The sequence below is a fragment of the Eulemur rufifrons genome, chromosome 28 (genome assembly GCF_041146395.1).
Source record: "Eulemur rufifrons isolate Redbay chromosome 28, OSU_ERuf_1, whole genome shotgun sequence".
Taxonomy (NCBI): Eukaryota; Metazoa; Chordata; class Mammalia; order Primates; family Lemuridae; genus Eulemur; species Eulemur rufifrons.
Window position 1 is genome coordinate 7,546,515 of NC_091010.1, and position 71,241 is coordinate 7,617,755.

The 71,241-nt window shown below is 46.6% G+C and overlaps 1 protein-coding gene across 4 annotated transcripts; it reads left to right on the forward strand.

Annotated features, from left to right (window-relative positions):
* The first annotated feature begins 10,759 nt into the window (after window positions 1–10,759).
* Window positions 10,760–38,168, forward strand: PRXL2A (peroxiredoxin like 2A). 4 transcript variants are annotated; one of them, XM_069459960.1, is made up of 6 exons: window positions 10,760–10,818; window positions 27,167–27,329; window positions 30,124–30,215; window positions 33,365–33,505; window positions 34,500–34,664; window positions 37,476–38,168. In XM_069459960.1, the coding sequence occupies exons 2-6, from the start codon at window positions 27,191–27,193 to the stop codon at window positions 37,587–37,589; spliced, it is 651 nt and encodes a 216-aa protein (XP_069316061.1). In that variant the 5' UTR covers window positions 10,760–10,818; window positions 27,167–27,190; the 3' UTR covers window positions 37,590–38,168. The 4 variants fall into 4 exon arrangements, with proteins under 4 accessions (XP_069316061.1, XP_069316059.1, XP_069316062.1 ...); XM_069459958.1 differs by having other exon boundaries at window positions 10,762–10,818; window positions 27,150–27,329; XM_069459961.1 differs by lacking the exon at window positions 10,760–10,818 and adding an exon at window positions 10,825–10,887.
* Window positions 38,169–71,241: the final 33,073 nt, after the last annotated feature.

Below are 71,241 nucleotides of genomic sequence, written 5' to 3' on the forward strand. Positions count from 1 at the left end.
GGGTGGGGACACAGACCAGGTCTGCACAGGTCCTAAAACACCTACTGTGTACTAGTGGCTTTGCAGTCATTATCTTACTCAGTCCTCAGGAGAAAGCAAATCAGTAACTCACCCAAGATCACATCAGCAGGTAGCAGATCTTGAATTAAAATTCAGGCCCTCCAACTCTGATGACTTCTCATTTCTTGGGTCTTGGTTTCTTCTTAGAAAGAGGTCAGTTCTTAGCCCTGAAGAACCACAAAGCAGGACATTTGACCCAGCTATTTTAACACCAGTGACATTTGACCAATTGCCTGGGTAGGGGGGAGAGAAAGACATAGTAGGCATAATCAACACAAAATTCAATAGGTAAAAGAGCACAGATAAAATTATTAATTGACTCAAAAATTAATATTAACAATAGTTTCTAAAGAAAACTCAGAGGTAGAAGTTGTATTGGCAAAATTTGACACAGATTTTTAAAGCCCAATGGATAAATCAAATCTTCCTTGAGAAATCTACAAGGAAAAGAATGTATCCCAGCGAAGATACTTTTGGTGAAACAAAAATTAAACTGAACAGCCAGATGGATGAACCTGTGATTGACACGAGCCAGAGGAAGAGCATGTCATTCCCAGGAGTGACCAGACAGTGGCAGCAAAGACCAGTGATGGAATCCAACCAGCACAAGAAGGTAGAAAATAATTCCAGGCAAGGACATACAACACCCTGCTGGGAACTTGTTAGAAATGCAAATCCCAAACCCACAGAATCGGAAACTTCTGGGAGTAGGGCTCAGTAATCTGCATTTCAACAAGCTCTCCAGGTGATTCTGATTTGACTATCTTTGGCAAACTATTCAGCCAAGCACAGGGCCAATTTCTCCAAAATCAGCAGGCACTATTGTAGGAGTTGATTATGTGGGTTTTTTTTTACTTAGGCAAACAGCTAAACCAAAGAAAGAAAATGTAGCCAACTCTATGTCAGACTCAGAAGGCTGCCACTGCAAGTAAACCTGTGTCCAGTCTGAAATAGGATGAGCTGAACAAATTTACAAACTTGTGAGAAAACTCGTGAGTGTTGAAAGCCTGTGAATATGCCATTTATGGATATACAGTAGTTGTACATATTTGTGGGGTACGTGTGATATTTTGATACAAGCATAAGTATGTATAATGATCAAGTCAGGGTAACTGAGATATCCGTCACCTTATACATTTATCATTTCTTTGTGAATCTTCATGAAAGAGAAAGAGGATTCTTAAATGTGTGTGTTCGTATGTGCATATCCATATGCTCCTACTACACTCAGACTAAGAAAACTTCAGCATCTGTACTTTTCAAAATTATGTATAGGGCTTTCAATTTATCCTTGAAAATCTTTTTTTTTATTTAATTCACCCTTCACACTTTTTTTTCTTTCTTTCTTTCTTTTTTTTTTTTTTGAGACAGAGTCTCACTCTGTTGCCCGGGCTAGAGTGCCTGGCGTCAGCCTAGCTCACAGCAACCTCAAACTCCTGGGCTCAAGCGATCCTCCTGCCTCAGCCTCCTGAGTAGCTGGGACTACAGGCATGTGCCACCATGCCCGGCTAATTTTTTCTATATATTTTTAGTTGTCCAGCTAATTTCTTTCTATTTTTTTAGTAGAGATGGGGTCTCGCTCCTGCTCAGGCTGGTCTCGAACTCCTGAGCTCAAAGGATCCGCCCCCCCACCCCTCGGCCTCCCAGAGAGCTAGGATTACAGGCATGAGCCACCGCACCTGGCCCCTTCACACTTTTTTAAATGCTTGAAATAATGATGCTCTCATCTAAGCATTAATAAAGATATTGAACATATTCTATAAAACCTGCTTGTTTTTAAGTTTATTTTTTTTTTCAATTTAATGAAATAAATAATGGGAGCAACATTTGAGTAAGAGACAGTAGCTATAAACTCAGTCAACCAGATGTTTGGTCTATATGACGTATACTTTTTGGATACCAGGGAATACTGGTCACAGCAGAGGCTTGACATTATACAGACACAATCGATGAAGGTGGGCTTTTTAGAAATAAGTGACTGCATAGTTTATTTTAATGAAAGGCATGAAAAATCCACCTAAAAACATATTTTAAAATGGAAATTATTGTTAATACACCTAACATGAAGAGATGTACTATTGTCTCAGAGATCAGAATATTCTCAATATTACAAAGAACTTAAACTACAACACCAGCTACCATAATTTAGGAACAGCTAACTTTTGACTAAAATGTTGAGAGGATCGCTATTAGAGAACTCCACTGCTCACAAAGAAGTTTCACATACGTGATCACAATTGATCATCACAACAATCCAATGAGATTTTGTTAATAACATTATACTACTATCCCTCTTTTTGAAACAGGTAAACCAAGAATGAAAAAGGTTACAAATCTGTTTAAGGTACACAGCTAATGTGAAACAGGTCTTTAGATTATGAAGTCCATGATCTTTCTGCTATAACAGCTGGAAGAAACAGGTTGAGGATTCTAAGAAGTTTTAAATAAAATAGACATTTATAAAACTTCAAATTACCTTCTCTAATTGTTCTTGAGCTCTCTGTAGTTCTTCTATTCTCTGTCTCTTTTTTTCTTGCTTTTCCAACTCCAGTTGGAATGCCAGCTGTTGCTGAATAATCAGAAATATATGTCATATTATAGTCAAATTAATTGCAAGATAATTAAGTTTATAACCACCTAATTTCAGAAACTTACAAAAATAAATGATCACAGCCACCTAACACTGCAGGTTTCTACAAATGCTTCCTGAAGCATAAAATTTTAAAAAGGAAGCTTCCTTAACTGCTAATTGTAGAAAGCACAATTTATACAAAATCAAGTCATTTGCTCTGCTCTTCTTGAAGTTAAAAATGAGAGTACAGTAATTTTCTCAGACAAAATCTCTTTAAGCATAGATGGGTCTTCATATAGCCAAACCTTGGTTGTAGAACAGTGAGTCAGAAAATCTTAAGAATATCATCTGAAATCATGGATAACCAACAATATATTTGGTCCCAACTCAATATGTATGTCACACTGGTAGGGGTCAGCAATAAAGTCTTTTTTTGGACAGCCCATGAGCTAAGAATGGGTTTTACATTTTTAACTGGTTGGAAAAAATCAAAAGAATAATATTTCATGACATATAAAAATTATATGAAATTCAAATTTCAGCATCCTTAAAGTTGTATTGAGACAAGCCATGCTCATTTGCTTATGCATTGTCTATTGTCCATTCCTGCTTTTGCACTACAACAGCAGAGGGGAGTAGTTGCAACAGAGACCACACATGGTGCTGTCATCGCTTTGTCCTGCTGCTGAGCACACTACACATCAGTGACATCCTTATAACAGGGTTTGGAGTGCTACAGTATCACTATACCCTGACATTGGAACAAGTATATTCATCCTATCAAAACAAGAGGTGAACTTTGAATGTTCCACTTTTAAAGCAAACTGGAGTGTAGATTATTTTGTTATCAAATTAAACGGCAAAATATGGCTTTTATTATACAAAGACCCTGGGCTAAAAGAATACAATAAGCATCGGCATTACCAGACTAAGCACTCATCACAATATCCCCAACTCACATGAAAGCAAAGGTCAGAAAAATTAGAAAATTTAAACCAGAATTATCACCGAAGAATTTCTTTACAAAAATTAAAAATGACAATAAGGCTGCAACAAAAGTAAGCTTCCAAGTAGCTGATGTGTCATCCAAGCAAGGAAAGACATTTACCAGTGGTGAGTTAATTAAAACATGTTTGATTTCAGTGGCTGAAAAAAAATGTGTCCAGAAAAAAAATAAGCTTGTTTAGGATTTTAGCCTTTTGGTGAGAACAGTTGTTCAAAGAGTTGACATTGGGAACAACATCAATAGTCAATAAAAAACAAGGCAAATGATTTGGAGTGGTTTCCCTTGGCTCTGGATGAGTAGGCAGATGTTCCCAGTATCGGACAGAGGTGGGGGCTGGGGGGAAGGGATGGGTGCATACCTACTTGATGAGTGCGATGCGCACTGCCTGGGGAATGGACACGCTTGAAGTTCTGACTGGGGGGGATGGGGATGGGTGCACACCTACATGATGAGTGCGATGTGCACTGTCTAGGGAATGGACACACTTGGAGCTCAGACTGGGGGCGGGGGATGGGGGAGCATGGGCAATATATATATAACCTGAACTTTTGTACCCCCATAATGAGCTGAAATTAAAAAAAAAAAAAAACTTAATTGAAGTGGATAATATATAACTTATATATTACAAAAAATATATAAATTTATTTAATATATTTTTATTAAATTTAATAATAAATTTATTTAAATATATTATAAAATAATATATTTTATATATAAAATATATAATTTAATAAACTAAATCTATAGAAAAGTTCTCCACTAGTTTTACTCTGCTAGTATAACCCAGACTGATCAAAGACAGTGATGAGTTAGAAGACGCACAGTCCACGGGTCTACTCTCACTTCTGACATCAATTGTAAGCTCCTGGGTCCTTGAGACCACCCTTGGGCTTGATAATTCACCAGAGACTCACAGAACTCACTGGAAACTGTTGTACTCATGGTTGTAGTTTATTACAGGGAAGGGATACAAATTAAACTCATCCAAAGGAAAAAGCGCATGGGGCAGAGTCCAGGAAAGTTCCAAACATGGAGCTTCCGGTTGTCCCCTCCCTGTGGAGTCCTGGACAGTGTTGCTTTTCTGGCATCGGCGTGGGATGATACAGAGTATTGACAACCAGAGAAGCCTACCTGGGCCTTGGTGTCCAGAGTTTTTATTAGGGCTCAATCACATAAACCTGGTGGCTGCCCATGTGGCCGTCCTCAGTCTCCAGCCTCTGTGGGGGTCAAGCTAATACTGCTTGATCTCCACTCTAAATCACATCGTTGCTATCTGATGATACCAATATCATATTGATTTGAAATACAATGACTGTATGATATTTTGATCTGTGGCAAGGCAAATTATACCTCACCGTTCTCTCACATAATTTTCATACCTACTCTTAGGCATTTATGTTTCCTTATAAAACTTAAATTCTGTATTATTTAAGTTGCATTCAGCGACAAGTAATAGAAAATTGACTTACACTGGTTTAAGCAATAAAAACTTTTACTGTTCACATAACAAGATGCTGAGGGGTGGACTGGCCAGCATTAGATCAACATTGCAACAGTGTCAGCTATGAAATAGGCTCCGCCCTCTCCTGCTTCACCAGCCTCAGCTTGTTGACAATGCATTCTGCTTTTTGCCTCATGGTCTTTACATGGCTGCACAGATCTGAGCACGGTAACCACATCCAAAGACAGGAAACAGGAACTCTTTCCCCGTGAGACTGTCTTTCTTCTGAGAATAAAAGCTATTTCTCAGGAGGCCTCAATAGACTGCTTATATCTCATTGGCCAGAACCGGGTCATACACCCATTCTTGGATAAATCACTGGCAAAAGAGGACAGAAATTTGAGTTACTGGTTGAGACCAATCATAATTCACTGGTCTGAAGTAAGGACCAATGTTCTCTGCGAATAAAGCTTTTCTACCAACCTGAACCAAATTACAGTTCTGTTTGAAAGAAATTAGTGGGGAATAGCTGTTAGGTAAGCAATACTGTCTGCCACAACTTTACATTTAAAAATATCCCATCAATTTTTTTTTAAAAAAAAGAATGCCTTGAGGCTTCTAGTTTGAATGACATTAAATTTATATCTTAATTTAGAATGACTATATTTTTTAATATTCAAGTTTTCTCATCAAGCACATGGTATATTTTTCTATTTGTTTCAAACTTATTTTAAGAACTTTAATAACATTTCTAGTTTCCTTAATATAAGTCCTGCAGTGCTCTATCTCAATATAGGCCCAAGTATTTTAGAGCACTTGTCACAATTGTGAATGGAACATTTTTCTAAAAGGTACTTATTGGTATTTGCACATACCCCTTATATCCTGCCATTTTTCTAAATTATCTCATGAGAGACAATACAATATGGTATTTAATATTATGGAGTCAAAGTGCCAGAGATTTAAGCCCAGCTCTACTACCTTCTCGCTGTGTGATCTAGGCAAGTTACTCTGTGCTCAGTTTCCTCATCCATAAAATGGGCAATAATAACCCCTGTAAAGGTTGCTACAAGGATTAAATAAAGTAACATATATGAATATTTAGAATAGTCCCCGACACATGATAAATTGTATACTATATTAGGATTTTCTATTACTAGAAAATAATATCTTATTAATTCCAGTCATTTTTAATATTCATCTTTAGGTTATCTAGGGACATAATCATACCATTAGCAAAAAGAGATAGTCTTCTTTCCAATGTTAATACTAATTATTTAATTTTTACTGAGTTTTTTAATACTCCAGTACTATGAAGGTAGAGAGCTAGTTCCTTATTTAATCAAAATGAACGTTTGCCATTTAAGACTTTTGCTTTTAGGTCTTGGTAAAGAATATTTATCATATTTAAGTGATTTACTTTTATTCCTCTTTTACTCAGGGTTGTTTTTGCTGTAAATTTTTACTAAATCTGTTTTTTCAGCATCTATTGATGTGATAAACAGTCTTTTTATTCCTTTTCATTTGTTCATATACGTTGATATATCTACTGATGTTGACACCTACTTGCATTCCTGGACTAAATTCTACTCGGCTGTAGAATAGCAAAGCTCATAATTTGTAAGTTGCCACATTTTAACATCTCTGAAATTGGGTCATGCATTACAATCAATAGTGTCCTACAATTGCTGTTGACTAGACAGTAGGTGTCACACAGTTGTCATTGCCTCCACACATGTCAATGTGGTCATAGCTGCTCAGATTGTTGCCCCTTCTGTTGAGTTATGTACATTGTTTATATTTCATGAGTTGAGTTTAATCACTATATAAAAGCTCCTAAAATATTACCCTATGATTTGGTACTGAAATGAAAAAGTTATTGCAAATGCAGAAATTCATGGAATCAGAGCAGTGGAACATAAATTTGATATTAATAAAGCAAATTTTTTCATCAGAGGAATGACTTCACTCTCCTATTTTCTTGCAAAGCAACAATCGAGGGACTTATGGAACTAAGAAAGCAAGCTACACACAGAAGTCTATTATGTTTTGCTATTGAGACACACACAAAAGAATTGCAATGAAGTTTGGAAAAACTGCCAAATCTCTCGAAATGAATAAAAGAAATTCCAAAGCAACGAGAAGTTGGTGTCATCCATTCATGTGTTTTGAAGGACTATCATGAAGTTGTCAAACATCTCTTTATCAAAAACTTCCTGCTGACTTTGAGCAGAAGACTATATGGAGCACCCTTTAAGAAATGCTATAGCACCAGTGTTTCCCATGGTCAAAGGATAATATTGTGTGACAAATCCAGAAACCAGTGACCCCGAGCCTAAAAATGGTCAAGAAGAGTTGGACTTTGAATGTCAATGTATCTAAGGAATACCTTAACATGTTCATTTCACATCTATTTTTCTTTTTAAGTATGCACACAGTGATATATAAGATGGGAACTAACTCAGACTTAGACCAACCAAAGTGCAGCAGTACCCTGACAATGATTGGCCAATCAGAGTGAGGCTCTGGGCTTTGTTTACTCCTTAATCTAACTGCCCTCTCTCCATGCTGAATCCTGGGAGCCATCCTGTGAACACAGGGAGACTAGTCTTAACATGAAGTCAACGTAGGCATAACAGAGAAGAAAAAGAACCTCAATTGTCAATGACTTTATTGAACCACAGGATCAATTCAAGGCAATTTGAATTGAGTGTTCCATGACTTGCAAACCAAAGCTTCCTAACCGAATAAAGGTTCCTTAAATGTTAGTTTATCATGCAAATGATGAGTGAGGACACTTGAGGCAGTCCTGCTTTCCCAATCTGGGGGCAGAATCATCCCACCATCCAGCCCTCAGTTACCCCCTGGCTCACCTGGTAAATCATTGGCCACATATATGGAAAGCTCTAGAAAGAGGTCCCTACAGACTTTGCTGTGAGGCACACCATGGAAGTAGAGCAACTTTATGCTTCAAAAAGTAAAAAAGAGCTGAATTCAGAGGTCTTGGCAAGTAAGGAAGATATCTGGAGCTGTTCTGTGCACAACTATTTTTGTGGTTCCATATACAATTTTTGATCTTGATTTGATGTTTATGCATTCACAGGATGGGAATCTGGGCCTGAGATAATGAAGTCAAGCACCAATTTTTGCTTTATTTTCACTTCAATGCTAGCCACTTCCTGAACTGCTCCCAACGAGCCCAGACATTGCAGGGCCATCAGTTTGAAAAATTATGTTTTACCTCTGGCTTGGATCGCTGCTGAGTAAGCAGATGAGGCTGACTGAATCTCGAGGTGCTGTGACGCTGAAAAAAATCTCAAGTCTTTACCCAAATCTGCCTCCTGCTCGTGATGTTTTATGCCTGCCCTACAGGATTTGTGAGGGACAGAAAACTTTCCCAACCCCTGTCAAGATGGTATCATACCTAGCTTATCTAAGTTGTCACAAAGCATCTAGTCACCCTTATTTTCTACCCCTTTAAATTCAAAAATCTAAGGCTATTCTATGATCTTTACAACACTTGAATTATTTTTCTCCTTAAAACTGGTGATTGGTGGGGTTTCTGGATTTATTTCTCATGTTTTTTGTTTTGTTTTGGTTGTTTTTGCTTTTTTTTTCTTTCTTTTTTTTTTTTTCTTTTTTTTTTTTTTTTTTTTTTTTGAGACAGAGTCTCACTCTGTTGCCCTGAGTAGAGGGCCATGGCATCAGCCCAGCTCACAGCAACCTCAAACTCCTGGGCTCAAGCAATCCTTCTGCCTCAGCCTCCCAAGCAGCTGGGACTACATGCATGTAGTGCTACCATGCCCAGCTAATTTTTCTATATATATTTTTAGCTGTCCAAATCATTTTTTTCTATTTTTAGTAGAGACAGGGTCTTGCTCTTGCTCAGGCTGGTCTCGAACTCCTGAGCTCAAACAATCCGCCTGCCTCGGCCTCCCAGAGTGCTAGGATTACAGGCATGAGCCACCACGCCCGGCCTTTTTTTTTTTTTTTTTTTAATCCTTGAGCATTCTAAATAAGTTTTCCTGTGCCTGCTTGCCCATAACTTATTTTTCTGGTCTAATGACTATTTTTAATGAGTTCAGCCTGTGCCTTCTTGTACAAAAAGAAACTTCGGAGTGTGATGAGCATATTAATGAGCTATCAGATCTACTCTGGTTTTTGAAATTTAGAGTTTTGGGATGCTACAGAAGTGTAAATATCATCATGGCTTTTGCATTTGATTAATAATTATATCACAGCTAAAGCCTCAGGGCACCTCCCACTCCAGAATTCTGCTATCCCCAACCCCAATGGCTCTGCCATTAATGGTCAGTCTCTGGGAGCCCATGTCCCAAGGAAATGACTTCCCAATTTATTCTAAGTGGCCTTCCCTGCAAACCTTCCTCAACTTTGACCAAACTTCCAATTTCAGGGTAGAAAGAGTGACCCTTTTCCCCCTCCTCTTCACAAGGTAGGGAGAAATGAGGCAGATGGGAGAAAGGTCCTCTGGGGGTAAAATGACTTTTTTTTTTTTTTTACTACACTCACAATGTACCAAACTATACTAATATTTTCTGACCTTCAAATCAGATGCCTACTCATGCAAGAAAACTGCATGATCATTCGGGCTGATCCCTCTTACTCTCAATGTCGATCCACACTCTGTTTCATAGCAGTTTCCAAGTTCATCTTCGTGCTGACTCTGGGCCAGGCTCTGAGATCCCAGAGGTGAAGCAAAGGAACTCACAGGTCAGTTAAGGAAAGACCCCCTTGAATAGATTCTATGGGTCCAAGTGTTGGTGTAAGTTTACAATAGAACGTGGAATCTGAGTGGGAAGGCAGGGAGGTGAGTCAGGGAAGCCTTTGGACTTTCTACACCAGTAGGCAGTTCCCAGGTGAAGGGGGTGAAGGCACTGCAGGCTAATGGCCACCTCTGAGCAGTGGGCACCTCAGCCTGCTTTACTACCTCTTCGCAAGCTGCCCTGTGACTGGTCTTCCCGTTGTTCTACTGACCTTTTAAGTGATCTTTAATAAAACCTTGCGAGCATTTATTATATGAGTAAATGAATGAATTAATGGGTGGATGGGGGACAAACTAGCCAAAGTGATGCTCAGAGTCCGAGAGGAGCAGGCCGTCTCTCCCACTGGCTGGCTGATGGCCAACCTCGCGGAGTGAAAGGGAACGTGGGGGTGCGGGTGAAGCCTGGCGAGTCTGAATTTGTACGTAAAGCTTGTAGGGGGCGCTCATCAGAATGCTTCGGTCCTGAAGAGTCACCTCCCCTATGCAAAAATGAAAAGGATCATTAAAAAAACTATTCGAAAACACATTGAATACTGGAAGGTGACGGGCCTCAGCTGCAGAACAGGTGCTTCTAGATGGCATTGGCGCAGTCCAGAGCTTCCCTCTGCCCCACGCAGCGCCGTAAAGAACCTGTCAGGGGCCTACATTCATCAGCTCACGGAGGAGGGAACCAAAGCGGCGCTGTGCTAACCAGGGGCGGGACAAGGACGCACTCGCGGGTCGCGGAGTTTGGAGGCGTCTGCTCTGCGGATAGCGTTGCCCAGGCAGCGGGACCGGGGCGGGGCCAGCGCTCTTCGCGCAGGGGGCGGGTCGGGTCACGTGGGAGCGGCGGAGCGGCGCGCGAAGCTGCGCAGGCGCGGGGACCGCCCCTGGGACCCTCGGGGTCGGGGAGGGTTTGGCCCCTCGGGGTCCCCTCGTCTGGCGCCAGAGAAGGCAGGCGGAAGGGAACATTCCCGGTAGGTGCTGCGCGCGGAGCCCTGCGAGGCACGTGACGCGCTCGTCGGCGGGGGTCTGCCGCGGCGCAGGTGAGGAAACTGAGGCAGGGCCAAGTCGGCGGTGCGCGGAAAGAGTAGGCGCCGTATTCTTGAGGGCCGCCCCTCTGGCCAGTGCAGCCCCGCCGTGAAGCTCCTCCGAAGACAGACCCGACCCCCCTTAGAGGACTGTGCCCCTCCCGGCCCGCAGCGCCCCCTCGCCGGCCCCAGCCACCACGGCCAGTGGAAAAAACCCGCGCTCGGGGTCAGAAGACCCGAGATCGGAACGGGGCGCTAATGTAACCGGTTCTTCCCCGCCCCTGGGCTTTGCGTGAGACTGACGGCACCGACCTGCCTGATTGTTAGGACGAAGAACTGAGAAAAGGGCTCAGGGGTCTGCCCTGGCCGGGGTGGGTCTGGTGGCTGCCCCGGGCTGGCGGGTGGACCAGCTCGAGGTGAGGGACCTGGCCGTCCTCCTCTCTGTGTATAGAGTCGTGTATTTTACGAGGGCACGGGCTCTAGCTTTGTTCAGAGTGATCTCAGAGGCACCTGTTCCCCCTCTTCCTGACTTAAAATTGGGAAGAGTCCAAGTGCAAATTTCAGAACACTGTGCTGAGATCTGGGAATGAAAAGATGAAAGAGTCACTAATCGAACAGTTTATCCTCAGGATTGTTGCAGGGGCGGGAGCAGGAGGAGAAGGTGGAGATGGCTAGAGGCAAGAGGAGGGAAGTTAAGACCCCGCCTGGCAAGGGCTATGGGGAGGGCGCACACCCGCACGCCCTGCGGCTCAGGTCCAGCTGGTTCTCTGCCTCTTTTCCTTACCACACAATGCTATTTCCACAGCCCAACTGCCTGAACCTCAACTTAGTTTTGGGTTTTTGTTTTAGTATATTTACCTTTGAGCCTGGCAGATGATTTAAAAAAAGAAAATAATTACTTAGGATTTATTTTGAAAAGCATTGTCAGGCAGCCAGCACACGTGTATGGTCCTGGATGCTCCTGCTGTGGAGGCTGAGAATTGGGATTCAGGCTGCAAGCCCTGACTCCTTAGAAGGTACCTATTCATCAGACAACTCTCCATTTTGTGTACAAATCTTGTTTGGGGGTGATCATGGACTAATCTAAACATGAAGTAAGATTTATGCGTTGTATTTATGGCACTCTTTGTAAGGTAGCTTTACAAGCACCTCCTGTACATTTAATCCTTTGATTCTTACAACTCTCCAGAAGGTAATTCGAGAATTATTCCCATTTTATTGGTGCAAAACAGTGCCTCATTCAGGTTCACACAGCTCTTAGGAATTAAAGTTAGATCTGTTATCTTGGTCTGACCTTTCTCCTATCCCCCTCCTTAATAAGGACATGCCATCTAGTTGAGACCTTATGCATTACTGCTGAGGAGATACAAAAGACATTTCTGAAGATTGTCTCCTTGGCTTGTGTCATTTAAATGGCACCCAGAAAGTTTGGTTAGGACCAGAATTGTAGGGCTCAAGCCCCAGGCTCTGTCAATATCTCAGAAATAAAGCAGCTCTCCTGCCAGCTGGGTCCTTGTCTCTTTGTGAAATGTTGAGCAGAGGCTCCAAGTCTTCCTCTGCCAAGGCTTGTGTGGCAAGAGCTGTCCAGAGGTGCTATGGAGGGAGCCAGCCTCACTTCTGAGCTTAGTGGCCTCTGGCACAGGGAGATAACAACAAAGCAGTGCCCTTTGCCTTCTCCGGTTCTGCTAGGCCAGAGGGCAGTGTTTGCTACTGCAGGGGTAGCATAGAGTGTGTGTTGTGGAATGGCCAGACAGGCCAGAGGGGCTGAGACAAGCCAGGGTTTCCACCAGACCTAGAACTCCTACTGAGGAGGCAGGCCTGCAGTGACACAGCTGCACATCAGTGTTTTATGTCTGTCCTTATGCTTCAGATGTCCTGTCCTCATAGGAGGCCGAGTGAGTCTGAGCCCTGCAAAGAAGAGAAGGATAATGCTGCCTTACAATTTTCCTGTGTGTTGCTGCATTTCACATTCCTCTTCCCTTATATTCTTTATGACAACCCTTCAAAATGCCCTTGTTTTTAAGAAGACACTGAGGTCCAGAGAGACAAGGTGACCTCTGAAAGTCAGAGTGAGAACCCAGAATTTTTATTTTTCAGGCCAGTGTCTTTTGTGGTATCACCCTTGCCTGCCTTCCTTGATGGAGCATGTGTCCTGAGCCCAGACGGGAGGCTGGCAAATGAGGGTAGAATGGCCAGATCTTTTGGGGCCGCTCCAGCTCCAGCTTCACTTATCAGAGGAAAAGACTTCTTTCAGCCCCCACGTTCCTCACCAGTAGCTGATTGTGTCGTCTTGTTCTGCTTTTAGCATCTGTTCAAAACTTTTGAATCTGGCATCTAAGAGTAGGGCTGGGCCAGAGCCAGGCCAACAGTTACCCCAAGGGTCTGAGCTGAGAGTTGGAGAGTGAGGCAAGTAGGTGAGAGCTCATGGCAACTAGCTACTAATAGTTCCAGGGTGCTTGAAGGCAAGGGTGGGTGGGAAGGTATCTCCTATTGCTCATGGGGCCCTGGGTGCCTGTGTCATCAGTCTGTTAGACAGGAATTGATAGGTCCTTGTTACTGTAAAGTTTTTTTGAAGTGGCCGGTGCCAGAGAAAGAAAGACGAGCAGAGTTGAAAGGGATAAGTAAAGAGGCTTTATTGGAGCGCTCCCGGGTGGGGGTAACGAGTACCCGAGAGAGGGACCCTGGCGAGTTTCACAGTCTCACGAGTGGAATTAGAGAAGTCGTCTCACCCAGAAGTCTGAGTGAGTTTATATATGTTTTTAGGGCTGGGGGATGGGAGCTTCTTTGGCCAGGAGATGTCGGCGCGAGGAGTGAGGAATTTCTTTGTTTCAGCTTTAGGGTGGGTATTCAGGAATAGGAGGGGCTTCTTTTTCATTAGAGAAGGGAGGGATGCCTGCCACCAGCCTTACATTTCAGCCTTTTAGTGATAATAGGGTGCCGCGGTCTTTTTGGCTATTTTCTGCTTTTGAGGGGCGTAGTGGGGGCTATGGGCTGGAGTCGGCTGGTGGAGGGGTGACTGGAAGGGGAGAGTAGGGGTGAAGAAGTATCTGGTTTACTGTCATTCTGGATAATTTCTGCAGGCGGTGTTGGAGAAACTGAGTCAGAGAAGTCAATTGTCTCTGCAGGGAAGTTAGTGACGCGGATGTGGTTTCCAGGGATAGTTGTAGGTGATCTGTAAAGTCTTGGGCAGAAATGACACTGTGGCCCAGGGCACCTCCTGCAAGTCCTGAGGCGTATAGAGTTAATTGAGGGACGACCATGACAGGGAAATAAGGATCCCGGGTGGATGTATTGACGTAGTGGATAAGTGTTTCGTTGTACCAGAAGAACTGTCCCAGAGTAGAAGAGGTGGTCATGGTCACAGTATGGCTAGTAAGACAGTGTCTACGAAGTTGTAGGTTGGGATCAGTGAGGGTGGTGAGAAAGTATATGTGATCTGCATGAGGTTGGCCTGTGGGTTTAGGTTTTCATAGGGGAATTTGAGTAAGTGGAGTGGAGTATGAGGGACCCGATGAGGGAGTTTTTTAGGGGTTAGAAAAGTTTAGGGGAACAGCAGCCAGTAGGGGGTCGCTGAAGGGAGGCACAGAAGAAATAGTGGGAGACATTAGAGATTATTTTAGAGGAGTTTAGGAAGGTGAGGGTATGTTGAATAATATTTAGCTAGGAGGTAAGAGGGGGATGTTGAGGGTGGGAGGAAAGTTGTCTTGTTAGAGTTTGTTCTGTTTTTAGAATATTGATAGATATTTGAACCTGTGTCTGGTGGGCCAGGATGTATTTACGGCTGACGTGAATGGTCGCTGAAGGGTAATAGTCATGTATTTTTTAGTATATTTTGCCTGTGACTTTAATTTTTTAACGCTGGTCTCAAGGGCCGAAGATATGTGTGTGAGAGATATCTGAGTCGGTCTCTGGAGCCTGAGGTAGATATCTGTCTGTGTGGGCCCGGAGACTTTGCCTGGTGAGGGAGAGATATGGGAGATGGGAGGCCAAAGGTGGAGGCTGGGCTGGAAGATGGTGGTTAATGAGAAAAGGCTGGCCATACATGAGTTCAAAAGGGCTAAGGTAGATGGAATGTCAAGGGGCTGCCCTGATCGGGGTGAGAGCTAAGGGCAAAAGGTTAAGTCATGATTGGCGGGTCTTAATAATGAGTTTGGTGAGGTGGTCTTTGATTAATCTGTTAGTCTTTTTAATTTTTTTTGAGGACTGAGGCCTGTAGGGAACATGCAGTTTTTATTTGACATCGAGAGTCTCACAGACCTGATGAATAACTTTAGGAATAAAAGTAGGGCCATTGTCAGACTGAATGGAGGAAGGAAGGCTGAAGTGTGGGATAATTTTAGTAATGAGAGTGGAGGCAACAACAGCAGCACTTTTATTGGCAGTGGGAAAGGCTTTAATTTATTTCATAAAAGTATTTATCAGTGTTAAAAGATATTTGAGGTGCCTGTGAGGTGGCATATGGGCGAAATTGACCTGCCAGTCTTGTCCAGGGAGGTGACCACGCATCTGGTGGGTGGATATAGGGGGTATGAAGTCCCCTTGAGGGTTAATAGAGGCACAGAGGTCACAGTTTGAGTAAACAGTTTTGATGCGAGAATATAGGGCAGGGTGTGAAAATAGAGGCTGTAAGAGGTGGAAGAGGCCCTTAGTGTCAATATGAAGTGAAGAGTGGACCTGGCCAATGAGTTTCAGGGCCTGTGTCTTAGGGAGAGCCAGCTTGTCGTCTTTTAGAAGGACCCACCGTTGATTTCTCTTGGGCGAGAAGGTTTTCATGTTTCTCTGGAGTGTAGTGAGGCTGGAGGTAAGGAATGAAAAGGAAAAGAAGAGGAGCCGGACTAGGATGTTTTGGGGATGTTAGACTACGGGCGACAGTATTAGTATAGTTGTTTTTTTTAGTGACGGGGGACCCATCCGTCCAGTGTCTCTTGCAGTGTATGATAGTTAACTGAGTGGGTAACTGAAGGGCCTCGAGGAGACGGGAGATAAGGGTGGTGTTAATAATAGGGGAGCCCTTGGTGGAGAGAAAGTCCCGTTTTTTTTTTTATATGGCAGTATGGCAGTGAGTTATGATAAACATATATTTGGAGTCTGTGCAAATATTTATACTCCTGCCTTGGGCTAGGTGTAAGGTTTGGGTGAGAGTAATGAGTTCTGTCTTTTGGGAGGTGATGTCTTCCGGAAGTCAGGAGGTTTTTATCACCTGAGAGGCAGAGACAATGGCATAGGCGTTTGTCTGTCCTCCTCACCTGTGACAAAGCTGTCATTAACAAAGAAAGTTAAGTCTGCTGTAGGAAGTGGCTTATCTGACAGATCGGGTCAAGGGGTAGTGGAGGTTTTAACTATTTCTGAGTAGGAGTGTGAGGACAGGGTTAGGCAGGGAATGGGGAGTAGAGTGGCAAGGTTTAGAGATGGGGACTGAGATAAAGTAATGGTGGGAGGCTGGAGGTCGTGGAGGGCCTGCCGATCAACAGTGAGATGACGGGAAGTGGGGGTGAGACTAAGTCCAAGGTAAGTGACAGTAGGCTTAGACAGTTGAACTTTGGAGGGGGACATCCGGTAGCCTTTAGAGGCAAGGAAGTTGAGTAGAGAGGCAGTTTGTGTGTGGCTGTCGGAGTATGAGGGGCTGTAGAGTAATAAATTGTCTACATATTGGAGGACAGTGTTTGGTTGTAAGGGGCGTTGAAGAAGATCTTGGGTGAGAGTCTGACTAAAGAGGTAGGGGCTGTCCCTGAACCCCTGGGGCAGGACAGTCTAAGTGAGTTGTCGAGACATGTTTGTGTCGGGATCTTTCCACGTAAAGGCAAAGAGATTGTAGTTGGCTGGGTCTAAAGGAATGGTAAAGAAAGCGTCCTTGAGGTCCAGGACAGAAAAGTGGATGGTGGAGGGTAGAATATGAGAGGGTAAAGTGTAGGGATTAGGCACCACAGGGTGTATGGGGATAATTGCCTCAATGAGTCTGAGGTCCTGGACTAGCCTGTAGGAGCCATTTGGCTTTTTTACCGGGAGAATGGGTGTGTTATAGGGAGAGTCGGTTGGAATTAAAAGTTTTTTGTGCAGAAGACGTTCTATGATGGGTTTTAGGCCTTTGTGGTGGGTTGGTGAAATAGGGAACTGTGGCTGGGAAGGGAAGAATGAGGGGTCTTTGAGTCGAATGAGGATGGGGGTGTGGCGTGTGGCCACCACTGGGGTGGAGGTGTTCCAAACCTGGGGGGTCTATGAGTTCAGGCAGGAGGGGGTATGTAGGACTCGGTAAAGTAGGAGAGGCTGTGGGCAGAGCTGAGGAATCTGGAGAGAGAGAGAAAGAGAGAAGAAGAAGAAGAAGGAGGAGGAGGAGGGTGGAAGTTCTGGAGGAAAAGTGGAGGGTGGTGTCCAGCTTGGTTAATAAGTCCCTTCCCAAAAGTGGAGTGGGACAGGAGGGCATGATAAGGAAGGAATGGGTGATGGGACGGTCATTTATTAGATAGGTTAGGGGACCGGTGGTGGGGGGTCGAGAGGGATTGCCATCAATATTTACAACTGACACCTGGGAAGGATAAGTAGGGCCTGAAAAGGAAGGCAGGACAGAGTAGGTAACCCCCGTGTTAACCAGAAAGGACACTGCCTTGCCCGCTATTTTGATTGTTACCCTGGGCTCGGCGAGGGTGATGGGGTCGTTGAGTCAGGGTCTCTTTAGTCTTTAGTAGCCAGACCCAAAGCTGTCATCGGCAGGTCTAGGGATGGAAGGACTGACCCTCCGCACTTCTGTCCCAAGGGACAGTCACTTTTCTAGTGTCCTACTTGACCACATGCTGGGCAAGGCTTGGTGGGTCGACATGGCTGTGGGCACTGGCCCAGTGGCCTTTTTTACTGCACTTGAAGTAGGTGTCTGGTGGAGTGTGGCTGGTTGTCTTAGACAAGGTCGATGGTTTTGTGGGTCTCTCCGGCCTCAGGGCTACAACCAAGGCTTGGGCCTGCAGGTGTGTCTTTTGGTGGACATGGGCCTCTTTTTGGGCCTCTGTCTTTTCATCTCAGGAATTAAAGACTTTAAATGTCATGTTTACCAGGTCTCAGGTAGGGGTCTGAGGGCCCTCCTCTGCCTTTTTGAGTTTCTTTCTGATGTCGGGGGTGGGGGGGGAGGACTGAGTAATAAAGTGAGTTGTAAGGACAGTAGTCCTCGCGGGGGAGGTAGGGTCTTGGCGGGTATATTGAATAAGGGCGTCTGTAAGGCAGCTGAGAAAGGTCGTGGGGTTTTATCTGCTTTTTGAGTGATTTCCTTGAGTTTGTTATAATTTACAGCACGGTGGGCAGGGGCCTGGAGGCCAGTAAGGACACATTGCAATGGGTGGTCCCTCTGTTGTCCAGACGTGTTTTTTTTTTTTTTTTTTTTTTTATCAATAGTAAGGGTAGAGGATAGTATAACAAAAATATCATGCCAGGTAAGGTCATATGCCTGTGTCAGGTTACGGAACTCTTTGGTGTAGGCTGTAGGGTCATTAGAAAACGAACCTAGGCACTTTTCAATCCGAGAAAGGTCAGGAAGGGAGAAGGGAGCATGTACGCATACAACCCCTTCGGCGCCGGCCACCTCCCATATCGGACAGAGGAGGGGCTGATCTGAGGGGTTTGTGTGGGAGCGAGTGTGCTGGCTGACTGGAGACGTCGGCGGCTAGTGGCTGGGCGGTGTGGGAGGATGGGCAGGCGCCTGTGGGTATGGTGGAGGTCGAGTGGGGGAGGGCTGAGGGAGTCGGGTGGATAGGAGGAAGCAGAAGGGGCATCTGAAGAGATGTCTGTCAGGTGGAAAGTTAGAGGGAGAAGAGGCAGAGGGGGGTCCAGCACCAGGAGGACTTGTGCTGGGTGGCAGGTCAGACAGAGAGAAGGACAGGAGTGTAAACAGAAAAAGGCTTGGACATATGGGATTTCCGACTATTTGCCATTCCTGCGACAAAAGTTATCAAGGTCTTGCAGAGTATTGAAATTGAAAGTCCCATTTTCAGGCCATTGGGAGTCATTGTCCAATTTATACATTGGCCATGCAGTGTTGCAGTAAAGAATGAGGCACTTGGGCCGGATGTCTAAATCCAGGGCCTTCAGATTGGCCAGCAGACACCCCAGGGGCGTCTCGCGGGGAAGTTTGGTTACCCATGTCACCTCAACCCTGATGGGGAAATAGCCAGGAACAGTATCCTGGCTACGGAGGCAGCAAAAGCCTGGGGGGACGTCTCCACCCGAGACTAGTGTGCCGGCACGGAAAGGGGGGAGAGGAATTCAGGCGTCCCCGAATAGCCTCGGCCCCTGGAACGGGGGAGCCTCCGACGTGGGCCCACAGTTTAACGGACAGGGAATAGTTTCCCGGAAGGAACGCAGGCTCCTGGGGGATCCGGGTTGGGATAACACGGGGTGACTCACCCAGGCCGAGGTAGTCAATCAGGGACTCCTAAGCAGTCAGCGGAGGTCCCAGTCCAAAATGTGAGAGTTTGCGGAAGGGGGTTGGTGCAACCAAGGCCCCAGAGTGGGCGGGCGCAGCCAAACGCCCCTCCCGGGTTTCGGCACCAAATGTAAGGTTTCTTTGAAGTGGCCAGTGCCAGAGAAAGAAAGATGTGCAGAGTTGAAAGGGATAAGTAAAGAGGCTTTATTGGAGTGCTCCCAGGTGGGGGTAACGAGTCCCCGAGAGAGGGACCCGGGCGAGTCTCACAGTCCCACGAGTGGAACTAGAGAAGCTGCCTGGCCCAGAAGTCTGAGTGGGTTTATATATGTTTTTAGGGCTGGGGGATGGGAGCTTCTTTGGCCAGGAGATGTTGGCACGGCGCGAGGAGTGGGGAATTTCTTTGTTTCAGCTTTAGGGTGGATATTCAGGAATAAGAGGGGCTTCTTTTTCATTAGGGAAGGGAGGGGTGCCTGCCACCAGCCTTACAGTTACTGTGGAGAGGAGTGGTGCAGAATGGCTTCTCAGCTGAGAATGGGCAACGTGACCCTTACGAAAACATTTGGCTTCGGTTTATAAGCTGCTTGCTAAGGATTGGGCTTGGGAAAGGCTGGTGTTCTCTCCAGGCACCAGACTTCCCAGGCCCTGTTGAGGAGTAGTCTTGCTGTCCGCCTGCTTGAGGCCAATAAGCAGGTTTCAGGACCTGCAGGGTCCCCCTGCCTGAGCCCCCAGCCCCCACACTGTCCCGCCTCAGAGGCCACTGGCCTGTGACTGGCTGCCTGGGGCCCAGAGTGTCCAATGCAGGAAAAACAATCATGGACTGGGAGTGGGGAGACCCAGACCCGAAAAGTCCCGGCAGGGCCACTGCCAACCCACCTTGCCCATGTGACCTTGGACTAGCCAGCCCCTTCTCTGAGCTTTAGTTTCCTCATTTACTCAATAAAGGAGAAGCTGAACTAGAACTTTGAGAGAAGGAAAGAGAACAGAGAAGAGCAGAGAAGGAAGATGAAGCATCCTTTCCACTGAGGGCCTGAGGCAAGGAGGCCCACGTGCACCTTTTTTTTTTTTTTTTTTTTTTTTGGTCTCCCTCGGAACCCTTTTTTCCCTCTCCCGTCTCTGCCTCAGGGCAGCTCTTTCTGAGGAGGGAGGATTCCCTGGGTGGGGCTGTGCTTGGCAGATGTACCTTTGATGTTTAGAATATGATGCTGTCTCTACTTGTCTCAGACATGAATTAACCCACCCAGTGCTGATACTTTGTTTTTTAAGACTTTATCAATTATTGCCAAGAGGCAGCTCCTTGAACCGTCAGGAGCCAGGCCAGGGAAGGAGGCCGTGAGAATGTGCACACCCAGCAGGACAGCAGCAGTGGCAGGCACCCCGTGGCTTGCTTTCTGGACGTCACATTCGTGTAGTTGCAATCACATGGTACTTTAGAGTCTTTGGGTGGGATGTCAGAGCTGGGACAACCTCACAGAATTTCTTGTTCCTTCTGTCTATACAGATGGGGAGACCCAGGCCCAGAATGTCATGGCTTGTGTCAGATTGTTCTGCCAGTGAGCCGTGGAGCCAGGACCCAACCTAAGGTCACCTAAACCCCAAGCTTGAGTGTTTTCTTTGATGTCAAGCTAGCCCTGTCCAAAATCACCTTGCATACTGAGGTGAAATTGAGTGGTTGTAAGTTAGTTCCAACTCTGCCTCACGGTGGAGTTCGAAGAGTAAAAATCAGAACATTTCATTAACGTTTCATACCTACCAGTTACCAGGATCTGTGTTAAGTGCTGGGGATGCAGGAATGAATAAGACAGCAGCTCCTGTCCTCAGATTGTGCCACCATATTATAGAGACAGACGTGTAAGTAACTAAAACACACAAAGTCCATTTGTGCATCGAGTTATGTGTGTGTCGCATGCGTGCTATGTAATTGGAGGTGAGGGAGCAATCAATTCTTGGAGCTTTCAGGAAAGGCTTTGGGGAGGAAGTGTTACTTATGCTGGGCCTTATTAATAGGTAGGCGTTTACCTAGTTGGCATGGGTGGGGAGAGCATTTTGGGTAAAGGAAACGGTGTGAGACTGGCCTTGCACTGTCTGGCCAGGCTGCTGCATGGCATGGGATAAGGCCAGAACGGTGCGCTGAAGCTCAGCTGTGGAGGGCCCTGTCAGCCGTGCTGAGGACTTGACTGTTAGAGTCTGAAGGCAAGGGAAGGATGTGGTGAGGCCTGGGTGTGTTAGAATCGCTCTGCCTGCGGCATGGAGAATAAAACGTAGAAGACAAGACTAGAGCCAAGCCACATTCAGTTCAGTAGTTGGTGAAATAGCCTAGGTAGAAAATAGAGGCCTGGGCTTGGACAGTAACAGTGAGGTTGAGGAGAGAATGGGTAGAAGACACATTTTATGGGTGGACAGAACTTCCTGATTGATTAGGTGTGGACAGTGAAAGTGAAAGAAGAGTAAAAATGTGACTCCTAGTTTCTGGCTTGAGCAGTTGATGGATGCTCTTGTCATCCACTAAGCTAGGCTAGAACCCTAGAGGAGAAATTGACTTTAGTCGAGGTCAAAACATTTTGGGGACAGGGCAACGGTGATGCCTACAAATCCCTGTGGAAACTTCGGGTCAGGAACAGCAGTAGGGACTTGGAAGTCAATACTAAGGTGGTGGGTGAGGTGCTGGAAGTAGAGGAGGTCACCCAGGAAGGGAGTGTGGGTTGAGAGAAGCCACTGAAGTGGCAGAAAAAAAGGAAAGCAAAGGGAGGTAAAGAATAGGCAGCAGGTGAAGGTCGCTGATGGTGGTGGTGCCGGCTGATTTTGTGGGCTGGGATGATGAATGGGGCAAGGGAGCAGCCTGCACAAGGAGCCACAGAGGAAGGGACATTGTCCTTTGACTTCTCCTTGTGGGACATGTGGGCTGTGTTAAGGGCTTCTTTGCCTCATTAGTCTGCACCAGATAGCAGAGATGGATGGAGTCTTTTGGCACTTGGAAAATGTTATAATCTGCATGACTGCAAATGATTGCTCAACTTTTTGAAGGGCTGAGGGGCCTTGGCAGTGTTTTCTGGAGATTAACTGCTGGCAGGTGAAGGAGCCCCAGGGTTTCTGGGTGGCCTGGTCCTGCCTGTGGAGTGACTGAGCTTAGGGGCATAGGCGTGACTCGAGAGCCCCGCCTTCAGCCCTCCCCTGCCACCGGGCTCTGCCTGCCTGCTCACCCCTGGCTCAGCCTCTGTCAGCAGCAGCAGGGGTGTGGACGCTGCGGATGGTGAGTGCCTTGTTCACTGGTTTAAACTGCCTGAGGTTGGGGATAAGGGACCATGTGGTGGGGGACTTGCCTTGTGTAGGGGAGAGACAGGGTCTCAAAGCTGGACACTAAAATGGGCAAAGGGGAGCAGCAGTCATGAGGAGGAACCAAGAATGTTCTGACTCCAAATAAGCTGTTTTTGTTAGAATGGTAGGATGTCTCTGGGGGGCTTTAGGAACCTTAGCACACTCTCCATTCCACCCTCTCATTTTGAAGTTGAGGAAAGTGGGGCCTGGGATGGGATTGACTCAGCTTGGCCTGGGGAGTCCAGTGGTTCTCCCCATTCCCCAGCCCCCGCCCCTGTGCTCTTCCCAGACCGGAGCTGCCATTCTGAGCTGCCACAGCTGTTGTTTGTTTGTGGCCTCATCCTGCTTCACCTTCTGTGGGACAGGATGGATCAGATAAGTCCCACAGCGGGGGACTGAATGCTGTGGCCCTGTCAGGTGGGGGCTGGCTTTTCTATAAACAGCCTTGCTATTCTCTGTCAGAGGAGCTGACCCATTCCTGGACGGAAGGGGATAGAAAGGGGAGGAAAGAGAAGAGACATCTGGTGTATGGTAAATTTCCTTTAGAGTAAACATGGTTTGACTGTACATGTGTTTGATGACTAAAAAAAGGTGATTTTTTTTTTTTTTTTTATTTAAGACAAAGGAAATCATGCCCCTTGACCTCCAGAAACCCACTTCTGAATGTGTGGGAAGGCACAGTGTGAGAGTAGAAAGACTACAAGCTTGAGTCCTGTTCCTGTTGACCTGGGTGCAGGTTGCAGTACTGCTGCCTGCTGGCTCTGTGACGTTGGGGAAGTTACTGAACTTCTCTGAACCTCAGTGTTGTCAGCTGCCAACAGGGTGATCACTGCATCACAAGCCTGTTGAGTGAATGAAATTAGGCCATGTGTGTCAAATGACACTAAGTAAATCTGGTTTACTGGCCTCCTTACCAATGAGTGGTCTTAGAGGCCCATGTGAAAATGCATTGTTCTATTTAGATATTAAAGCTCCCTTTACTTGCCCTTTTTGGGGGGGTGGAAATAACTGTGATTCAAGATATAGGGTCTGCTCACACTGCGCAGCAGTGGTGGTTACAGTGGTACCTGCTCCAAGATGTGCCAAGGTGGAAGTTGCTTTGTAGCTTGGGGAGGTTGGCTGAGGGCCTGGACGTGTGCACTCTGTAGGTGTTCCCAGAAGTGAATTTTCACTGCTGCTCCCTGGCAGAAGAGCCAGCTGCTAGAGGCCCACTGGGAGCACCTCCCCAAAGGGGTGATTTCTCTGCTCACACCTTCTGGATCTACAGCCCAGGGTGGGGAGAGAGGTTGGGGTGGAAAACAGTGTTCTGGGGCGGGGGTGGGCGGTTAGGTCCAGGTTTTATGCCCCAGCCCTTGAACTTGAGGTGGGGAGATGGAAGGCTTTGGGACATGGAAGTTTGAGTTCTCAGAATGCCTTCAACACTGACATCCACTCCCAGTCCCTGCTGCTTCCCAGACTCGGTCAGCCCAGTCCCAGCCTAGCCTGTCCATCCTGCCTCCTGCGTTCTACGCCGGCTCCAAAGCTCCTTCCTCCTGGGTGCTTCTGTGGCTGCCCAGACTGACTCTCGTCCTTTTGCTGCCATAGCCTCACGTTCATACCTTTCCCAAGGTGCTCACCTTCCCACTTGCTTTTCTGTTGTTTGTGTACCAAACCTGTATCTTTTTGAGGATTGGGTATCATTTTATGTCCCCCTAAATTGCCATTTATTAAGTAAATCAGTGCCAAATAAATGTGGGGAAATAAATGTTGAGTCTAGTTGAGTTGAATTCCCTTGTACTCAGGAGCAAACAGGCCAAATGCCTGTCGGTGGGTAGTGGGGAGATGGAGCCTGTCTGTATCTAAGTGCAGCAGGGACATGTTGGAAGGGTGTGGAGCTGGCTGTAAGGGACCATGGACGTCCTGAGTGTACTGGTAAGCCCCAGGAGTCAAAGAGAGTCCTTTTATAGGGTAGATATAAGCTGACTTTTACAAACTGATGAAGGAATGCCTATCAAATCTGTGATCAGAGACCAGTCCATGTGATCCTGAATCATACACACAGAAATCCAGGGACATTTCGGAAGTGCCCAAAGGTACAGAAATTGTTCCAGACTCTAGGGAATCTCTTGTTTACAGCAAGCAGGTGAGAGCTGTGGTTTTCCTCCTAATTGTTCTGTGAACCATAATCTAGTAATGTGTAACTTTGTCACGTAAAAGAATTGGAAGCAGGCCTGTAGAAGTTTTTTTCCTACTTGGCCTAGGAATTTTGGTTGTCCATAAGTCATCTTCGTCATCCAATTCTATTGAATTCATTTCAGCACACGTTTGTGGTGAGCCAACTGCGTACCAAATGTGCACTGTGCTAAGCACAGGAGAGTCAGAGATCAACTGAGGAACAAAATCAAAGCAGAGAGATCTGACAGGTCCAGATCAGAAGGACCGTGGGTGTGTTTTGGGCACAGGACCCAGGAGAGAAGGAGTAAACACCTTTCCGGAGTTGTGGGTGGGCAGAGCATCTGGGGAGCCTTCTTGAGTCGTCTGAGTTGTGAAGCACAGAATGAGGCAGGATATTCCAGGCAGAGGGGTGGAGATGCGTGTGTGACTCTCCCTGTGCCCGTCGCTGCCTTCCTGCAGCAGGCTGAGGGGTTGGAAGCTGGGCTTGAGGAGGGCCCAGCTCTCCAAGGCCAGCCTGCCCACGTGACTGCACTTTGTTCTGTGGCTTATGGCCAAACAAGCACAAAGTCCTGAATTCTTTGCTCTAAGACAATGCTTCTCAGATTTTAATGTGCTTATGAATTGCCTGCCAGTCTTAGGCTAAAATGCAGTTTAAGATTCCTTAGTTCTGAGGTAGGGCCTGAGATTCCATGTTTCTGCACGGTGCCAATGCTGCCAGTCCACAGAGTACGTTCTGAGCAGTGGGTAAAGAGAAAGTTTTCTCTCCTGGCTGGAGTCCTTCACATCAGAGATACCATAGCAGCACCTCCGGCCCCCCAACACCTGCACACTCTCTCTCTCTAACCTCCCTTTCTTTTTCCCCTTCCTAAATATGTAGATGTCCAATTTCTGTTTCTTAAATGCTGTTTCATTTGGTCACCCCATGCCTGGAAGTTCTCTTCTATTTCTTAACTCAAATCTGAATTTCCCAGGCAGCCTAATCATTAATCTGCCCTACCCTTTCCTTCCCGATGACATTACCGCTGAGTCACTCCCACCCCTACCTGACTGCAGTGGGTGCCTCACAGCCCCCTCCCTTGGCAGTGACATTCAGATTTCCAGGCCTTTGCTTAATCCTTTGGAGGAATACTCTCCTGGCAAAGTCCTGCAGGGGAGAATTAAGTCAGAGGTTAGATGAACTGAGGTTAGGTGGGATTTACGCTCGCGCACACACACACACACACACACGCCCCCCGAGGTCTGTCTCCGATGGTGATCTAAGCAGGCTGGTACTTAATGAGGAAGGCACCAGTATATGTCAGATGCTAGGATGGAGTGAGGGCCAAATGGAAAGATAGGTATTGTAGGTGGTTATCAGAAGGAGGGCTGGGTGACATACTACTGCTTCCACAAGTTTCTAGCCACAAGAGGGAGCCTTAGTCGGTCACCCAGGCAAGAGCTGGGAACAAGGCTGGATTGGGACAGGACCCGCCTGGAATGCCATTTCAATTGCAGAGACCCGTACCTCATGCAGACATCTTTGCCCAGCCCCCTCTGAAGCAGACACTGCAGCACCGTGTTCTTTCTGCCTCTGCTCCCATTCATTTGGCAGTCATCTGTGTAGTTCCCTTCACAGGGGCAAATGTCAGATTACACACTGGTGTTTAGCAGTGACCATCAATCAGTAAGTAGTAGCTTGAGAGGATATTTGCTTTCTTGTTGACTATGGTTTTATGTATTGCCTTTTTGTTTTACTTTTACCATGAGCCTATTTTATTTCTGTAATGAGTAAAAAATAAAGCTATTCTCAATCGGGAGAAATGTGCTGAGACTCTCAGCCCCTACCATGAATGAAGCCCTGCTGGGCACTGGCTGAAGAGCAGGGTATGGTCCATGTTTCTGAAAAGATTCCGAAACTAAAGAGGAAGAAAGACAGGGTGACAAACAGTGTGATTAGTGTTCTGCGTATCCTCTTATCACAGAATAGAAAGCTGCTCCTACCCAGGGAGGCGGTAGCTGAGCCACCTGGATTGTGAAGGCGAGTCAGGCATTGATGAGGAGGAGAATGAGGAAGTAGTCTGCTTCCAAGGGACACAGCTGGTAGAGCACCACAGAGCTGGGGGCTACAACCTGGGGCATGAGGAGAGGGGACAGCAAGAGAAACACCTGAGAAAGTTGTCCTTTCTCTGTCATCATTCCTGACTCCCTGGTGAGCTCCTTGGGGCAGGAACCTCCATGTGTCTGTTGTGTCCCCATGCTCTAGTAGCAGTGGGTGCTTAGCAGCCCTTGCCCAGTCTCATCTCTGATCCTGCTGCTGCCTGTCTCGTGGCCTCCTGGTTGGCAGCCCCTCCATAGCCTCGTACGGGAGATCAGATCCTAGCTATCCTGTGGGAGCAGTAACGTCTTCTTCCTTCCTCTCAATCTCCAGAAATGTCTTTCCTCCAGGATCCAGGTTTCTTCACCATTGGGATGTGGTCCATTGGTGCAGGAGCCCTGGGGGCTGCTGCCTTGGCACTGCTCCTGGCCAACACAGACGTGTTTCTGTCCAAGCCGCAGAAAGCAGCGCTGGAGTATCTGGAGGATATAGACCTGAAAACACTGGAGAAGGGTAAGTGGTGACCTCACCTCACCAATCTCAGTACTTTTCTGAGGCACAGGCTTACTTATTTTTTCTTTCTAAAATAACACTTTTTAAATTAAATGCAATGTAACAACATTAGAAAAAAATAACACTTTTATTTGAGACACTCTCGCTCTGTTGCTTTGGTAGAATGCAGTGGCATCACAGCACACTGCAACCTCAAACTCCTGCGCTCAGGCGATCCTCCTGCCTCAGTCTCCCAAGTAACTGGGACTACAGGCACCATAGGCACAATGCCTAGCTAATTTTTCTATTTTTAGTAGAGACAGGGTCTCACACTTGCTTAGGCTGATCTCAAACTCCTGAGCTCAAGTAATCCTCCTGCTTTGGCCTCCCAGAGTGCTAGGATTATAAGTCTCCCAGAGTGCTAGGATTACAAGTGTCAGCCACTGCACCCAACCATAATAACACTTTTTAAACTACTGATGATCCCATTACCCTAACACAATAATCGTTTTTATTTTGGCATATTCCTTTCCACGTGTACATATTATTATATAGTTGTGATCTTAGTGTAAGTGCTATTTTACATTTTAGCTTCTCTTATGAAAAGCATTTTTAAATCACTATTAGTGTCTTTCTAACTATAATGATAAGTTGCTCCACAATATTTAGTGCCATTGTTTACTAAACCAGCCCTTCTAGAGTGAATTCTGAGGAATTCCAGGCTTGTGGGATCTTCACAAGAAAAGGAGTTCCTGAGTCAGATAAGCATGAGAGACGCTGTTTATCCAATTCCATGCTCCCGATGCTCAGCACAGGGCCTGGCACGCAGAAGGGACTTGCTTGTTGGAATGAGGTGTCTGGCTTGCTCCTGATCTGAGCATGGTCATCCCCTCCTTGTGATGAAGCTGCAGCATATGAGGACGTACCTCAAGGTCACATGTTAGAACAGACCTGCCTGGCTCCCTCTTCTCAGAGAACCCCCATAACGTCCATCATGGACAGCTGAGAGCCACACTGAAACTTGGTATCTCTGCCTCCTCATTGTGTGCTCTGTGTTAGAGCTGTAGCTCGTGGGATTTCAGTCCTGCTAGTGGGGCAGGAGAGTTTGACTGGTGAACCTGGGTCTCATTGACTGGGCGGTCTCTAGGTCAGCCCCCAGATGGAGGCCATCATCATCTGTTCATTAAGTGAGGAAGCTTGTCAAAGGAATGCTGGTGATGTCATCGTGCAGATTCACAGTGGGTCACCTTAGTGAAGAACTGAAGTTCTGCAGAGAGAGACCTGTAATGCTTTGTTCGTCCCAGGGTTTCCCAGTCTTATTTGATTACAGACTTTCCCCCCTACGCCTCTTTTTTTCACATAACATTCCACAGGAACATGCATCTGTCTGGGAAATACTAAAATAATAAGGGGCCAGGCGCAGTGGCTCATGCCTGTAATCTCAGCACTTTAAGAGGCTGAGGCAGAAGGATCCCTTGAGCCCAGGAGTTCAAGACCAGCCTGGACAACATAGCGAGACCCCATCTCTACATAAAAATTTTAAAAATTAGCAGGATGTGGAAATGCACACCTGTAGTCCCAGCTACTTGGGAGGTTGAGGCAGGAGGATGGTTGAGCCTGGGAGTTCAAGGCTGCAGTGAACTAGAATCATGCTACTGCACTCTGGCCTGGGCAATAGAGCGACATCCCATCTCTGAAGACTAAATAAAATACAATAATAAGGGTTTATACTTATTGAGCCCTCACTAACTCTTATTATCAGACACTGTGGTGAGTACTTTTATATTCATCTTGTAATACTCCCTACAGCCCAAAGTGGAACTACTGGATATTTGCATTTTACAAATGAGGAAGGTGAGGTTCAAAGAAGAAAAATAGCTTGCCTGGGGTCACATGGCTAGATTCAAACTGAAGTCTGACCTTCGAGCCTGGCTTCAGCTACAGTACTGTACTACCCCAAAGCACTTCCTCATTGAGCATCTTCTACCTTCCTCTATTAATAATATTGCAGTTAACATATTTAATTTAACAATTTTTAAAAATTTCTGTTGGCCGGGCGCGGTGGCTCACGCCTGTAATCCTAGCATTCTGGGAGGCCGAGGCGGGTGGATCGCTCGAGGTCAGGAGTTCAAGACCAGCCTGAGCAAGAGTGAGACCCCGTCTCTACTAAAATAGAAAGAAATTATATGGACAACTAAAATATATATATAGAAAAAATTAGCCGGGCATGGTGGCGCATGCCTGGAGTCCCAGCTACTCGGGAGGCTGAGGCAGTAGGATCGCTTAAGCCCAGGAGTTTGAGGTTGCTGTGAGCTAGACTGACGCCACGGCACTCACTCTAGCCTGGGCAACAGAGTGAGACTCTGTCTCAAAAAAAAAAAAAAAAAAAAAAAATTTCTGTTGACTTATTTTCTTTAAATATGTTTTTAAGAGTGGGGTTTTGGGGATGGGGACCAAAGTATAAGACTTTATCAGTTTGGGCCACATTTCTGCTCCAGAGGATTATTACAGTATCCATTGAGATCAGCAATAATGGAAATTGCCAGTGTTCAAGTTTGAAATTAGATTTTTATGGGGGAGGGCCGTTTTGGGTATACAGTAGGATTCTTAAGTCTTATTAATTTTCCTCAGGAAGGTGAATATTCCCTGTCTGTGTTTCCTGTTTGTCTTTTCCACAGGTGAAATGCCTGTGCAGGTCCTCTGCCAGGCCTGGTTTCTGACCTCATCTTGGCCGAGTGTGGTTCATGAGCTGCTTAGTGATCAGGGCTGGGCTGGGCTGGGGGGAGATACTGAATTTCCTTTTCTTCTCCCTCAGAACCAAGGACTTTCAAAGCAAAGGAGCTGTGGGAAAGGAATGGAGCTGTGATCATGGCTGTGCGGAGGCCAGGCTGTTTCCTCTGTCGGGAGGTGAGTGTATTTGAGGATCTGTTCAGAGAAAAGGATCCTGGCAAGTAGGGGCTAGTGCATTTCCTGCAGGCCAGCTTAGCCTTTTATCAACTCTGGTTTGTTCTTGGTTGTTTTCGCTAGGTATTTCTTTTGACTTATGCCCTGTGTCTGTTTTTTAACAACTCACCATCTTCTACAGGGGCTAGCAACACACCTGACTTTCCTTTGCTACTCCCAAGCCTTTCACCCTATGCTGGACCATCTTCCCATTTAATCGAGGGTAGTGACCAGGTCCAACTCCACATTCCTGATGCTCAGCACTGACATATGCTTATTAAAATGAGGTGTCTGGACTGCTACTGATTTGGGCATGGTCAGTCCATCCCTGTGACGGGGAAGCACTTCAGGGTTGCATGTTAGAACAGACCTGCCTGGCTCCTTCCGCCTGGGGACCCCCCAGAGTCCGTCATGGACAGTTCAGGGCCACACACTCAGACATGGTAGCTCTGCCTCCTCACTGTGTGCTCTCAGCATTGGATCTGTAGCTCAGTGTGATTTCAGCCACGCTGATAGTGTGGGTGCATTCAGCATGCGAGTTTGTTGAAAGTTGGAGCTCACCAACTGGGTGGTCTCCAAGTTGGCCCCCAGAGGGAAGCCATTATTAAGTGAGGAAGCTTATCAGGGGAAGGCAGGAACTGCGATTATTGAAACACAAAATGCTAGTGTTAGAGGGGACATTGCAAATACTTTGGTCCAGCCTTGTCACTTTACAGATGGGTAAACCAAGGACCAGAGTGGTTTGGTGGCCCGTCCATGGTCACACAGCCAGTTGGTGGCAGACACCAGGTTCTGAGATCACTGCCTTTCCTAGGACAAACTGAGAATGACAGTACTCCTGCTCTTGAGACAACTTTGCTTCTCAAGTAGTGGCCATGGCCGCCCTGTCCAGTTGTCATCCTCATTCCTCTGGTTGCCCTCCCTGACCCCGAGGCATTTCCTTTCAACCTTGCTGACCTCGCCGGTCCTTGTGTGGTTGGGCTGGAGGAGAATCCACTTGGGCCACTGGAAGCACATGATGCCCTGTAGTCCCTTACCTCCAGGGCACTTTTAGGCCTGTTATCTCAGGGGTTGCTCACCATATCGCTTGAAAATACAGCTTGTTAGTATTCTTGTTTTACAGAGGAGGAAACAGACACAGAGATTGTAACAAAGCCACACTGCCCATTGCTGCTGTAACAAATTACCACAAACTCAGTGGCTTTAGACAACAGAGATTTATCTTACAGTTCTGTAGGTCAGAGTTCCAGAGTGGAATCTGGTTGCCTGCCTTCTGAAGGCCGTAGGGTGGAGTCCATTTATCTGTCTTTTCCAGCTTCTAGAGGCCACTGGTATTCCTTGACCCATGGCCCCTCCCTCTATTTTTAAAGTCAGCGATGGCTGGTCAAGTCTTTGTCATGTTGCATTGCCATGACACTGATTTTTCTGCCTGCCTCAGCCACATTTGAGGATCCCTGTGATTACCTTGGGCCCACCCAGATAATCTAGGATAATCTCCTTAGTTTAAAGTCAGCTGATTAGCACCCTAAATTTCCTTTCAGCCTTAATTCCCCCTTGCCATGTAACATAACATAGTCATAGGTTCCAGGGATGAGAATGTGGACATCTTCAGAGGCTCGTTATTCTGCCTAGCACAGAAGGTGGAGTTTACGCTCAGGGCTTCTGATTCCAAATCTGTGATACCTATAAATACCAGCAAGAAAGCCTGTTTTGACTTGATTTCTTGAGGCCAGTGAAACCCAGAGGGTTCCAAGCACAACAGCTTTCCTTAATTAATTATAAGCTATTTTCCTTTGCACTGGTCTGTGCCCTGACACAACATATTTTGGAAACTTATATTTCAAAAAGGATGGGTGGATGACAGTCTGAGTTATTTTGAGTGGCCAGGGCGGAGGTGTGTGACTCAGTTTCCACTTCTTGGCTTTATAGCATGCCATACCCAGAGTAAGGAGCCCAGGAAAAGGGAATACAACCTTTTATCTCACAGATATTCTTTGATCACATCAGATGCTGTAGTCCTCTCTGCTCTAGGGCAAAATTTGCCAGTCACTGTAGCTCTTGATAAATGTATTATAATCAATTCTACTTCATTAGCTCTTCTTTTTTTATTACTCTAGAAAATAAGTGAAAACTTAAATTTAGCCACCACCATACAGCAGTATATTTGTATTGGAGGTGAATGGGCTGATTTAAAAGGATTTCCTGCTGACTTTTAATTCAGATACCAAATGTGAGAATGGAATTGATTCTTGATGTTGAAGTTTTACCATGACTCGTGCAGTTTAGTTTATTCATCCAGCACACAGTTCAGGAGGGTCAAGGATGTCTGTACCTCTCGGCTCAGCTGTGTTCCCTGCCTTAGTTCCACCTTCAAATCTTTCCACCTGGTAGTTAGTACCTGCTGTATATCCAGGCATGTGCTAGGCACTAAGAGTTCCAAGAAATGGAAGACATAGTTTCTATGTGACACATTTAGGATTCTTAGTGACAGCCTTCAACTTAGTGGTAAGATACAGACTTAGTACAAACAATGTCACCAAGCAGGGAAGATACAATACGCATAGAGAAACAGGGCTTCACTCCAGAGCTGGACTAGCCAGGGAAATCTTTTTTGAAGAGGGATACCTTTCCAGAGGGTAGGGTTGAGCTGGAGAGAGAAGGAAGGGGAGAGGAGCTGACTGAGTGACAGTGTGGAGGCAGCCGTCCACATGACCTGAGAGGGGTGTGTCTGCTGGGCCCTGTGCTAGTTTGGGGAGGGGCTGGGAGATAAGGCAGGGGAGAAGAGGCATAGGCAGGCGTGGAGGATATGTTACGGCTGCTCCCCAGACTATGGTTAGGAAACCCGTAACAGGAGCCTAGCTTTTCCTTTTCATCATGGAGAAGACAAGAAGCCTGGGCTGAGGAGCGGTCCTGGTACCCTGTACTGAAGCCTCGTGCCCAGCTGGGACAGATGCAGGCTGGGCTATACAGGCCTGCGTTGCCTCTGGTGTTTTGTTGCCTCTGCTCCTCTGTGTTCCGTGCCAGCCATGCTGTGAGCCTGCTGGGAAGAGAGGTGGTTTGTTGGCTGCAGAGCCGCAGGAGTTCGTGTCCCTGAACCTCCGTGTCTTCTGCAGGAGGCTGCAGACCTGTCCTCCCTGAAACCCAAGTTGGATGAGCTGGGCATCCCTCTCTATGCAGTGGTGAAGGAGCACATCAGGGCTGAAGTGAAGGACTTCCAGCCTTACTTCAAAGGAGAAATCTTCCTGGATGAAAAGGTGCGTGTGCTGTGAGCCAGACACAGACTATTTGAGATCGTGCTTGGCTGGGGAGAGGGCAGTGGCCCAGGGTGTGTCTGGCCTGGAGCTGGAGGCTGGTGTTCCTTTCAGCTGCCCTGAACTTGCAGGGCCTTTCCCAGCCCTCTGAGCAGGACACAATCACACACTTACAAGCTGTCCTGTCAGTTACAGGCGGTCCTTTTCTTATGAGTGTTCAACTTACGGTTTTTCGACGTTATGTTGGGGTAAAAGCCATACTCATCCAGTAGAAACTGTACTTCAAGAACCCAGACAACCATCATGGTTTTCACTTTCAGTACAATATTCTGTAAATTATATGAGATATTCAGCACTTTATTATAAAACAGGCTTTGCGTTAGATGATTTTGCCCAACTGTAGGCTAATCTAAGAGCTCTGAGCACCTTTAAGGTAGTCTAGGCTAAGCTATGCTGTTCTGTAGGTTAGGTGTATTAAATGCATTTTCAACTCGCAGTGTGTTTCTCAGGACATGTCATAAGTCAAGGAGTATTTGTATTACTTAAGCCCTCCCTGCTGTGTGACTAGGGAGGGCAGGAAATAGCTGAAACGCCATCAGGTTCCCCCGCCATAAGGTAGGGGCCCTAGCACAAACCGCCTGTCCCTTAATTCATTGCAGCCATACTTCTGTGCCCTCTTCTCCCACCTCTGCAGAATGTAGCACTGTTCACCCGTGAGGTGCAAGACCTAGTGAGAAGTCAGAGTTGAGAGCTGCAATCTGTTTCCTTAGGTTGGGCCTGCCTTGAGGTCGGACGCTGTGCCTGGCAGGATTCGGTTTCCCCAGGCAGTTGAGAGTGGTCCTGGGTGGGAACTGTCCATGTTGGGTGGGGTTGAGGACATGAACCATCAGGCTTTGGGTCTTTGCCTGAGAACAGATGCCCTGTTGGGAGCCTTTCCTCCCTGGGGAAGGCGGGCATCTAGGCCGCTCACTTGGGATCTGTCTTTCTCACTTCATAGAAAAGGTTCTATGGTCCACAAAGGCGGAAGATGATGTTTTTGGGATTCATCCGTCTGGGGGTGTGGTACAACTTCTTCCGAGCCTGGAATGGAGGCTTCTCTGGAAACCTGGAAGGTGAAGGCTTCATCCTCGGGGGAGTTTTTGTGGTGGGACCAGGAAAACAGGTAAATTCTTACTCTGTACTTGTTGGTCTATGGATATCTGTGTCTGTGAGCAACAGACCCTGACCAGGGGCTGGGTGGCGGGTTGACTTTCCCTATTTGGGGGCCTCCTCCCACCCCCACCTGCCTTCTAGAAATCCAGGGAATATGAGGAAGGGTAGGAGGGCAATGGTTTATCACACATCTGCTTGCTTCTGGTATCTCACACCTGAATCTACTCACGCCTCACAGTAACGTCATGAATTAACCTGACCGTTCTGCAGAAGAGGAAGTTGGGACTGAGGGGCAATGAGCAGCTGCACCAAGGAACTGCTGGGGCCTGAACCCAGGTTTTCTTGACTTCAAGCTCCATTTTCTGTGCTTGAATGAAAGCATGGTTTTCATTCTGTTTATGAATTTCCCCCCTGGCAGTGTTGCCAGGCCAGCAAGGATGATGATGATAGGGAAAAATGAAGAGAAAGGAAGGAATAAAAACAGGTCTGATGAGGGGAGGTGACAAGGAGGTATGGGAGGAAACCATGCTTTTCCCTGTGGGGTCTGGGTGTCAGGGCTGCCCCAGGAGAGGAGGGAACTGACTCCTCTGCAGATAGCCTGTTGTAGGCTGTTACGAGGGTCCACAGCATGGGGACCCCAGGGGAAGGTGTGGAAAGGAGGGATGAGGTCTCTGTGGGCCCAAGAGGCAGGTAGGCAGGTGTTCCGTGTTGAAGCACGGGCAACCTCGAGCCGCGGTGATCCCCGCCCTGGAGGGCAGTGGCAGCAGAGGGGGGTGGATGTGCCGCAGGGCTGGGGCGAAGTGAGTGCAGGCGGGGCATGGGAGGAGAACCTGGAGACTGGTGGCCTAACGTCGAGGCCTGTCTCTGCCAACCTGGGGCATGGCATTAACATACGTAGAAAGTGTTTTCTTTCTGTCAAAAGATGAGGTTGGTCTGCACTGTTGGATCTTGCTATTAACGTTGCTAATTGCATACTTTTCCCAACTGAGGAGGAATAAAAGTGAATGGGACTAGAAATCCTATTTTAAGCTTTATTTCTTATCTCTTTCTTTTATACCTTGGTAACTGCTCTTGCTTGACTGTATTAGAATTGAGCATAAAATGGTATCTGATTTAACTTAAACCTATTTGCTAATTTGCTGGTAAATCTATCAAAATTTCTACGTGATAATGGCTGCCAGTGGGTGCCTGCCTTGTTCCAGGTGCTCAGATAAATAATCTCATGTCTTCCTCACAACCAGTCTGGGATGTTAGGTAATTTTATTCCCATCTACATGTAAGGAAAATATGAAATAACACAGCCAGCGACACAGCTAGTAAGTGGGACCCAGAAATGAAACCCAGGAACTCAGATCTCTCCAGCTCCAGAGACCTGCCCCCGCCCCTGCACATAGCCTCTCCCCAGAGGTGGCTCCCAGCCGCCCCTTCCAGATGCCCTTACGCTAGGGCAGGCCGCTTCACTAGAGGATTGCCCAGCCTCTTCCGACTCTGGCACTGTAGAGTTCCTTCCCTCTTCCTGTCTCTGCCTTCTTGGGGCTCTAGGGCAGGGCTTGGCACACCTGCCAGCCTTTTCTTGCCTGGCAGTGACTCATCTGGTGCTCAGGGGCCTGCTGGCACATTCCAGGTGTTGCTAGGGGTGGTGTTTGGCTTTGTTGTTATTCCCTGGGGCTCCTGGCCTTCATCCTCCCTGGTGGAAGATTGACTGGGCTGGCAGAGCTTCAGGACTTAACCTCAGTCCTTTTTAGGAGTAGAGTATTTGCAGTCCCGCTGTGCCAGGTGCCACTCAGTGGGGATTCCTTTTGTAGTAATAACCCTTCATCATATTTCCTTTAAAGAAGAAGTATGTGTGCACTGTAGAAAACTGGGAAAGAGCGGAACAGTGGAAGGTGGGAGAGCCATCCTGTGAGCTCAGCCACCATGGGTAACAGGTTGTTAAAACAAAGCTGAGTGGCCTTTTATTTTATTTGCTTTTTAAGAAAATGATATCTTACTAAACTAGGTGTTCTCTTTTTGTTTAACAGTGTATAATGAACATTTTCCTTTTTCATTACGTAGTCTTAGTTTTTCTAATGTCTGCATTATGCTTTATTAGCAAGTAAATGTAAATTTCCTGATGTGCTTCCCTATAGTCACCACTGTGTGGTGGGACTTCTTGTTTTTTCAGTTCTTTATTAATAATGACACGGCATATTTACAGACTTTTTTCTTGATTTCAGTTCCTAGATACAAGGGGTCAAAGAACTCTTTAACAAGGATTCCTTGATGCTGATCTCAAACACATTATCTTTTTTACCATAAACTTTAGGGTAACTTTGGGGTATCCTATGTCCTAGTGCAATTTTTGTCACAGTGTCAGAAGTGAGAGGCCTCCAGTTTCTTAGGAAGACTAAAGGAAAGAGAAGGTCTCCTTTCAGATAGTCATTCAGTGCCTCCCAAAAAGTCTGCCCTCAGAGCTCCACTTCCACACCTTCAGGCTTTTCTGTGTTAGCTTCCTTCTGTTCTCTTCACCTGGAATGTTCTTTAACCTACATCTCTACGTGTAGCCATCCTGCCTACCTCCCATGCTTTATTGTCTGTGAGGCCTTCCCTGGTGGCCTTTATCATAATTAGTCACTACTGACTTTGTGCAGCACCAAAGTGCTGCTGAGATGCGGCCTTCCCTGCTCCACGTTCCTCAGGAGACTGAACTTCTCTGCAGCAGGAGCCAGGCCTGACTTAGCTGCGTGTTCTCCGCTGTCCGAGCACAGGACTTGACAGACGGTGTCGTGAATGCATGATTCAGATTGAGGACTGACAATCCCTCTTGTTTCCTTCCTTTCAGGGCGTTCTTCTGGAGCACCGAGAAAAAGAATTTGGAGACAAAGTAAACCCACTTTCTGTTTTGGAAGCTGTTAGGAAGATCAAGCCGCAGACTCCGACCCCAGAGAGAAAATGATTGTGTGCAACCGCCTGAGGCAGGATAACTAGGGGCACTCACCAGTGTCCTCGGGTTCCCACTGTGTCGCTAAGGAGTTAGCAACCCGCCTGTGCTGTGTTCTCAGTGTGCATTGTTAACATATTTTAATACTGTCTTCTGTGTATCCCCGGAAAGGCAAAGTAACCCCAAAACAAGGCTGACAGAAATCTAAGAAACTCGTAAGTGTTACTTTAGCCAAAACCTGGAAAATATGAGGTTTAAAATTGCTGCACCTCATTACAAATGTATATGGTGTTTGAGTGTTGTTATTTGAAATGATTTTATTTTTATGTCTTCAAAAATCTAAGAAAAGTTGATTGGGAGATTGGAGAATATGAGGTTTTTGACTTTTATGGATTCTATTAATAACTTGTTATATAATGTCAAAGTATAACTCATGCTCCAGATTAGTTTGATAAAGATAAATAATAAAGTGAGATCTCTTGTTTCATTGTCTTCCATTCTAACCCCAGAGATTTGTTTTTCTAGAAGAAATGATCATCTCTAGCTCTAATAAAATTATGCATCAGAAATCACCTGTATATAAAACTAATAAAAACATTTACCACAATATTGGCTGAAAGTGAAAAATCGGTATTCTCCATAGATACGGGGTAAAGGGTTGTGAGGGGCGGGGGTGGGGGGGCTCCTCTAGATAACCAGAAAAATTCATCCTGTCATTCATGTTAGTGATTTTGGTGTCTTTCCTGGCAGAGTGACTTTGGTATATAAAATTGATAGCTTCTTTCCTTACTGGTCTTTTAACCTAATCAGGTAAATCAGGAGGAGAAGGGACATAGGATGAAATATAACTTAATACATTAATTTATGTTTGAATTTTGTCATGTGAATACATATGAGGTCAGCAAGAGCCAGGAGGAGAGCTCTGCCCCAGGGAGTCCACTCAAGACACCAGATAGGCCCAGCAGTAGAAAGGCAGATGTGGGAACAGAGAGAAGAGTGCTTACCCAGGGGACCAGCCCGACAGGAGGAAGGGCGTCAGAGTTTATCCAGGGAACCAGGAGTGGAGACTGAGGTTGGAAGTAAAGCTGGACAAGTAGGAGAGCGTTGGGGCTGAGTATGCAGAGTAGGTAGGAGCGACTGGTTCAGAACTAGGTGCCTGGGTCTGACTTCATGTGGTGGTGGCTGTGTGGGGTGTGCACGGGCCATGGAGGGCTGGGCTTCTGCAGTCTTTTAGGCTACACCCTTCAGTACTTGTACAGTGACTCATCCCCCAGAAGCTGTGATCACTGGGACTCCAGCTACTGATGGGATAACTCTGATGAGATTCTTTAGTATCCAAAAGACACTTGATGATTCTGAAACAGTTATTTTGCAACTAAACAGTAGAGCTGGGTGTGGTGGCTCACACCCATAATCCCAGCATTTTGGGAGGCCAAGACAGGAGGATTACTTGAGCCTAGGGATCTGAGACCAGCCTGGGTAACAGAGTGAGACCCCACATGTCTACAAAAGATTTTAAAATTAGCCAGGCTTGGTAGTGTATAACTCCTCGGGAGGCTGAGGTAGGAGGATTGCTTGAGCCCAGGAGTTGGGGGCTGCAGTGAGCTATGATTGTACCACTGCACTGCAGTCTGGGCAACAGAGTGAGACCCTGTCTCTAAAACAACTAACAAACAAGCTCACGCCTGTAATCCTAGCACTCTGGGAGGCCGAGGCGGATGATCGTTTGAGCTCAGGAGTTCAAGACCAGCCTGAGCAAGAGTGAGACCCCGTCTGTACTAAAAAAATAGAAATAAATTAGCTGGACAACTAAAAATATATATAGAAAAAAATTAGCCGGGCATGGTGGTCCATGCCTGTAGTCCCAGCTACTTGGGAGGCTGAGGCAGTAGGATTGCTTGAGCCCAGGGGTTTGAGGTTGCTGTGAGCTAGGCTGACGCCACGGCACTCTAGCCCAGGCAACAGAGTGAGACGCTGTCTCAAAAAAAAAAAAAAAAAAAAAAAACTCTAACAAAAAAAAGTAGAACCTGAGAGGACATTGCACCAATGGATGCATCAAGAGAAACCTTATTGTGATCTCTGTCACCAACTCTTCTCTCCTGGGTCCTCTGTGCAATGTGGTCACTCTCTGATTAGCATAGCATTATGTAAAAAGCACTGGGTTCAACATCTAGTTTAACTGTGTGACCTTAAGCAAAGGTCTGGCCCTGGGTTTCACTGGCATAATTCCTTCCCATCATTCAGGGCTGTTTATTCAAAGTCATTGAGGAAATGATAAATATTGTAAGACACTTTCTCAAACTTGAATGTACATGCATATCACCTAAGGATCTTTTTTTGGGGGGGGGAGGGACAGAGTCTCACTCTGTTGCCCGGGCTAGAGTGCCATGGCGTCTGCCTAGCTCACAGCAACCTCAAACTCCTGGGCTCAAGCGATCCTACTACCTCAGCCTCCCTCCCGAGTAGCTGGGACTATAGGCATGCACTACCATGCCTGGCTAATCTTTTCTATATATACATATTTTTAGCTGTCCAAATCATTTCTTTCTATTTTTAGTAGAGACAGGGGTCTCGCTCTTGCTCAGGCTGGTCTCGAACTCCTGACCTCCCTCCTCAGCTTCCCAGAGTGCTAGGAGTACAGGCGTGAGCCACTGCGCCCAGCCCACCTAAGGATCTTGTTTACCAGTTAAAGGCAGTAAAGACCTATTTTATTCAGTAACTACTGCAGTAGCGGGGAGAGTTCTCAGTGTAGAATCAGGGAAGTGGAAAATTACAAAAAGTTGGTAAGGGAGTTGGTCAGTGTGATTATGCTTTGCTAACTGGCAAGTTTATCAAAGTTAGGATTCTAGCCTCCCACAGGGACTGGGAGTCTGCCTTATCTTTCTTGATAATTACATATCACAGGGATGGCTCTAAGGTCATAGAGAAAGACATTCCTGGGTTGTAGAAGATACCCATATACCTCAAAGGGACAGAATAAGGATTTACAATTATAAATTGTATAAAGTAAATGCTCTAAGAAAAAAGGGAGGTTAAAAGCCTACAGTCAGGCTTCTAACCTGACAAGAAGTTCCTGCTTCCCCTGGCGGGAACTCAAGAAAGACCAGGTTGTCCCAGAGAGGCACCTTGAGCTGCTAGAAATTGTGCTATTGTTTTCTCCAAGTGTCTGACTGTCAGGGGTGGACAAAATCCTTTGTGCTAAAAGTCAATTATTTGCAGCTCAATACGCCAGCAGTCTGGGGTGGAGCCTGTGTTTCTGCATTTCTAACAAGCTCCAAGTGATCTGTTTTGTGGGTCACACTTGGAGAATCAAGGCTCTAAAAGTCCCTAAATTAAAGTCATTAGTCTCTGTGGGCTTTGGGCTTGAAGCTTCAGCAGGCTTTGACAAGCATGTGTACGTTTCCTTTTTATTTGTTTGATAAACTAATTGAGAATCCATAATGCAAAGAAATGCAAAGAAAATGCAGAAAAAATGCAAGAAAATGTCCTTGCTGTGAAGCTGGTGGTTCTCAATTTGGATGCACAGTAGAAGCACCTGGGGATGTTTAAAAAACTTCTGATACACAGAAGGCTCCCTAAATTTGAATCTCTGGGATGGGCCCCAGGCAACAATATTTCTTAAAGCTCCTGGGTGATTCCAATATGCAGCTGGGAACTAAAATAAAATCTTAAGCTCCCCCTTAGCTGACTTAATGGCCCCCCTCTTTGCCAAGGGGATACCCTAAAACTGAGTTGCTGGCCATGAGAAGGGAGCTCAGACCTGCCTCATCATGCCCCCTCCCTTCTTTTTTTTTTTTTTTTTTTTATTAACTCAGAATCAGTTAATACCTCCCTTCTTGTAGATATCCTTTGTAACCCATTAACAGACAAACCTGCAGGTCCTCAATTTACATAACAAATTTGGTTGGTGGCTTGTCTCTGATTGGCCAACTTCCTTATCTTACCTTAAAACATGCCAAGCCTTTAGACAGAGCTTCATTCATTTCCTTACCCAATTACAAATCAAAGAATCTTTAAGCCCATCTATCACCTGCCCCCATTCGAGATGTTCCGCCTTTTCGGGCCAAACAGATGTTCACCTTCCGTGTATTGATTTATGACTTTACCTGTAACCCCTGTCTCCCTGAAATGTATAAAACCAAACTGTTACCCAACCACAGGAGTCCACTTGCTCAAGGCTTCTTGGGCGTGGCGCTAGGCCATGGTCCTCAAATTTGGCTCAGAATAAACCTCTTTAAATTATTTTACAGGCCAGGCGCGGTGGCTCACGCCTGTAATCCTAGCACTCTGGGAGGCCGAGGCGGGTGGATCGCTCGAGGTCAGGAGTTCGAGACCAGCCTGAGCAAGAGTGAGACCCCGTCTCTACTAAAAATAGAAAGAAATTATATGGACAACTAAAATATATATATACAAAAAATTAGCCGGGCATGGTGGTGCATGCCTGTAGTCCCAGCTACTCGGGAGGCTGAGGCAGGAGGATCGCTTGAGCCCAGGAGTTTGAGGTTGCTGTGAGCTAGGCTGACGCCACAGCACTCACTCTAGCCCGGGCAACAGAGTGAGACTCTGTCTCAAAAAAATAAATAAATAAATAAATAAATTATTTTACAGAGTTTGGCTTCTTTTCCGTTGACACAGCCAAGGTTGTGAACCACCCTAAAAGAACTCAGTGTCACGTTTGAAAGACCAGCCTCAAGAAACCTCACCCAGAGCCAGGCTGCCCCTGATAATTTCTGTTGAGTTTTGGGGAAAAGTGGGTGGTGCTGGGAATCACAAAACAATACCACGAAATGAAGGCCTCAGAAGCAGCCCCAGAAGCAAGTTTTTCTCTGACCTTCTGCCCTCCTGTCTCTGTCTCATTTTTCCCCAAGGCTAGCCATAGAAACTAGAACCCCACTTCCCCAAGGCGGGTCCTTCTCCAAACCCAGCCCTGAAACCTAAATTGTTACTCTAACTTTTCCCCTACCCCTGCCTTTCTGTGGAAAAACTAGCCGTTAGGAAATTATATGACCTACCTAGTTTGACTGTAGGTCCTAAGTCCCCTATTCCAGAGAGGGCCTTGCCCGACATCCAGAAGGAAGGAAGGAATGCTGCTCAGAGAGGCCAAGAAGCATCTAGACAGGCCTTGCTGGGGGTCCCCACTCAGTCTACTAGCATTAGATCATTCCCTTTTTGTCTGATCATCCTGCTACGTACTGTCAGTTACGTTGAACCTAATCATAAAAATGGACAATTCCCCTGCGTGTTTGCCTCTTCATTCTGAAGGTTCCCATGCCACATAAAACTGACCAAATAAATCTGTATACATTTTTTCCTATTAATCTGGCTCTTAGTGATTTTCAGTGAAACCTCAGGGGAGAAGGGAAAGTGTTCCCTTGAAATGGTGGCAAGGGTCAGGGATGCATGGACATGGGTGTGGGAACCCCAGCTGCAGCAGAGCATTCAAAGGGGAGAAAATTTCAGTAGTAAACGGTGGGGGAGGAGAGGGAGGAGGCCGGCATGTTTTGTTTACCAGATTCTTTGTCTCCTCCCCCAGTATTGTCAGGTGTGGGGACCAGATGTCTGGTCCGTGTTGCCTGGTTTTTGGTTCCCAGCACTGGTCAGAGCAAATGAGCAGACCAAGCAGATGCAAGCGAAGCGCCAAAGTCTATGAAGGCAGAGCACATTCCCAGGAAGGAACCGGTCAACACCCGTGAGTGGAAGAGACCCTGAATTTAACACGATTTTCCCTTTTATGTTGATTTCCTAATTTTATGTTAAGGGGGTGGGGGGGTGCAGGACTGTCATGAGTTTTTTGGGGGAAAGGGGTGGAGAATTCCTGGAACTGGGAACCCTCCCCATTTTTAACCTTGTAAGGCAATATCTGGGGATTGCCATGGTATTTGTAAACTGTCATGGTGCGGGTGGGTGTGATTTTTATTATGTTAATGAGGGTAGGTCACTTGAGGATACTGTCACCTTACATGTACGCATGTCAAAACACTCTCATTTGTGGCCTTGGTCACATTTCCACTTCGTGGCCTTTCTCCCTCTTTCTGGTTGGTCAGTCCTTGGAGAATGCTTATCGTAGACCAAACATCTGTTTAGTCCTTGGAAGCCCCCTTGACATGTCATCTGTTCTTGCTTAGAAGCCCTTTCTGGTCAATGTGTTCCTTCTGTTGTAGACAGAGCATCTCCTAGTGCCATCTATTTCTCAGTGGAAACCCCCTAGACAAAGCATCTGTTCCCCTTCCTCCTTGTCCCAACCTAATGATATGCTGATTCTCAAAAGCAGTGCCTGTGTCTACTTTCTCTGTCTCTTCCCATCGCAGTGTATGAGTAGAGAGGGCAGGGAAGGTGAGCTGTGGGGAAAAGGCTGTAGTGGTTGTGAGTACGGAGGGAGGATGAAATCACAGGGCAGACTGAGGCTTCTCCCCAGCCCTGGCTGCCCTGCCTGCTCCATTCTGGGTTGCTAATGCCCTACGGGGCAAGCAGAAAGGTGTGTATTTGTGATTTTATGTTTGGAAGGGGAGGGAAAGTAAAAGCTGACTTGCTCTGCTTTAACACTCCAAATCCTTTCTAGGTTTAAAGCAGGAGGGTTTACTTGTAGTGTTTTGGTTTTTTTTTTTTTTTTTTTGGTCTTGTTTTCAAAGCAGTTACCATTGAGAATGATAGGGGGTGGGATCCCTGGATTGGGGGTGGTGAGGGTAGTAGATCCTTTCAAGGACATGTTCCTCCCCAGGTACACCTGGTCACCTTTCTGTGTTGTTTAGTGATGCTCAGAGTCACCCCAACACACCAGTTAAGAGTCAGTTCTGAACTTCACTGAGAGCGATGGGAATCCACTGGAGGGTTTTAAGAAGAGGAGTGACACAATCCCATTTCTATTCTTCTGTCTACCTTGAGAGAATAGATTGGACAGGATCAAAGGTGGTGGCAGGGAACCCACTTAGGAGGCTGCTGCAATGCTCCAGGCAAGAGGTAATGGTGGTGGGAACGGGGTGGGAGCAGGGGAGGTAGTGAGAATGTCAAATGCTGGGCATATTTGAAGGCAGAGCTAGGAGGATTCCTGAACGACTGGATGTGGAATATGAGAGGAAGAGGAGTCAAGGACGGATGATTCCACGACTTTTGGCCCGAACAACTGACTGCATATGAATTTTGCAATAAAGAAGATCGGAAAAGGATGGGGTAGTGGGAGGTTTTAACGTGCACTGTAGTAACAGTTACAATGAATGAACTAGAGGTGTAAGTATCAATTTGGGTCCATCAAAACAATGCTAAGGAAAAGGGCTTTAGATGATACATTAGTAAGATACAATTTATACAAATTTGTAAGACAGGCAAACAGCATTGTTTAGGGCTCCATGCACAGGTGGTAAAAGTGTAAAGACAGGTATGGAATAATTAACAATGTGCAGCCAAGGTTAAGCTGCCATCTGGGAGGCTCATGCTTTAAAACATCCTATTGTTCAGACTAGATCCTAGTCCAGTGAAACCAGAATCTCTGGGGATGGATCCAGGCATCAGTATTTTTTAAATCTCCCTCGGGGATCCTGGTATGTGGGCAAGGTGGAAAACCACTGCTTTAAATTGAGAAATAATTGTGAAATCTTTGAGAAGTAGAAGGAATTTTCCCCTTTTATATGCAAGCCTTGGTCTGTCTCTGTTTTGGAGTTAGTTAAGAGACACCCATGCCCTACTTTCCATGATGTTCAGCCAGGAAACATGAATAAACTCTCCCAAGAGGCAGCTGAGCTCAATATCAGTTTCCACTGAAAGAAACTCTTTGGAGAAATGGCTGATTGCAGGCTTGGGGCAGGAAATGCACGAGATAAGTCTGTAACATTTTGTCATACCAGATATCAGGCAAGCTCTCAAAGGCCACTGATGGCCTATACAAAGGGTAGACTCAGGAGATAATTTGAAGATGCTCTTACTTGCCAAAGATGGGACACTTTGAGCATCACTAAGAATAATAACAATGAATTAAAACACATCAGATATGTTTAAATGCTTGAGTTCATAATGATTCTTAAAAAAAGAAAATCTTTGGATGATGCTAAGAAAACAGCTCATTTTGAAACCCAGTAAAGTAAGAAAAATAAATTAGCATTTATCCTGCCTTTTTTACTTGACAGTAACAAGTTGATGATAGAAGTTTGTCATTACTGAAGAACTCATGCGGCCCCAGGTACAGTGATAATTACCATAGGAGTTGCCTATGCCAGTGGGAGAGGCCCGAGTCCCAGAAAATGCCTCTCTGATTCTGCCCACAGGGCAGCTCCTTGCAGAGCTTTGTCCCAGCAGATGATGCCTTTCATTACAGCCTCTTCATCCCGCAGGATGTGCTGGTCCCACTCCTTCTCCAAACGCTCCCCCAGCATAGATTGAGTCAGCCAAAATTCTTGATCCTACCTTCTCACTTTGGGGGGAAAAAGAGTTCCAGAGGGATGATGTTACAAGACGCAAAGCTGGCCAGGAACAGCGCTTTGATAGGGAGAAAAGATCCCTAAAGAATGTCTCCAGCGCGGGATCACCTACTTGCCATGGAGCCTTGGGCTGGTCGCTTCCTTCTCTGGGCCCACTTCCCCAACGGCACCACGCAGGAGATGTTCTAGATTTGGTAGCCTCGTGCACTACAGTTCTTCCATCAGGGCCAAAGTTTGAGGCCAGGTCTCTGTTCACATCTGTCACTGTTGTTACCAAAGCCATCCTGTTTGGATCAATGAGTGAACGTTCCAGGAAAACAGAAATGTTGTCCATCTTGGTTTCCTCAGCACTCAGCACACAGCCGGGCCCTCAGTAAAAAAAACAGCTTGAAAGGCAAAAACAACCATAAATGAAGTAAAAGATCAACAGAGGCGGCCAGGTGTGGTGGCTCATGTCTGCAATCCTAGCACTCTGGGAGGCCGAGGTGGGAGGATGGCTTGAGGTCAGGAGTTTGAGACCAACCTGAACAAGAGTGAGACCTGGTCTCCACTAAAAATAGAAAAAATTAGCAGGGTATGGTGGTGCACATCTGTAGTCCCAGCACTCTGGGAGGCTGAGGCAGGAGGATCACTTGAGCCCAGGAGTTTGAGGTTGCTGTGAGGTAGGCTGACACCATGGCACTCTGGCCCAGGCAAGAGAGTGAGACTCTGTCTCAAAAAACAAACAAACAAACAAACAAACAAACAAAAAAACACTGTAAAAGAAATGACAAATAGCTTTTTCAATTTTTTTTTTTTCATTTTTATGCCTTGAGACAAATGCCTTTGATAGGTGTATTAATAGACTGGACACAACTGAGGAAAGAATGTCTGAACTTGAGGATATTTCAATAGAAACTGACAAGGCTGAAAAACAAACAAGAAAACCAGAACAGAATATCCAAAAACAGTGGGACAGCTACAAAAATATAACATATGCATAATGGGAATACCAGAATAAAAAGAAAAAGAAAAAGGAACAGAAAAAATATTTGAAACCATAATGACTGAGAATTTAACCAAATTGATGTAGGACACCAAACCACAGATCCAGGAAGCTCAGAGAACACCAAGCAGGATAGATCCCACACACACAAATCCCCAAAACACAAACACACACACACACACACACACACATACACACACACAGACAAAAACAAAACAAGATAAAAATCTTCAACTAGGCATATATTCAAATTGAAAAACATCAAAGATGAAAAAAGTCTTGAAAGAAGCCAGAGGGAAAAAACACATTAGATATAGAGGAGGAAATATAAGAATCATATCTGACTTTTCTTCAGAAATCACACAAGGAAAAAGAGAGTGTAGTGTAATATTTAAAGTGTATAAATATAACACCCACCAATATAGAATTCTGTACCCTGAAAAATTATCCTTCAAAAGTGAAGAGAACTGAAAACTTTCTCAGACAAACAAATATTGAGAGAATCTGTTGCCAGTGGACTTACCTTGCAAGAAAAGTTAAAAGAAGTTCTTTGGAGAGAAAAAAATGATATAGGTTAGAAATTCAGCTCTATTTATTTATTTATTTTTTGAGATGGAGTCTCGCTCTGTCATCTGGGCTAGAGTGCGGTGGCATCAGCCTAGCTTATAGCTACCTCAAACTCCTTGAGCTCAAGTGATCCTCCTGCCTCAGCCTCCCCAGTACCTGGGACTACAGGCGTGTACCACTGCGCCTGGCTAATTTTTCTATTTTTAGTGGAGATGAGGTCTTGCTCTTGCTCAGGCTGGTCTTGAACTCCTGAGCTCAAGTGATCCTCCCACCTCGGCCTCCCACAATGCTAGAATTACAGGTGTGAGCCACCACACCCAGCCAGAAATTCAGCTTTATATAAAGGGAAAGCATGGGAGAAGGAATAAGTGAAAGTAAAATAAAAAGTTTTATTTTCTTATTCTTTGTTGATCTAACAGATAATTGTTCAAAATGATCATAGCAACAATGTATTAGATTATGTATGTGTATCATCTATTTATATACTTTTTCATAGGTAAAAATGAATGACATCAATCATGCAAAGGATGGGGGGAGTAACTAGGTTTATTTTGTTATAATTTAATATAACTATCTGTGACGTGGTATAGAGTTATTTGCAAGTGGACTTGAATTAGTTGTAAATGGATATTGCAAAGTCTAAGAAAGAACTTAAAAGAGTGGAAAAAGATAAGTATAACTGATAATGCTAAGAAAGAAGAGAAAATGGAATCATAAAATGCTCAACTATAATAAAACCACAAAAGGCAGGAAAAAAGTGGAAGATAAAAATAGTAACAAAGAACAAGGAAAACAAATAGAAAACATTAAAACATATATTAGATGACCAGCAGATGGCAGCAAAGAGAAAAAAAAAAAAAAGGAAAGCAAAAAGAAAACAAACCAAAAACATATAGTAGATGTTTAATCCAACTATATCAGTAATCACTTTGAACATCAATAGTCTAAATGCAGCAATTAAAAGACAAGATTGTCAGAGTGGATCAAAAACCAAGATGCACTATATGCTGTCTACAAGAAACTTACTTTAAATATAAAGACATACATAGATTAAAAGTAAATGATACTTCCGCTACTATATGAAAAAAAAAAAGTAAATGGATGACACCTGTAATCACAGCTACCTGGGAGGCGATCACTTGAGCCCAGGAGTTTGAGGTTGCTGTGAGCTAGGCTGATACCATAGCACTCTAGCCCAGGCAAGAGAATGAGACTCTGTCTCAAAAAAGAAAGGAAAAGAAAAATTATCCAGGCATGGCTAGCTTGAACTGTAGAAAATCCATATGGTTTGAGGAGCACAGGAAGCCTGGAAAGGAACACAAGTCTGTATAAACGCCCTGGGAGCACCCATCTTCTGAGCCGATGGCCCAGCTGGTAGCAGGCCTCTCCTGTGCCCTTCCTGGCTGTGATGGGCTTCCTTAGCGGGAGAGGAGACCAGTTCTGCTTCCAGGCTCTTGCCCCACCACTGCTCATACACAGAGGGAGGAGGCCAGTGCCCTCTGGACAGGAGTGACTGGGGAGTGGAGTCTGGAGGCCCAGGTACAGCCAGCTCTCAGGAAGGGGTGCTCCTTGCCTTTTGAACCAGGAAGCCTTTGAAGTCTCAGCCAGGCAGAGGCCTGGCTGCCCTTATCTGACTCTCATCTCTTCCCCAGCCTTCATAACTCAAGAGAGCCTTGGGGCAAACTTCAGGCAAGAGTGGGGTGGGAGCTGGGAGGCCACCAGCAGTAAATCCCTCACCTTAGTGCACTAGGCCAGTCCCTTCCTCTGGCCCCAGCTGGGCAGTGGAACAGGGCACAGGACAGATACCTCCCACCCACCGTGCACAGACAGTGCAGGTCTTGCTCCTCAACTAGCTCCCAGCACCCTGCAGGGCTCCCCACAGCTACTGCTCTGTGCCCGAGGGGCTCTTTGTAAGCAAACAAACAAATCCAACTTCACACTTTGTCTAACCTCCAGTGAAAGAAAACTGAAATAGTTAACATTTCTCTAAATATCCACATACTACTTCTACAATTAGTAAATCAAATATTTATAAGTTTTAGAAAGTAGATTTTCCCTGAACATTTAAATGGTAAATGTAATCAATTTTACTCTTCCCAATTCTAATGACTCAGAATCTCATAAATGTTTCAAACACCTTTAAAAACTTGACAAATGATGACATAATCATTACAAAACTGGATCTCTATATGCATACTAAAACCAGTTACCAATGCTAATACATGGGTCTAAATTTGCTTCCCTATTATTATATTTTAGTCAACAGCCTTGTAGCAGGTGGGATAGACATTATGTGCCCAGATGTTGCTCATCACTGCCTTGTCTTGGGGACCTCAGAGTTGGCCATGCCACACCTCCTGTTGAAGGCCCCTCACCCAGACTCTCCACATTCTATACCACAAAACCCTTACGCTGGGCACAGCGACTGGACCAGGGGTGGGCTCTGGACCCTAAGTAAGGCCATGGAGGCTGGCCAGGGACCTGCAAAACCTCACAAAGTTCTGCTCCAGAAAGGATGCAAATGGTGATGGCTGATGAGAGCAATCAGCTAATCATTCCTGGGTGTCTGAATGTGCATCTCAGAGAGAGGCAAGGGGCAGAAGCCAAAGACTCACAGAGACAGTGGGCAAAGGCCAGGCAGGAGCCCTGAGGGGAAGTTGGCCAGAAGCTGCTGGAGCAGGGAAGACAGAGACGCTAGTCTCAGAGCGTGAGTGGGGACTGGGTGTCATGGGGACAGTACTAGATTCAGCTCCTCCAGGACTGCTGTCCTAGGGGCCTGTCTGAGAGGCTGTGCTGGGTGGCTTTTTACTTCCCTGTCTTCACCCAGGCAAAGGGAATGGACAAAAAGTGTTCCAAGCCAAGGTCACGGCATGCAAAGAGACTAAGTGCACAGGAAACAGAAACTGATCCAGAAATGAGTGAGCAGGAAGTAAGGGAAGTGTTGTCTAAACCACAAGGAGGGTTCGGTTTAGGTCCAGTTACTGACTGCACAAAGATCCAATTATTGAGACAATGAGGATTGCAAGGAAGAAAGGAATTTAATATGACAAATGTCTTGTAGGGAGAACTGGAGAAACCACCTCAAATCTGTCTCTTTGACTAATGGATATGGATTTTTTAAGGAGGGGCCACGTGCCTTGGGGCAGGTGCAGGGGGATGGTGAGTCCTGGTGTCAGGAAGTCTGCTCTGGGGCCTTCAGAATCCTAATGCCTTTGTCTTGCAGAAAATCCACCATTGCTGGGAAACAACTCAAAAGGTCAAGTATTTAGTTAAGGAAGAGGATTATGCAGGTGTCATTGAAATTTGTTCAGTTGTGGCGGGGGGGGGGGGGGGGGGGGGGGGGGGGGGGGGGGGGGGCAGTTACAACTCCCTCCTTCTTTTTAGTTCATTCCTCAATCTTGGGGAATCAGGATGTCCATCTACAGCTGCTTCCTGCTGAAATGGGTCATAGTTGGGGTATGAAGAAGAAAGAACACGTTGGGCCTGTAACCAAAACTTTTTAGTATGGCCAGGCACAGTGGCTCATTCCTGTAATCCTAGCACTCTGGGAGGCTGAGGCGGGAGGAGTGCTTGAGATCAGAAGTTTGAGACCAGCCTGAGCAAGAGGAAGACCCTGTCTCTACTAAAAATAGAAAAAATCAGCCAGGCAACTAAAAATAGAAACAAAAAATTAGCCGGATGTTATGATGGGCATCTATAGTCCCAGCAACTCCGGAGGCTGAGGCAAGAGGATCATTTGAGCCCAGGAGTTTGAGGTTGCTATGAGCTAGGCTGACACCATGGCACTCTAGCCCGGCCAACAGAGCAAGATTCTGTCTCAAAAAAAAAAAAAAAGAAAGAAAGAAAGAAAGACAAAACATTTTAGTACACATTGCTGAGTTACCACCCTCTCCCCACCAAGGTAGTAAAGTATATCAAAACAGGTACACCACCTCATTTTGGATCCTTCCCAGGAAATATTGGTCCAGTGTTCCCCAGATGGAATTTCCATCCTAAAATTCCCCTAGTCATTTATGAAAAAAGTTTCAGATGGTTAAGTAGAAGAGGTAATAATAGATTGAGAGATCTTAGCTAAAGAGTTGTCTTGCCAGGGAAATGAAAATCCCCAAAGGACAAGCTAGACAAACATGATATATGCTTTCAGACATCCCAGGGAGTAGGGCTGGTGTCTCAGTTACCTGTTGGCTAGTAACCACGGCATGCCCAGCTTTGTGTCATCCCTATTCTGTAGTGCTGCTTCCATCCATAAAGAGCTCCTCACCTATGTCTGACAGTCGAATCCTGGAGACTAGAATACACTTGGTCAATAATCTGGACATAATCATAGAACAGGGAATGAGAGTCCGTAGGCAGCCAGGTGGCTGGATTTAAGGTGGATACCCACTTGAGTTACATTAGAATTATCTAATAAAGGAGCCACGCCAGATGCGGTGGCTCATGCCTATAATCCTAGCACTCTGGGAGGCCAAGGTGGGTGGATGGCCCAAGGTCAGGAGTTCAAGACCAGCCTGAGCAAGAGCGAGAGCCCGTCTCTACTAAAAATAGAAAGAAATTATGTGGATAGCTAAAACTATATATAGAAAGATTAGCTGGGCATGGTGGCGCATGCCTGTAGTCCCAGCTACTCGGGAGGCTGAGGCAGGAGGATTGCTTGAGCCCAGGAGTTTGAGGTTGCTGTGAGCTAGGCTGATGCCACGGCACTCTACCCCAGGCAACAGAGTGAGACTCTGTCTCAAAAAAATTAAAAAAAAAAAAAAAAAAGGAGCCAGATATGTACCCATCCAGCCACTGGCTGTAGCTAAAAGCCTCCCTTTTGTTCTAGTAGGGGTCATACATAATGCATGGTGTGAACAGTCACCAGTTGCCCAATGGTAAACTTTTCAGCTTCCTTTAAAATATCACAAGTAGCAGCCGCCACTCTCAGACAAGTGGGCCATCCTTTTGTTATCACATCCAATTGCTTAGAGAAATAAGGTCCAGGTTGCTTATGATCTCCCCAACTTTGTGTCAATACCCTGAGTCCAATCCCTTGCAAAGGAAAAGGCTTATATAAGACCAGGTGACCCAATGTGGAAGCAGTCATTATTTTTAACTGTCAAGAAAGCCTTGTGGCATGCCCCAGTCTAAGTAAATAGCTCTTTTTCGTTCCCTTCTAAGGCTTTATAGAGGGGTTTTGCTATTAGCCCAAAGTTAGGAATCTAAATCTGGGAAAACCTGGCCATACCTAAGAATCCTTGCAACTGCTTCTGGGTGGTAAGGACTGCTGTCCAATTCACAGCCTCTCTCCGATCTGAAAGGAGGTTCCAGTATCAAGAGGCAATTCAGACCCCAAGTGTGTGACAGTGGGAAGTGAGATCTGAGCTTTTCTCTGAGATGCTTTGTATCCTTTGTCAGACAGTAAATTTAATACTTTATAGCATGTTGCCTTGATTCGGCTTCAGTCTCACTGGCTATCAGAATATCATCTACATACTGTAAAATCATTCCCTTGCCTAAAACTATTTCCTTCAAATATCTGGCCAGAATTTTTCTGAAGATCATTGGAGAGTTTTTAAAACCCTAAGGAAGGAGAGTCTGGCAGTGCTGGCATTTGGCTTCAGACTTTAACTCTTTCCATTTAAAAGCAAATAGTTCTTGGGATTCAGGAGCAAGAGGAATACAGAAGAAAGTGCCTTTTAAATCTATTGCTGAAAACCAGGTAAAATTTCTAGATAAACTGGCAAGGAGATGACTATCTCATTATTGGGTTTATTGCCCTTAGGTATCAAACAAACCGGTAGGCGTGTCCAACCTCCCTTCCCTTCATGGCTGAGATCTCAGTCTTAAGGTTTGCTTGTTTGTTCCCCTGGGCCAAGAGGGGGTCCGTTCTCCATTCAGTTAGGGGGTGTGCCTAGGGTACATTTCTCCCTTTTTGGCCAAGATTTGCCAGAGGCAGCATCGGTAGCCAAGCTTTTATTTTCTCCCATCGTTGCCTACCTGCCCTGGTTCCATCCTGTCCCTCGGTGGGAACTTTATGGTCACTTTATGGCCAAGGGACTTAAAGTCAAAAGCCTTCTAGCCAATTAAATATTCTAGGCGAGATGATAATGGAGGTGGATGGGCACTTATCAACTTTTACAATGTAAGAACAAAAAACCAAATGCCAAAAGCAAGGTTATATTAATAAAATTAACTTATCTATAAGTACTGAGCTATTGTAATCTTGGGTTTGGTTACAGACTTACAGCAATTTGTTACATAAAACATAAGCATCATTAACCATTTCAGCTAAGGAATTTAGAGACTTTTGTTGTACAGCAATATTTTTGGCAGTCACTTTAGCAATTTGTGCTAAGGTGCCCAATCAATTTTCCATTACATGTCTATTTGCATAAACTCCGTAACTGGGAAGAACTATACCTAGGAAGCTCTGTCATCAGGTATCTTGATATCCTATCTGTAATTTTCTTCTAAGTCTATGGGAAGTGGGAAATTCTTTGTGGTTGGAGTAGATGCCTGGACTAAGTGACCCGAAAAGGCAAAGTCCCTCATTTTGCCAGCTGTTTAGGCATCTATGTGTCCGTCCTTGATCTGGAGGGTCAGAACTAATTCCGCCCCTCAAAATCAGCCCTTACAATCTCACACTTCCCCTTCTTTCTCAGTGATCCTGGGCCTAGAGGGAGGGTGTTTGTAGTTTTCACACAGGGCATTAGCAATGGAATAGTTTTTAAATTCTGAAGATATCAAGTAAACCTTGCTCTAATATTTGCTTAATACTTGTCTTGACTCTGGAAAACAAAGCAAAAAGAATCAGTAATGTTTTAAATAAAAAGTCATAAAAAATATTTCAGTTCTATGACTTTTTCTTAAAGAACCAAATCTTGGACGATAGCTGATTATATACTGTTGAAAATAAACTTGTGTTTCCAGAAATGACTCAGACATTTTGATTATTTACTACTTAATTTACTTTAAGATTTCAAATCACTGAAAAGAATCTTGAAACTATGACATTGAAGGAGCTCTAGAAATTTCACCCCAAAATATGACTCCTTAATATAAAGAATATTTTGAATCAAAGGCTCTTAGAGATTAACCAGCCCTTGGAAGATGCTTTCCCTCTATCTGCATAAACTGGACTGACCTGATCAAAAGATCAAAGGGGGCAATTGACTTCCCTTCCTCTCCCAGTTATCTCAATATATTGCAAGAAAGAAGACCAAGAATGCAAGCAGATCAGGCCCAAGTCATTTACAAGGTCTCTCAGGTTAATTTACAAGTCAATCTGTTTCCCCATCCCTTCATCCTCCCTAGCAACCCTTTCTCTATCCACACTCCTCATTTTCCCCCCACCCCTCTAAAAGGCGTGTATAAAAATATCTGAACTTCATTGGGATATTGGGTGATCACCATGTGATTCTCTCCATGCTCATGGTATTGGTGAATAAACATTTCTCTTATTAATCTGCTTTAATTGTGAGTTGATCTTTCAGTGAACTTTTGGGGGAAAGGGCAAGTTTCTCCTCACCCCTACAACAAACAGACACCCAATCAGAAGCAGAACTTACACATTTATAAGATTTTTCATTTGCCGGTTTTCAAATAGTTTCTCTCTCCTACTTTAGATCAGTGATTTCTTGATTACTTATTTCATTGCCCTAAACAATTGTTGCTAGGCAACTTAATGTTCATTTTCAAAGACTTGAAACCAGGTGGAAAATTTGTATTTCAAGGCACAGAACTTAGACTTAAACAAAGGTAAGGTCTGTTATGTAAACTTTGACCCATAGTCCTATATATCCTAAAAGTTTTTAGTGGTTTAGGTGCAGAGAGGAAGGTGCCCTTATAAAGGGGGATTTTAAATTTCTTTTACAAAAAGCTAACTGTAGACTGATTTAGTTTGATAGGTGGTCTTTTCAATTTAGCTTGTTTCTTAATTAGACTACTGGCTTTAGGGTGGGGCCACTTTAAGGAACTGGGTGAAGAAAGCCCATAATTTTAGCACCAGTACAGCTGGGAGGCAGAATACTTAGATCCCAGTTATCATTTCAGGTTATTTTCTGTTAACCATTTCTATAGCCTGTGAATATTAGATACAGAACCAATGTGATTAACTGTGCCCACAACAAAGTCATTTAATGTCTAAACAAATTCAATATCTAAACATATTTTCTTAAACAAAATTGGGGAAAAGAGATGGAAAAGAATTTTAAAACATAGACCAAGAAACAATCACAAAATATAGTTTTAGCTACTATTTTTTTCCCTCCCCCACCCACGTTTAGCTACTATTTTTAAACTTAAAAAAAAACCCTACCAAAATAACAAACATAAGTATTCTAGTAAAACTTGCTACTCTGAATAATGTAACATCTTTAAGTTCTATAAATACAGAATTTTTAAAAACACATCCTGCTTAAAGATGTTAACTAATTCAATCTTTCTAAAATACAACATCCAAAAATACAATTTATTGACATGACATCACCTGAATATAGACCAAATAAATCTCTAACATCAATCCTTAGCATCTCAAATGGTGACACAAAGTCATAACATATTTACATAAGGATCGAGATCAAGCTATTCTAAAAACAACCTAAATGGTCTCAAACCACTTTTCTACTTAACTTCCAAAGAGTAAGATTGTTTTGAGATTCTCTTTGGATTCTAAGAATAATTACTATAAAAAATTAACAGTTCAGGGATTATTCTTTTAATTTTCTTAGGCAAAACGCCTTTGCTTCGGCAAGACAATGGACATACAACAGGCTGACTTGCAACCAGTACTCAGAACAAATCAAGAGTAAGCCAGACCAAAGAGAAGCTTCCAATTTGATTTGAATAGATTTTGTGTGTATCTTTCCACAGACAGCAAAGTCAATGGAAGAAACGACATCAACAACTAGAATTAAGAGACCAAAACCAAAATATCTTCATAAACTTTTGACCGTAAGTTTTCTATTTTTATGCTACCATTTACATAGAGTTTTATTTATTCTAATACTGACACTTATTTTGTTTAGACATGCCTACTTTTTACCAAAGCAAGAACCTTAAAGTTAAACACATGGGTAACTTTGCCATTAGCTTCAGAGATTTAGCGGTTTTCATTACACCAACTTATCAAAAATCACACAGAAGGGCAGGTGCGGTGGCTCATGCCTATAATCCTAGCACTCTGGGAGGCTGAGGCAGGAGGATCAATTGAGTTCTGGAATTGGAGACCAGCCTGAGCAAGAGTGAGACCCCATCTCTACTAAAAGTAGAAAAAATTAGTCAAGCATGGTGGCCTGTGCCTGTAGTCCCAGCTACGTGAGAGGCTGAGGCAGGAGGATCACTTCAGCCCAGGAGTTTGAGGTTGCAGTGAGCTATGATGAGGCCACTGCACCCTAGCTGCCACAACAGAGCGAGACTGTCTCAAAAAAAAAAAGAAAAGAAAAAAAAAAATTACACAAACACAGATCATTTTGTTTTGGCTGGGTTTATAGTTTTATAACTTTGGTGTCACACCCTGACACGTTCAAATATGTAAATGACCAGTAAACCTGATAGATAGTGAGGGATTCCAGATCTCCTAGGGACAAAAGTGGGTGCTGTTGCCTTGGCACAATTGCCCCACCTGGGAAGAAGAACAAAGGTGGGCCCTAGTCCCCCATCTTGGTCCTGCCCCACCCTACTCCTTTCCCTAGAGACTGCCATACCTGGGGGAGGAGGGAACGCCCTATGAATCTGCCAATCATAACTTAGCATGCCAGCTTCAAAAGAATGCAGAGGACTCTCTAGCCCATGGGCCAAGCAGCATAGGTACCGCAGAACACCATGCATGCATAGCAATGCAACTCCCAACTGTCCAATCAAAGTTGTTATATGGTGACATCTGAGCCACTAGGGAGGTCCCAATCCGGGCACTATAAAACAAGATGCAGACCATAATCAACTTTTTTTTTTGCCTTTCCTTTTGCTCTTTTCCTGCTGCAGCAATGGGTCCGGTTGTCATGTAGAGCAGGAAGGAAAACAGGAGTAACTCCATGACAGACTGGACCTCTTAGGAAAGGCCTAAGTTTTGGTTTCCCCAACGCAGGCCCTCCCCCTCCCCAGAATGCCGCTGGTAACAACTGAGGGCCCTGGCTTGGAAACTGGCCAATTAGGAGCCAAAGCCCCGGCTTTGGAAACTGGCCAATCAGGAGCCAAAGCTATCGGCCACTTTTGAGGGAACAAATGAACTAAAAGGGGGGGGGGTGTGCCCGATACATGTAACCTATCGATAAGTATAAAAGCTTTGTTTCCACCCCAGGGCGAGGTCCGGGCTCGTGGAGAGACCACTGCGCTGGTGCTCTGAGCCTTGGACCCTAGCCTGGGCTAGAAAATAAACTCCTTTGTCTGTTGCAGCCTTGGTGACTCTGCCTATCTGTTCCTGGGACTGAGGGAAACCGGTTCTTACATTTTTGGGGGCTCGTCCGGGATCCCGAAACCCCTGGAACAGAATCCAGGCCCAAGGAGGAGTTGGAACTTTAAAAAAAAAAAATCGGCCCGGCGCGGTGGCTCACGCCTGTAATCCTAGCACTCTGGGAGGCCGAGGCGGGTGGATCGCTCGAGGTCAGGAGTTCGAGACCAGCCTGAGCAAGAGTGAGACCCCGTCTCTACTAAAAATAGAAAGAAATTATATGGACAACTAAAATATATATATACAAAAAATTAGCCGGGCATGGTGGCGCATGCCTGTAGTCCCAGCTACTCGGGAGGCTGAGGCAGGAGGATCCCTTGAGCCCAGGAGTTTGAGGTTGCTGTGAGCTAGGCTGAAGCCACGGCACTCACTCTAGCCCGGGCAACAGAGTGAGACTCTGTCTCAAAAAAAAAAAAAAAAAAATATGTAAAAAAAAAAAATCCGCGCGGTGCAGGTAATTGGTGGCCGGCCAAGACCTAGGTGGACGCACTGGGAGGTCGCTGGCCCGGGAGCGAAGGGAGACGTCCCTCACCCCCCCTCGGTAGGTTTCCGGCACGGGCCGGTAAGGTCCATTTGAGAGGGAAACTAAGCTGGCCACAGGGCCAAGAGTTAGGGATTTGTGAAACGTCTTGTCGTGGTCTATGTGCGTTATTGTCTGGTGGCCATTGTTCCGTGTTTGAGTCTTTGGTGTTCGTTCAGCGGCCCATCCCCCGGCAGCAGCGGAGGCGGCGGCGGCGGTGGCGGCAGCGGCGCGCCGGAGGCCCTTGCGCGCGCCCGCCGACTCTCCGGTGGCTGCAGCAGCGGAGACCCGCGCGTGCGCCCGCGCGCCCGCACTCCAGCAGCAGCAGCAGCAGCGGCCCGTGCACCCTCCCGTTGTCCCTCCCGGAGGCGGTGGCGGCAGCGGCCTGGTGCCCGCCCTGCACAAAGGCGCCGCCCACTTGCTTCGCTTTTAGTGTCAGATTGTGGCGTATCTCGCCGCTTTTGTCCGTGTTTTATGTTTCTTCTTCACTCACAGGAGCGTGGATTTGATCTGATGTGCAGAGAAAGCAGCTCTATCTTTAGTCCCCAAAGTTTCCCGATTAACAACGGAGTTAAATGTCCTGTTTGTCGCAGAGGCGGCAGACAAGGGTGAACTAGTAACTCTCCACCACACCCAACCCCCCAGCCCTTTCCCCCCGCTACTTCTCTTTATTCACTGCAGCCCACAGCGTCTCCCAGCTCTGGGCCCGTGGCCCCGCCGAGGCCCCGGAACCCTGTCGCCTAGGGTCATCCTTTCGATGATTCCCTCGGTCTCTGGAGTTACTGCTTTTTGGTTGCAGCTTATTCTTGTGGGCTCACTGGTTCTGGTATTTGGTATCGGTCTATACACTGTTGCCCCTCCTTCTTGGGGAACCCCACAGAGGTGCGCCCTCACACTCTTTTACTGGGTTGTAATAGGAATAATAGTGTGGCTGCGAATAGACCTCCCCACATAAAGTCTGTCTGCCTGATTGAATGAGTGAAGCGTGACTGTATAAGGTTCCACGGCCACGGCTACGGAATCTGAGTGGGTCCTAACCTGCGATTCTGTGGCGGCGTCGTATGGCATAACGGTGATTCACTCCCCTAAAAGGAGTGACCAGGCCCGGGGTTTATACGGGTACACCTTAGCCAAGACGCGCCTAAGTTCCCACGAGGGACGCAGCCAGGCGGACACCTGAGAGAAACCCCCTTCCCCCGTTCCCTTTGTGAGCATGGGGCAGACACAGACAACGCCTCTGTCTATCCTCATAGATCATTTCAAAGAAGTCAAGGATAGGGCTCACAACCTCGCTATAGAAATCAGGAAAGGCAAATTTATTAAGTTTTGTAAGTCTGAGTGGCCAACTTTCGGGGTTGGATGGCCCCGGGATGGAACGTTTGACTCTGGTATCATTTCCAAAGTAAAAGAAAGGGTGTTCGACAAAGGGCCCCACGGTCATCCTGACCAGATTCCATACATTATTGTCTGGCAAGACTTAGTCCAGGACCCCCCACTCTGGTTGAGGAAGATCCTGCTCCCAGTAGGAGACAGCAAGATCATGGTAGCAAAGGAGGCCAGGAAAGAGGGGGAGTCCAAATCGGGGACTACAAAAGGCACCCCTTTGGACTCGCCGTCTGTTTTTCCGGACTCCACTCCCTATCCTGACCTAATAGACCAGGAGTGTATTCCACCCCCACCTTATAACCCCGCTGCAGCCGCAGCCCCAGCCACTGCAGCCGCAGCCCCAGCCACTGCAGCCGCAGCCCCAGCCACTGCAGCTCCCTTAGTGGATGGCCCGGCGTACGGGACCCGGCAGCGGGCCGCTAGAACCCTGGACCCAGAACCAGTCATGGCTCTTCCCCTGCGTGCAATAGGGCCCCCGCAAGCTGACGGGGAACAGGCTTACCAATATTGGCCTTTTTCGACTAGTGATCTGTATAACTGGAAGTCTCAAAATACCAACTTCTCAGAGAATCCTAAAGATCTAATTAACCTTTTAGATTCTGTTTTGTTCACTCACCAGCCCACCTGGGATGACTGTCAGCAACTACTAAAAGTTCTTTTTACCACTGAAGAAAGGGAAAGAATACAGGGAGAAGCACGGAAACTGGTTCCAGGAGATGACGGCAGACCCACCACTAATCCAGGGATCATAGACCGGGCGTTCCCACTTGAACGACCCCCCTGGGATTACAATGAGGCTGAAGGTAGGGAGCGTCTCCGGGTCTACCGCCAGACTCTAATGGCCGGTCTCCGGGCGGCGGCACGAAAGCCGACCAATTTGGCTAAGGTAGGGGATGTTCGGCAGGGGCCCGAGGAAAGTCCAGCGGCCTATCTGGAGAGGATTATGGAGGCTTTCAGACAGTACACTCCCATAGATCCTACGGCAGAAGAGAGCAAGGCGGCAGTAATGATGGCCTTTGTAAACCAGGCAGCCCCTGATATAAGGAGAAAAGTACAGAGGATGGATAGATTATGTGAAAAGACTATACAAGATCTATTAGAGGTGGCTGAGAAAGTCTATAATAATAGGGAGACCCCGGAAGAGAGGCTAGAAAGGATTAGACAAGAAGATAGAAAGTTCCAGGCTGGGGAAACTAGAAAAGCCAACAAAGAGATGGCCAAGATTCTTCTGGCAGCTACAGGGAGCACGCTCGGGAGAAAAGAGTTTGGGGAGGAGAGAGGAGGCCGCCCCCGGAGGAGAAGGCTAGAGAAAGACCAGTGTGCAAATTGCAAGGAGAGGGGGCATTGGGCTAGAGAATGTCCTAAGAAAAAAAGGGGGGCTAGGGGGGAAAGCATCGCCTAAGAGAGTCTTAATAGCGGGGCAGGGAGAAGACAGTGAATAGGGAAGACGGGGTTCGAATCCCCTCCCCGAGCCCAGGGTAACTATAGAAGTGGAGGGGAACCCAGTCAGTTTCTTGGTAGACACAGGAGCAGAACATTCAGTAATCACTGGAACCACTGGAAAGTTGTCCAACAAGACTAGTTGGGTGCAGGGGGCAACCGGAACCAGACCCTACCGATGGAATACCCGGCGAAAGCTAGACCTGAGCTCAGGGCAAGTGAGCCATGCCTTTATGGTCATTCCGGAGTGCCCCACCCCCTTGTTAGGAAGAGATATACTTACAAAGCTAAGAGCCCGTATCTATTTTGAAGACAAAGGAATAATAGTAACTGATGCTAAAGGGAACCATATCAGCAGCCCTCAGGTTACTCAAGTCCTGACCTTGGCCCAGGCGGATGAGTACCCACTATACCAGCCTGTGGGGATCCGTCAGGAAGGAGAGATGGAACACTGGTTTCGAGATTTTCCTAAAGCCTGGGCTGAGACAGGGGGAGCAGGATGGGCAGAGCATCAGCCTCCTCTTTATATTGAGCTGAAACCGGGAGCTGAACCGGCCCGAGTCAGACAGTATCCCATGCCCCAAGAAGCTAGAGTGGGAATAACGCCTCACGTTCGAAGGCTCCTAGACGCCGGGATCCTCCGGAGGTGCCAGTCAGCCAGGAATACTCCCCTGCTGCCAGTGAGGAAACCGGGTGGAAAGGATTATCGGCCTGTGCAGGACCTCAGGGAGGTCAACGCGCGCGTCCTAGACATCCACCCTACGGTTCCCAACCCCTACACCCTGCTGAGTTCCCTTCCTCCAACACAAACCTGGTATACTGTTCTGGATTTAAAGGATGCCTTTTTCAGCTTGGCAGTAGCCCTGCGCAGCCAGGAAATATTTGCCTTTGAATGGCAAGATGAGGAGAGGGGAATCCGAGGACAGTTGACGTGGACACGGCTATCCCAGGGGTTTAAGAACTCACCCACCCTGATCAACGAGGCCCTCCATGAAGACTTGGATCCTGGACCGGCAACGCCTGAGCATAGCTGCCTTGAGATCCTGGCGGAGACCCAGATGGCCCGGAAGGACCTGCAGGACCGCCCTCTTGCGAACAGCGACCTGACCTGGTTCACGGACGGGAGTAGCTTCGTCAGGGAGGGACACAGGTACGCAGGAGCAGCCATAGTAGATGGACAAGGCAACCTTATCTGGGCTGCACGCCTTCCACAGGGAACGTCCGCCCAGAAGGCTGAGCTGATTGCATTAACGGAAGCCCTTCGCCGGGCCCAGGGAAAGAGGCTGACGGTATATACTGACAGCCGCTATGCCTTTGGGACAGTGTACATACATGGAGCCCTCTATAAAGAAAGGGGCTTCATCACGGCAGAGGGCAAAGAAATCAAACATAAGCCTGAAATACTTCAATTGCTAGAAGCTATCCTGTTACCAAAGGCAGTGGCTGTAGTCCACACTCCGGGACACCAGAAGGGGGACTCCCTAGAAGCTCGAGGCAACCGGGCCGCGGATGCCGAGGCCAAGAGGGCTGCAGAAGGACCTACACCAACAGATGTCCTACACTTGAGCCTGCCGCCCCCAGGAATGGGAGAGATACCCCCTCAACCGGACTATTCCAGTATGGACATGGACTGGGCCAGAGAAAAACTTCAGGCAACGCAGGGTAAGGATGGTTGGTTCCAAGACAGAGAGCATCGCCTAGTAGTTCCTGAAGCCTTGGGGAACCATCTGCTGAGACACTTGCACCAGACAACGCATCTAGGCAAGAAAAAGATGTTGCAGCTGCTGGACACTGCACAACTCAGATTCAAATCACAAGGAAAGACAGCAGAAAGCATTGTCAAGGACTGTCGTGTCTGCCAGGTCATGCAGCCGGGGAGGATCAGAGGGACCCATGCAGGTTGACGGAGTGGCGACTTGGGTACACCACTCCCACGTAAGACCTGCCAACGAGGACGAGCGGGAGCAGCAGCAAGTTCAGTGGAGGGCCTCAGCGGATCCTGAGAATCCACTAAAGACCAGACTGACTCGCGTAACAACCAGACCGCCGCGGGACTCAGGATAAAGACAATACGGAATAAAAATGCTGGTGGTGACTGCTATATACATAACCCTTATGGGAAAAGTAATGACTGACCCAAATCCCCACATGCCCTATAACCTCACCTGGGAAATCACTAACTTAGAAACTCATGAAGTTTATAGTAGGACTTCAGGAACGGCCCCACTAAACACTTGGTGGCCGGACCTGTACTTCAACTTAGAACAATTGCCAGGCATGGATAATCTGCAGTATAACCCTAAGCGGCAGGGATTGGGCTATGAATATCAGTATACCCAACGCCAGGCTCGGATAGAATTAAGTAGGAATGGTTTTTTTGCATGTCCGGGATTTAGAACAGGGGAAATGAGGCACGCGTGTGGGGGGATCGAGTCTCTCTACTGTGCAGCCTGGAAGTGTGTGACCACCAATGACAGAGAGTGGAAATGGCAGGTCCGACCTCTTTTCATTGAGATGTCTTATGTCCGGCCATGCTCACGAACCAGGTATACCTCTGACTGTAACCTGATACGTGTAAGGTTCACAGAAGAAGGAAAAAAAGACAGACGGTGGGTCTCGGGACTATACTGGGGAGTAACTCTCTATGATCGCCGCTGGGGGGGGCGAGGCACTGTAATACAATTCAAACTGAGGGCTTCTCCCATCTCGGGCGCTGTAGGGCCCAATCCAGTGCTGGGGGGAACCGGTTCCGACATTTTGGGGGTGCTGGGAGATAAACAAAATAGCCCACGCCCGACTGTTGCTCCACCCTCACTCTTAAGGACCCCGGTGGCAGAGATAGAAACGCAAGTAACCCCCAGGACAAAGGGGTCAGGAGATCCCTTATGGAAAATGCTGACAGCAGCATATGAGGCATTAAATCGCTCCGATCCCAATGCTACAAAAGCCTGTTGGTTATGCTATGACATCAGACCCCCTTTCTATGAAGCAGTAGGAATAGATGCCCCCTTCAACCGCACGGGAGAGGAGGCCCCCAGGTCCTGCACATGGGACCGCAAGGGGCCGGGGCTAACACTTCAGGCAATCACTGGAAATGGGACCTGCGTAGGGAAGGTGCCCCCTAGCCATGCACAACTTTGTGCTATAGTCCACCCATCTATAAACCGGAATGGAGGAACAAAATGGGTGATTCCGGCACTCAATGGATGGTGGGTTTGTTCTAAAACAGGCTTGACCCCATGCCTTAGCCTGTCTGTCTTTAATGAGTTAGAGGAAGTCTGCATCATGGTACTAGTATTCCCTAAGGTTATCTACCACCAAGAAAATATAATATATGATGCATGGGAAAAAGGCACAGGAGGTGCCAGGTTAACTACAAAAAGAGAGCCCTTTACAGCAATAACCTTAGCCACCCTTTTCGGTCTGGGTGCAATAGGAACAGGGACAGGTATCTCATCCTTAGCGGTGCAGCACAGGGGGTTCAATAGCCTGACGGCCGCTGTAGATGAAGACATATCCAGGATCGAAGAATCCATCTCCCATTTAGAAAAGTCATTGACCTCACTGTCTGAGGTAGTGCTGCAGAACCGGAGGGGACTAGACCTACTACTCCCCCAACAGGGAGGGCTGTGTGCGGCCCTAGGGGAAGAGTGCTGCTTCTACGCTGACCATACCGGGGTAGTAAGAGAATCCATGGCTAAAGTCAGAGAAGGACTGGCTAAACGGAGGCGAGAACGTGAACAAAGAGAAGGGTGGTTCGAGTCATGGTTCAATAGCTCCCCTTGGCTGACTACTTTGCTTTCAACTTTATTAAGACCCCTAATTGTGCTTTTGCTCATCCTCACTTTCGGACCCTATATTCTAAATAGGTTAATTACCTTTGTAAAAGAACGAGTCAACATGGTACAACTGATGGTACTGCGACAACAGTACCAGAAGCTGAGCTGTGACTCTGGCTTACAAAAAGGGGAAACACGAGGCCCCATGTCCGAGCAAGAGTGCAAAAAAAAAAAAAAAAAAAAAAAGGGGGAAATGTAGAGCAGGAAGGAAAACAGGAGTAACTCCATGACAGACTGGACCTCTTAGGAAAGGCCTAAGTTTTGGTTTCCCCAACGCAGGCCCTCCCCCTCCCCGGAATGCCGCTGGTAACAACTGAGGGCCCTGGCTTGGAAACTGGCCAATTAGGAGCCAAAGCCCCGGCTTTGGAAACTGGCCAATCAGGAGCCAAAGCTATCGGCCACTTTTGAGGGAACAAATGAACTAAAAGGGGGCGGGGGGGGGTGTGCCCGATACATGTAACCTATCGATAAGTATAAAAGCTTTGTTTCCACCCCAGGGCGAGGTCCGGGCTCGTGGAGAGACCACTGCGCTGGTGCTCTGAGCCTTGGACCCTAGCCTAGGCTAGAAAATAAACTCCTTTGTCTGTTGCAGCCTTGGTGACTCTGCCTATCTGTTCCTGGGACTGAGGGAAACCGGTTCTTACAGTCATCTGTGGCATATGTATCACACTCTGTGAACCTATACCTTGCTCTTGCTCTATAATCCTCTCCTCAATAAACTTCATTTTTGTGCTTGCCTTACTTTGGTGCATCTGGTCATTCTTCGACCATGAGCTCACCAAGAACCGGAATTTCCGACCAAAACTGGACAAACCCAGGCAAAAATGTATGCTGACAATTTTGAAGACATTTTTATTTTTAGTTTGCCAATAATTTTTTAAAAACCAACTTATTTACCAAAAATTACTACATTCATGTGAATTTGCAAAGCCTTTGGTCTTATTTATTTAATTTATGAGAGTTCCTTTTATTTATAAGCCAATTTAGGTACCTTATATGTACATACACAAAACATTTAAACACATGTACACCCACAAAACGTTTCAATGGCTTTTATCCAGAACGCTAATGAGATCCTCTGAAGTTCCACATAACTCTGTATAAATTATGTCTCCGTTTCTCTCTTTCCCTTTCCAATAGGGGGCAGCCCTGCATCTCGGCCAGGTTGCCTCCTGGATGGAGATGTCTTTCAATCTCCTAGACCTTAGGACAGAGATGTCTTCTAATCTCCCAGACTTTAGAATGTAGGTGTCTTTTAACCTCTCAGACCTCAGAACCTATTGCAAGAGGAACCACCAGCAGAGGTGTCTTTCAATCTCCCAGACCCTGGACTGTGCTTGTGATATACCAGCACAGCAAATCCCAAACGGGCAGAAATGATAACAGAGACGGAGAGCTTAACAGTCTCCACATTTACATACCAGGTACTCAACATAAAGAGAAATTCAAGAGGTTCCAAACACACGAACTGTAGTTTCACCTAATGAGCCCTGGGAGTGCCAAATCAAGGGTTAGTTCCCTCTCTCCCAAATGGTTGGCAGCTTATCAACCCAAAACAAACTGGAATTCCCCAAATTGAGAGCCCCCCCCCCCCCACTGTGCAGTATCTTCAAATAGCACTCACCTGCCTGGACACAGACGCCAAAATCCGAACCCAGAGTTCCTTTCTTTGGAGGCAATCAGGACACAATCACCAATGCATCCCAGGTGGGTAGGAACTCGACAGACGCTGGCAATGGCAGGAGAGTTCAAAGCAAATGTGGCCAGGCAGCTGCTAAGGGAAACTTCTGGTCTCTCCCTGCTCCACAGCCACAGAACCACGAGCAATGCCATCCTGGACAAGCCCCTACAAGGGAGTTTCGGTTTAGGTCTAGTTGCTCCTTGCACAAAGATCCAATTATTGAGACAGCGAGGATTGCCAAGGAAGAAAGGAATTTTTTAATATAACAGATGTTTTGTCAGGAAAACTGGAGAAGCTCCCTCAAATCCATGTCTCCCACTAATGGAGATCAGGGGCTTTTTAAGGAAAGGCCATATGCCTTGGGGCAGGTAGAGGGGAATGGTGAGTCCTGGTGTCAGGAAGTCTTGCCCTGGGGCCTTCAGAATCTTACACTCCTTTGTCCTACAGAAAATCCACCATTTTGGATTTTGAAACAATTTTTGAAACAACTCAAAAGGTCAAGAAGTTAGTTAAGGGAGAGGATTACACAGGGGTAACTGAAATTTGTTCAATGGAGGGCCATTACAGAAGCAGGACTGGGTGAAGGGAGAAATTGAGCTGTGAGGCCTCAACTGGTCCCATGGGAGCTCTGAGCTGGGCTCACCCAGCAGTTGTCCAGAAAAGAGGCAAAGAGGGGCCGGGCACAGTGGCTCACCCCTGTAATCCTAGCACTGTGGGAGGCTGAGGTGGGAGGATCGCTCGAGGTCAGGTGTTTGAGACAGCACTCTAGCCTGGGCAACAGAGTGAGACTCTGTCTCAAAAAAAAAGAGGCAAAGGGACTTTGTAACTCCCTCCCATTGAGCCTTGAAAAGGGCCCCTTCCTTCTACCAGGGGCAATTCTGAGTGAGTGATCAGATTCCAACACTTGGTCCTGAAGGGTGGTCTGTGCAGCCACAATACTGGAAGAGACAGGCTGGGTCACGAGTGTGAGGGAGGCCTGTGGTCAGAATGTGGTCGCAGCAGCCCACTCAGGGGCCAGGCCTGGCCAACCTCTGTAGAACACGGGAAAGAGCTCGTGTTCAGTCGAATGAGCCTCTAAGGGTTTGTGGGATGAGGACTGATGGGATTAGATTTTCATTCCAGGGTGAGGAGGGGCAACTGGACCTCAGGAGAGAGATCAAGTTGGGGCCAGGCGTGGTGCCATGTCTGTAATACCTGCCCTTTGGGAGGCCGAGGTGGGAGGATCGCTTGAGTCCAGGAGTTCAAGACCAGCCTGAGCAACATAGCTAGACGCCCTCTCCACAAAACAAAACAAAACAAACAAACAAAAAAAACCTTGCTGAGGCCAGAGCTTAGGAGATATCTAAAGACACAGGAGTGGCTGAGAGGGCAGAGAGCCTGTGGAGATGAGAGAGGGAGGAAGGAGGGCTTAGCACAGAGTCTGAGAAGAGCAACAACATTTACAGGGACCAGGGAGCAGGACTGTGCAAAGGAGGATGAGGAGGAGGGGGCTGTGTAATGCGTGGTCCTGAACAGGTAAATAGAAGAGAACCCAGACAGTGAGGGCTCCAGGAGGGAGAGAGATGTCAGTAGTGCCAGACAAGGGCCAAAAAACCCTCCCTTCCTCCCCTAACCTACTCTCCCTCCCTCCTCCCTCCGTGTCTCTCTCTCTCTCTCTCTCTCTCTCTCTCTCTCTCTCTCTCTCTCTGTCTCTCACACACACCCCCACCCACCCACCCAGTGGCTTGATAAGCAGTTTCAGCGGACTACCCCTAGGTGGCAGTGTGCGCACACGGCTTCAGCGGCCATGACCCGCTCCCCAAGGACAACCAGGTTCTCCCACGGAACCAGCTAAAAGCTCCCCAGACCTATGCCAGGGACAGAGAGAGGCACCTATGATGCCTGCAGCATCCATCTGTGCTCTCTCGCTCCTTCAGGTGAGTCGGGGTGTGACTTTCTCCCCACTTCCTGATGGCCTGGCGTGGGGGCGGTGCTTTCAGGGCCTCTCCTGGCAGGATCTGAGCACAGAGGTCCCAGGGCGCTGGCAGACCCTCAAATCCCTGTGTGAGAGATTGTGACAAACAGGGGACTCGGTCTGGACACTAAGCTGATGGTCCTGGTTCTACCCTAACTCAGAGCTTTGTGAAGGTCAGTAACACTCTTCACACAGTCAAGTGGCTTTCGCATCTGCATAATCCCATCGTCCCCTGAGTAGACATGAGCAACTCTTCGCCCTCAGTGGACCCAGGTTTCAGGGTTCAGGGCCAGAGGTGGGGTTTAGCCCAGGCAGTCTGGCGCCCGCCCGCCTGCACTTGCTCTCAACCTCTGGGGTGTGGATCCTCCCTCCGATGTTTTGTTTGGTCACATCTGGCGTTTTCTTTCTTAACAAAACCATCTTCTCCCATTTGGAGAAGGTAGACAGGGAGGAAGGAGAACTCACAGTCAGGCTGAAAGGGCCCTGGGAGGTCACCTACTGAACATCCTTCCTCTCTCCCCTACCCTGTTTACGGATGGGACAGCTGAAACCAGAGAGACGAGGGGACTCCTTGTCACTACCATCTGCTAACAGCCTCAGACTCCATTATTAAAGTGTGCTCTAGGCCAGGCGCGGTGGCTCATGCCTGTAATCCTAGCACTCTGGGAGGCCGAGGCAGGTGGATCGTTTGAGCTCAGGAGTTGGAGACCAGCCTGAGCAAGAGTGAGACCCCCGTCTCTACTAAAAATAGAAAGAAATTATCTGGCCAACTAAAAATATATATAGAAAAAAAAAAATTAGCCGGGCATGGTGGCGCATGCCTGTAGTCCCAGCTACTCAGGAGGCTGAGACAGTAGGATCGCTTGAGCCCAGGAGTTTGAGGTTGCTGTGAGCGAGGCTGATGCCACAGCACTCTGGCCTGGGCAACAGAGTGAGACCCTGTCTAAAAAAAAAAAAAAAAAAAAACTGTGCTCTATTGCATCTCGTCCTCACACTTGGCTCCTATCACAAATCTTAGTCCTAACTGTCTCGCAGGGGACACCATCTGAGGGCAGCAGTCTCATGGCTGAGGCTGTAGATGCCAAGAGGAGTAAGAGATTCTTGGAAGTCTGCAGATTATTTAAAATAGATTGTTCTGGAACAAATAGGGCAAGCATTAGATGACAGGCTAAGAAATAAATTTCCTTTCTGTTCTCCTTTCCCCAAGCTTCCCTGACCTCTTTTTCAAGAAAGGGAACACCAATTCAAAACTGAGCTTGGAGTGAAAGGTTTACCAAAGATGTTGGCGCCTGGCTCATTGTCCTTGCCTGCACCCCAAGTCCTGCCACACATTGATGAGGTCACCATCACCCCCACTGGCCTCTTGGCCCTGACCTCCTGCCCCAAGGATCCTTCATTCCATCTGGCTCACCCACTCCCATGGATAGACGCCTCTGTCTGACCACAGAGTCATGTCACCACACGTGTCTTTTTCACTTGCTTAGGACCCTCCGGACTCACCCTCATCTTCTCCTTTCTTCCTATCTACCAGCCCTTCCAGCTGTCACTTCTCTCCCCTACCAGCCAAGACTCATACAACACCTCAGCTGCTTTCTTTCCAATCTTCTTGAATCCTTTGCACCATGTTTTTCTATCATGCCCTCATGGCAAGCCTCAAACTCTGATCAATCCAACCGTCTGCACTGTGTGCACTTGTACTTAGCTCAGCTGCTGAGGACTGAGATGAAGGCCACGTAAGCTGAGAGGGGTGTCATTCTGACTCTGGGTCTCCATTCTTAGCTGGGCTCACACCCTTTCCCCAAACCTTCCTGCTTGCCCCTCCTCAGAGGGGTCTCTCATTCTCTACTGAGTTTTTCTTGGATCCCACCTGCTCCCACTTACCTTCAGCAGGTGGCCATTCCTCCTACTTCCAGAGAAAGTGGAAGCCTTCACTCAGAAACCCACAAACATTTGCATCCCATCCCGCTTTTCCTCCTTCCTCCTGTGTCCATGAAGGTCCAGTTGTCTTCCAGTCTGTGGCTGCCCTCTTGTCCTTAACCCAATCCTTCCCTCATCCTCTAGCAAGCATCTTCTCTTTCAGCCTCTCCAGTCTCTCCTCGTGTCCTGCCTCTTCTCTTCCTCATTTAAACAAGGAGTCTCTCGCTCTCTTTTTTTAAGTGACTGGGTCTCACTCTGTCACCTAGGCTGGAGTACAGTGGTGTGATCATAGCTCACTGCAGCTTTGAACTCCTGGGCTCCAGCAATCCTCCTGCTTCAGCCTCCTGAGTATCTGGGACTTGCAGGTGCACGCCACCACACCCAGCTAACGTTTTTTTTTTTATTTCATTAGAGAAGGTCTTGCTATCTTTCTTTTTTTTTTTTTTTTTTTTGAGACAGAGTCTCACTCTGTTGCCCGGGCTAGAGTGAGTGCCGTGGCGTCAGCCTAGCTCACAGCAACCTCAAACTCCTGAGCTCAAGCGAT

Excerpts from the sequence above, each read along its gene's own strand:
- PRXL2A (XM_069459958.1), top strand. The coding sequence starts at position 27,152 with ATGTCTTTCCTCCAGGATCCAGGTTTCTTCACCATTGGGATGTGGTCC. Across the intron at positions 27,330-30,123 it reads CCTGAAAACACTGGAGAAGG|AACCAAGGACTTTCAAAGCA; the intron begins GTAAGTGGTGAC and ends CTTCTCCCTCAG. Across the intron at positions 34,665-37,475 it reads TGGTGGGACCAGGAAAACAG|GGCGTTCTTCTGGAGCACCG; the intron begins GTAAATTCTTAC and ends CCTTCCTTTCAG.